At 41.5% G+C, this 72089-nt stretch overlaps 1 long non-coding RNA gene across 1 annotated transcript; it reads left to right on the forward strand.

Annotated features, from left to right (window-relative positions):
- The first annotated feature begins 18895 nt into the window (after window positions 1-18895).
- LOC149469149 (uncharacterized) lies at window positions 18896-54409 on the forward strand. Its single transcript, XR_016311635.1, has 2 exons — window positions 18896-19081; window positions 53942-54409. It is a non-coding gene; the product is annotated as an uncharacterized LOC149469149 (long non-coding RNA).
- Window positions 54410-72089: the final 17680 nt, after the last annotated feature.

Here is a 72089-nt window from a genome sequence, read left to right on the forward strand (position 1 = left end):
GGAGCACGCGGCACCAAGACCTGGTGCCCGCTGTGTGAGGTCCTGATCCATGTGATTGACCAATCAGTGATCACATGAATAGTAGTAAGCAAGATGTCACTTCCTGACATCATTGCTTACTACTAGTGAAATCTGTGAATGATCACAGAGGTCACATGGTACAAGGCTATTCACAACAACATTGTACCATGTGACAAGCTGTGACCAATCACAGCTCTCACAGTATTTCTCAAAGGCTGCAAGAATGCATCCAGAGAGAAGGAGAAATTATTGCTTTTACAGCCTGTATGGGTGTAAAAGCAATTAGTGTAAAAAAAGAAAAGAAAAATCTTCATCACCCACCACAAGTAGTACAGTGTCACTATGGTGACACTGTACTGCTAGGGTGATGGTATGTTAAAAAAAAAAATCATAAATAATAATATTAAAAAAAATAAAAATGTAAAAAAAATGTTTTTAAAAATTATAATTTTTGGTTATAAACTAATTTGAGTTATTTTTTTTTTTACTAAAAAGATAGCTGAATACATTTCGGCCAATATTTATGAAGAAAGATTATATATTTGCAAAATGTTATAAGACAAACACTTTTTTTTCAAAATGCTTGGACTTTTTCATTTGTATAACAAAACAATAAAATCCCAGTGGTAAATAAATACCAGCAAAATAAAGTTTTATCTATCTCAAAAAAATGCTAAAAAATCATATGGGTACAGGGTTGCATGACCGCGCCATTTTCATTCAAAGTGTGATAGTGCTGAAAGCTGAAAATTGGCCTGGACAGGAAGGGGGTGAAAGTATCTGGACTTGAAGTGATTAAATTAGGATGGCTATATAGATTTATAGATTTCACCTAGTCATCCATCCTGTCTCAGATTCAAGTGTAAAAGGCTGCATGACAACCATAAATGTACTGTACATGTACAGTGTTTGTTAATTGAAATTCCCATAATGCCCTTTCAGTAGGTAAAAATTTTTTTGACCAGCTGAGTTTTTCTTTGCTTGCAATAGACAGGGAAATTGTTGTCTAAATAAGCCTAATTTAAATGTTTAAAAAGTAATGTGCTTGCATACATGGCCCTCACAGAAGCGAGATGATGACTGAAAAATCATCAAAGTGCTGAATCTTCATTCTCTACTATGATAATGGCATAAATGCGCAAATCAACCAACCCACATGGAAGAAAAATATATTTGAAATATATTTTTTAAATATTTTTCCCAAATATATTGAGATATAATGCATTTTTTTGATATTCCACGAAATATATATATATATATATATATTGAAATATATTTTCAAATATATTGAATATGGCCAAAATTGTAGCATTTCAAATATATGTCAATATATTTGGGAAGAATATTTTAAAAATATATTTCAAATATATTTTTCTTCCATGTGGGAAGCACTGATGTTGGCTTTCTCAGAGCAGACAACTGCAATCAGCCAAACATTTCCAGAAACTAGTTGGCTATGGCTAGTTTGTCACAGAGTGCCCACAAACAAATGATCCTTTCTCAGTCTAGCCATCACGCTGATCACACTAGTTCTCACTAGCACATCAGTCCTGGCTATGTCAATGATGAAAAACAGATATCAATAAATCAATGAATACTGTTAGATGCAAATTACTCACTTCTATTGCTCAGTCTAAATCTGACAAAGTTATACTACATTAACAAGAAAAGTGGCTGACAGACAGTTTAAACCAATTAAAAAGTACATGAAATGGATTGAGTAACACTCCATATAGCTTTCAGGTCATTGAAGATGATGGGGCCTTAGAAGGGAGAAATCTTTTCATGAATCCAGTGTGTTCTTTGTTCAGCTTTTCTACTCTTAGGTTGTAAATTATGACTAAATGATGTGCAAGTGTCATAAATATTTTAATACGAAGAATTGTTAGAAGTTAGCTAATTCATTTTGAAGGAGAGTTCCATGAGTTATCTACAAAAAGCAATAGGTAACTATAATATATTAAAGCGTAGTTCCAGTCAGTTTTGTGTTTATTAAAAGTCAGCATCACAACTGTGGGCACCAGGCTGTGACAGCTTGCGGCTTCCCAGCCGGGTGCCCACTGCGCATGCACGAGTCATGCTGTGCATTCTCGTTGGTTTGGCAGTCTTCTGGGACCTGTGCACGTTCTCAGGAGACTGTGGGAGAAAGGAGGGGGCCGAACTTCCGGCTCACTTCGCCGCAAGGAACTGAGCCGGAAGTGGGAGCGGGTACCTGTCAAAAGCAGGTATCCGCTCCCCTCCAAAATGTACCAAATATGGCAGTGGAAGGGGGGAGGCAAATAAGCGGAGCTTCCACGTTTGAGTGGAATTCTGCTTTAAGTACACTTACCTCTGTACTGTTCTTTTTCTATTTACAGCTCTCCAATACTGTGGTTTTGTTAACTTGATGCTCCAAATTCTTGCATACTCTATTCCCTGGTTCTATTTTTTAATAGAAGTCACTGTAATGGATGTCTACCAGGCTTGCATTTTCAGACTTTCTCATTTCCATTTCTAAAATAGCAGGACAAGAGAGAGCATTGAATGAAGACATTAAACTAAGTCCCTGCTCACACATACTGCAGTGACCTGCATTTTATTGCACTGGAAGAATGCAGGTCACCAGAAGAACACATAGCAAACAACTTATTTCTTTGTGTCCTGTTCATACCACAATGCTGGTTTCATGTGCAGTGCTGTGTGTTGCGTTAAAATGCTGCATGTATGTATTTAACTAAATGCATATAAATGCATGTAAATGCACTTCAGTGCAATACAAATCTATTGTGAAAAAAGCGTTTTATAATTTTGTCCCTTACAAGGACCCATAGCAATTAACAAGCACAAAAAAAGTGTGTTAAATCATGTAAAAATTAGCATCAACACACATAAAAATCCACACAAATAGAAGGCAAAGCACAGTTTTGTGAATTTTAGTGCATGTTTATATCTGAACTTATGGTACTGCTGCACCCCATCAGAGGTTTCAGAAGGTCTCAGTTTAGAAAGAGCAGCATTAATACAATACACTGACACTACCTTCTGCTGTCCCTTCCATGCTTAATTCATAAAAATCTACTTTAACTTAATTTAATATATGTGTTTTAATGTGATCAGAATAGTGTCAGTAATCATATTAAAGCTGAACTCCAGGCACACAATGGAATATAAACAAAACAGAACTAATATCAGTCCAGTATGTGTATCTATATTAAAACGTTTAAGCAAAAAAAAGAATTACAGGTGAATTAATCTCCAAATAAATCTCCACATAATAATGTAGAAAACTCTTCCAGGTGATAAAAAAACATGCTCCATGCTCCTATACCAGTGCCAAGATCAAAGGCTTACCAGAACGGTATGACCCTCAGAATTAGAAGTCATATAACACTTGAAAGTAATTAGCTCTAATCCTGGATATATGATGTCGCTACTTCAATCTGCCATAAATATTGGCAGCCACTCAGGGAATGTGCATGGAAAAATAGGAGCATTCCACATAGTGTAAAATCAAATGTATCAAATATTTATTAACAGTGCTACTCAGAGATATAAAAACATAAAAAGCGTTGTACAAATCAAACCCCCCAGGGGAATATGTAGATCACTTCCAGATTCCATAATACGTTATAATTTTACAACTGTGGGCACGGCCTTACATGCTTCTAGCTCTGAAGATATCATTTTTGACGAAACATGTAGGGCAGAGCCCAAACTTGTGACATCGTCAGGTATTAGGGAATCGGAAAGCGATATGAGAAGTTTGATTTGTACAGTGCTGTCTATATTTTTCTATATGTGAGAAGCATTGTTTTTTAGGTAAATATTTGATACTATTGATTTTATACTATGTGAACTATTCTCATTTCCATGCACATTCCTTTGAGTTGCTGCCAATATATATGGCAAAGTGAAGTGCTAAAATAATATATCCAGGATAAGAGCTAATTACTTTCAAGTGTTCTATGACTTTGCATTCTCAGGGTTATACCGTTCTGGTAAGAATTTGATCTGAGCACTGGTGTGGGAGCACTGAGTGAGTTTTTTTCACCTGGACGAGTTTTCTAGATTTTTAAAATGTATATGCAGATTACTTCAGTTTTATTGTTTGCAAGGAAATTGTATTATAGATACACATACTGGACTGATATTTAGACATGCGCAGTTTGTTTTGTTACAAATCGAAATTCAGAAAAAATTTGCTTTATTCGGAGATTCAGATGTATCCAAAACTCTGAATCACAATAGTAATGAATTTCAACAAATCTGAAATAAATTATGATGAAAACAACTAATTAATTTGTATTTATTTGTTTCATTCAGATAACACAATGTGACAGTTTGGGCCTTTTGTTAATGTTTGAAGCATTCAAAATATCATTACCACATAACAGATGATCTGAATTGATTCAGATCAGTTTGTTATTATTCTAGTGAGCGTAGCATGAATATTGTAATGAGATTATTTTTGTATTGGGGTTGAATTTAACCACTTCCTGACCGCCCTATAGCAGATATACTGCTTCAGGGCAGCACGGGTACGCAAACTCACGTATATATTGCATTTCCGGGTAGGAGGTGCGTGTGAGGCTGCCACTGTCAATCAGCGGGTCCCGGCCGGTGATTACTCGCCGGCGCCCAGTGATTGCCGAGCATCTCCGATGGGGAAGAGAACTATTGTGTAAACAATACAGTTCTCCTCCCTGACAGCTCATGCACACTGCTTTGGATGGCTGTGCACAGCACAGCCATGCCATGCAGTGTGATTACAGTTTAAAGTACACACACAGACACAAGTAAAACAGCACACAGTTAACTCTTTGATCACCCCTCATGTTAACCCCTTCTTGCCCAATGCCCTTAGTACAGTGTCAGTGCTTTTTTTTAGCACTGATCACTGTATTGGTGTCATTGGCGATTTCAGTGACACCAAGTCAGTTTCTCCCCAGTGCCAGAAAGTCATGAAGTCCCACTATAAGTCACTGATTGCCGCCATTACTAGTAAAAATAAGAAATAAAAATTCCAGTATCTCTACCGCCATTTGTAAATGCTATAACTTTCACGTAGACCAATTAATTTACACGTATTAGGATTTTTTTTTAGCAAAGACATGTAGCAGAATACATTTTGGCCTAAATTTATGATGAAATTTGATTTTTAAATTTTTTTTACTGGACATGTTTAATAGCAAAAAGTCAAAAATAATGTTTTTTCTCAAAATTGTCAGTCTATTTTTTTTATTATAGCGAAAAAAAATTAAAACATACAGGCAGTCAAATACCAATTTGTGGGAAAAAAGGACATAAATTTCATTTGGGTGCAGCGTTGCAATTTTTAATGCAGCGCCCCAACACAAAAAATGGCCTGGTCGGGGGGGGGGGTGCGGGGGGGTAGTTAAGAGACCATTTGTTTAATTTGTGTATGACCCTACAAACAAAGTCACTTGGGAAAGGAGAAATTAATTCAGCCTATTAACAAAACAAATATATACTTATTAATTAATTATAGCCAATCTTTCCAAATAACAAAAGAATAACAGGGCTTCCAAAATTACAAATTGATTCAGAACAACAAATATATACTCTCTCAAAATAATGAATCATTCCAAAAATGAATAATTCTAAAATGATTATGATGAAATGATTTACTTAACGATTCAAACAGAAACAAAATGAATTTTTCCGTCGTGCACATCTCTATTCTATTAGTTTTTTTTGGGTTTTTTTTATGCGTGCTACGCTTTAGTTTGGTTTATTTGATCTTACCATTTTTGTATCTAATGGTGTGCTAGCTGATGGTTTATGGATTAGACCTTTTAGCGCAATCTTTTATGAGAAACAGCGGAATACACAAATGAAATACATATACGAGGTCAGTTTTACCTGTCGAAGTATTGTATTAGTTGATGAGCAGGATGTTATAACTGATAACGATATTGTGAGCGAAAAATCCAGTTGAACAACAGTGAAAAATGTTGTCGTTTTGCATGCAAATGACCGATTTTCTATGCAGTGGTTTGACAGTCGTCCGAAAAAAATCTATCAAGCGCTATCACGCATGAGCGGAAACGGAAGATGAACCAGATGTTTATGTCCAAGGATCCATAAATCCAATTTATACCAATTATGTCCAAATGTCCAAGGATCCATAAATCCAATTTAATCCAATTAATTCCAAGGATTTAAGTCCAATCGCTCATTCTGGGCGGCAGGGCGTTGAATGCTCGTTCTGGGAGGATGGGCATGGCTACAAGGTCACACGCACATTGCATCACTTCCACTTTTATGGAAGACGTCAACACTATGTATTGCTCGATGAACAATTTTTTTCATTTGTTAATGTGGGCCATGATTTCGACCAATGAATGCCGATCGGTTGTCGGATGACCGATCGGTCGATTTTCTTACCGTGTATTCCTGCCATAATGACTGGCTTCTGTCAAATGATCATGCTGGAAAACCAGCATTCAATCAGCACTTGCAGCCAATACCTGCAGCGCTGACCTGTGTATTCTAACAGGAGGAGAGCCCCCCGCTATCAGAAAACAATAGAGCTGCACATTGCCTGCAAAGAAGTGGAATCTATCAGCCTTTTTTTTTTTTGCTCAACCCGCTGGGTGAGCGAAAAAATAAAAACCCCAAAAAACTGCATGTATACCCTGCTTTAGACTGATGAGCTCACCTCTCCATCACTCTGCTTTAATCTCCTGTCAGCATTTTCTTTCCTACCTTGTGAGCACTGCAGTCAACAGGATGGCTCTTAGTGTTGCTTCTTCTTCTCCCTTTTCTAAGCCATGCTGTACATTGAAATTCAAGAGGCTTATATCAATTTCAACTCAAGCACTTACAATTGTTGCTTTGAAAAATACGGTCATTTTTTAAATGAAATTTAAAAACACATACCTACATTAGGCTGGATGCATTTGGGTACATTTGCCTATGCAGTGTAAAAGATGCTGCATACTTCTGGTGTGTGGGATGTCCTAGAGCTGTGTACAGCCATCGATAGACATGAATGAGTGACATTAGACATACAGACACTAGTAATATGCAGTGTCCGTATCAGGGGTGGACTGACAACTCATGGGGCCCCTGGGCAATAGGGGATCATGAGTCAGCAGTAGGAAGCATTTGAATTTATATTGAGCAATTCCATTTTTTAACTCAATTGTGGAGATTTTAAGATTACTTTTCTGTATAACAAATAAAATTTGTATTTTTACATATATATATATATATATATATATATATATATATATGTTCCCCTTCAATGCCAGTAAAGTCCAACATTTTGATTTTTTATACATAACTGAGTAATTGTCATTCAAAGTGTGAGATCACTGAAAGCTGAAAATTGGCCTGGGCAGGAAAGGGGTATAAGTGCCCAGTAGGCAAGTGGTTAAGGAGATGCTGGCTAGCTCTCCAACAGAGACTTTGCTGCACAGAAGACTTGTAAATAGTTCCAGGATGTTGTCCTCGGTTATTGGTACCCTTGGGCATCCTGTATACCTCTAACCAGGGGCGGACTGACAACTCATGGGGCCCCCGGGCAATAGGGGATCATGGGGCCCCTGTGTCCTTGCCCAAACTCAAAAAAGACTATGAAAAAGGTACCAGGGGCATCTCATGGGGCCCCCTACTGACCCCGGGCCCTCGGGCAGTGCCCGAGTTTACAAATGGTCAGTCCGCCCCTGGTCCGTATGTTGCATTTGCAAATATGCCCATGTACATGTAACCTAATGAATGTAGGTATGTGTTCATTAAATTTCATTTTAAAAAATGATTATTGCATTTATAAAAGCAACCAGTGTAAGTGCCTAAATTTGAATTGGTATCATCCTCTTGAATTTCCCTGTACAGCATTTCTTAGACTGGGAGAAGGAGAAGCAAATCTATGTGGGTAGTTTACTATAACTAGTACACACAGAATCCGGAGCATCTGTGCACAGTAACCAATCAGCTTCCAGGTTTTATTGTCTAAGCCTAATTGAACAAGCTGAAGTTAGAAGCTGATTGGTTACTATGCACAACTGCACCAGATTCTGTGTGCAGCAGTTTTAGTAAATCTCCACCAAGAGTCATTCAGTTGAGCTGCAGTGCTTATGTGCTAATTGGGAACATGCTGACAGGAGGGGATAGCAGAGTGACAGAGCGATGAATTCATCAGTCTAATGCTTCTCCCTCGCTGGCCAATCACAGGCTGAGAGTGGGAAGATGAACTAGCTCTGTATTAAATAGACTAATTTATATATATATATATATATATATATATATATATATATATATATATATAAACTGAAGTTCAGATTTAACCCCCTGCTGCAGTACATTTACTGCAGGCAGGCAGAAAACTCCAGGCTAAGTGGCGTGCAGGTATGTCAAGGCTTACTGCCCGGTTTTCGGGCATGCAGCGCATGCACCTGCTGATCTGTGCTGTGATTGGCCACAGCGTGAGTTTTCCAGCAGGATACAGCCAATAATTTTGGCTGTAAACTTGCTGATCAACTGTGGCCAATCACAGCACAGACCTTTGTGTGTTTGTAAACAGAACACACAGGATCTGGCTGGTTTCTTCCTTCCTGAGCTCTTCTCTTTCAAGGAGAGAAACCAGTGAGATATTGTGAGTACAAGCAGCACATATACACTTGCTAGGCAAATGTAACACCTTAATTGCCCTCCACAGTTAACCCTTTGATTGCCCTGTCACCCTGCCAGTAACATTAGTAAAGTGACAGTGTACAGTATTATCACTGCTGACCGTATTAGTGTCACTAGCACTGTTAGTGTCAGTTAATCAGTCAGTTTCCCTCCCAGCCAGTGTCAGTTAGTGCCAGATTGCCACACTATCACGATCGCACTATATGTTGCTGATCGCCACCATTACTAGCACAGTGTCTTTACGGATCAGTATGTTGATCACAATTGGAAAAATACTAGTGTACAAGTACAGTTTCAACAAAAAGCACTGTTAGATGTGGGATCTTTTTTTACCAGAGACATAACAAAATAAATTTTGGCCTAAATTTATGAAGAAAATTGATTTTATTGGATGTGTTTTATAACACAACAAAGAAAATAAAGGGTTTTTTTTCAAAATGTTCTGCCTTTTTTTGTTTATATAATACAAAATAAAAAACTCAGTGGTTATTAAATACCACCAAAAGAAAGCCAAATTTATGTGAAAAAATTACTAATTTAATTTGGGTACAATGTTGCATTACCAAGCAATTGTCAGTTAAAGTAGCACAGAGATGAATAGCAAAAATGCCCTGGTCATGAAGGGAGTAAAATCTTCCAGAAGTGGTTAATGCATGTTGAATGTTTTTAAAACATGTTTCTGTTTATTGTTTACAACTATATGAGCACTTCAGTGGTCGACTTCTTATAAGGTAGCCATCATCCCAAGCCTGGCTTTGCTAATTTGTGAGTCACTGGTCTAAACAAGTATACAGAATGAGGTTTCTGACTTTTCAGACTATATTGGCTTGTCCTAGGTCAGGAGAGATGCCAGAATTAGGATGGCAGCCTTGGAATAAGCGAAGAGCTAGTTTACAAATATGTTTGTGTTTACTAAGGGAATAAGATGTTCACTCATGCTTTCACAGGCTTTTGAAGTATCTGGTGTTCCCAAAGGGAAATGTTCAAAGTTTACTTGTCACCATGTAACATCATTCGACAGTGGAATTATATGTCTATGCAAACATTTCCTAGACTGCACAGACACTGCAATGACAGACCCCATGGCAATAAGCAATATCTGAACATTTTTTATTTGATAGAAATAATTGAAAGACTGTAAAAGCATACAAGAACAAGTTAGGTAATAACCACTTTTTACAAAGTTTATTATTGTGTTGCTCTGCCTCACGGCATGAAATTGAGTGAAATGGGGAGTTTAAATTGGTTTTCCTCTTTTCTTGTATTTTTATCCAATCCCATCCTAAACCTCTTGATAAATAAATAATAAAACTCTCAGGGAGTGCAGCTTTCAAAGTTACCATACACCTCCTCACTCTGACTTTAGTGTATGAGTTTAAGTATGTGTATCAGTTTAAAAAAAAACACTGATTATAATGTTATCTCTTACTTTTAGTAGTAAAGTTGGCCATACACTAGCAGATTCTTTACCAAACGTTCATGTGAAAATTCATACGAACATTCTCAGAACATTCAATGACTTGTCGCTCGAAAGTACTTAAAAATGTAATTTGCTTTAGAATGAATGGACTTTACTGAGTGAACATCCACATGCACTGTTTATTTAATTTGAATTTTGAAATTAATTTGTTATAGGTTTTGGACTTATGCGAAATTGTCCCTGTTTTGGACTGAAATATGTGATCTTATTAATGCCCGTCTGCATCTGAATTTATTGATGTCCCCTGCATTGGCTTTGCTAGGTATGTCTGACAATGACCAATGACTTCATATTAAATTACTGATTTTATATTTGCTGAAAGAAAGGAATTATTTGTAGGTGGATTTCACCCATGCCACCCATTGTGATCATTTTGGAATCTTTGATTAATGCTGTTTTACTTCTGTATAAATTGACATACATGAATAGACATTGTTCTAAGAAGTATGATAAGGTTTGGCAGCTTTGGACAGCTCAGTAATGGTTGGTTATGGATATCCTCTCTGGTTTGCCTATACCTTCTCACTTTCACTGGTTCTTTTTTCAACTAGCCTTTCCCTTTCCACACCCTCCCTTCCATTTATCCTTTACTCACAATTTTTTCCCATATTCTCATCCATTTTGTGTAGTTTTATACCTTTTATTGTTTAGATAGGTGTCCTCCCCAGACTAAGCCATTCAGATTTACAGTATATACTTTCTATCTGTAGTGCATTATGACTGCTGTTTTATTATTATGGCCAAACCATTTTTCTGCTGTCTGCTTGTAATTGTTACTTCTGTCACATGTAACAACAAAAAATCCTTGCTTATAATGAGCCATTTTTTTTATTTGAGAAAAACATTTTCATTCTGCCCCTTCACATTTTCCCCTCAATGAAGCTGAAAACAATCATTGGTTTCACCCCATTAATGATTCACAAATTGAACAAATATTCTTAAATCAATGAATTTCAGATGAAATTCTACTAGTGTATAGCCAGGTTAACTTGTCCCTGCTACCAGCATGGTGGGGCCTAATCTTTAAATAGTCACTAAATCTTGCCAACATATGCCATATGTGTAGTGTATCAATTAAAGTTGAGTTCCAGGTATGGTCTGTATTGCATATTTACATTGGTCAAGCTTGGACCAATGTATGAATGTATATCTCATACCCACATAAGCAATACTACAGTGATAGCTATGCTATTTTGGATTCTCTACAGAATGGATTTTCCTCTACATACTAACCAAAGGAGGACCACAGCACTGCCTCCACTCACAGAACACCTTGTATACAAGACCAAAGCAAGGATGTCACTGGAGCTCATCAACATCTCCAATCAAAAAACACCTTGTATTCATTAAAAAAAAATACACAGCATCCTGTGCCAAGTAAATGTCCACTGTCATTGATGTGCAGAGGAGAAGTGGCTCAGCTGATTTAAAGCTGCCTGAACATTTATGACCAGTATAAATGTGAACTGATCAGACAATCTCATGGAGATTCTGTTTTCCGTGGTGTATACAACTTTCTCTCTGCTAAGACAAATTATATAATATATTGACTACACAAACACTCTTTAAAGTAAAGTGGTTTTAAAGCCTAAACATTTTTTAACTTAATGCATGCTTTGCACATAAGTGTCCCCATGGGAAGTGGCTTCCAATGGAGGCACTGAGCAGAGAGGAGGAGCCAGGGGAGCTGGGGGGGGGGGGGACCTGAGAAGAGGAGGTTTGGAGCCACAGAGCAGGTAAATATAGAGATGTTTGTTATTTTAAAAAAAGATTTTCCTTTACAATAATTTTAATGTTGTTAAAGCAAAACTTCTTTCCACCACTAGATGTTTGTAAGTCTTTTGATTATTAGCATCATTCATCCTACTTCCCAAGAGCTCAGGCCAACATGGAGCTGCCCTTTGTGGATTGTCACTATGCAGCCTGGGTTCATAGTAAAATTAAGCACATGATTAAGTAATCAAAGTGAACGTTATTCATTAACATTCACTTTATAAATTAAGAAAAGTGCATTTTCAATTTTGAGAATGTATGTACAATTTTTAAGTGAATAAATCCCAATAACTATTTTCTCATAAACAAAAAAAAAAGCAAGCAAAGTCAGTGTCAGAGACAGCTGTGCTCATCCTTCCCTGCCCGGAAGTTCAATGAGCGCTCAAGGGACATATTGTAAAGAGGTAACTGCACTCTGAGCAAACCAAGAACTGAGCGATCAGTGGTCACACTGATGCTGCTGCATAGAGGTGAGTATATGTGCTTGTTTTCTTTACAAACCCCAAACTTTTCCTTTAAGTTGGCAGAAGATAAATTGATAAGCTGCAATCACATACATCAGTTGTAGTGATCTTACTGTTATGGGATGTAGGTGATTTTCTGTTTCACTTAAGGGTGACAGCTGGCTAAAGCAAGTAGAATCAAATTTGTAGAAGTGAAAGACAAGTCAAAACCTAACTAAGCTTAAATTTACTCACACCCCCATTTGAAGCCTATTCTATCTACCCTGTAAAAGGAACGATGCCTATACTTACCTATTCTGAAGTCAGTCTGGTCCTGTCACATGATCAGCTCTCAGCACCAGCTTCAGTGTAAAAGAGGGACAGCAGACAATGGATGCCCCATAGTAAGCCTATGGGTGATATGGGTGATGATACAGCCCAGGATCTGCAGCCCTTGTCAGTGATTTCTCCTGCACACTGAAGCTGGGCCTGGAGAGATCACGTGACTGGACCAGAGTGACTTCAGAATAGGTAACTATAGACATCTTTCCTTTTACAGGGTAGATAGAATAGGCTTAGAATAGAGGTGGGAGTAGATTTAAGCTTAGTTAGGTTTTGACCTGCTTTAAAAAAAAACATAAGGCTGCAATATAGTTTGTTTGCTCCCATTCTTTGACTGCTGCTGGTCTTATTCCAGCATTCTAGTTTTAGCTATAATGCATCCTCTCTTTGTCCACCTATCAGGTGATTGATGGGGCCAATCTCTTGGTGGAGACCAAACCTGTTTTAAGCCAGCCAAGCCTGCAGTTTCATGTATGTGATATTGCATTTGTAACACGTGTTCCAAGCTCTATTTGTGTGCTCTGCTTATTGGATTTCCCTGTGGATGCCCTCAGATTAGATATTGACTATTCTCTGAAGTCTGCCTGCCTTTTGACCTGGACTGTCATTAAACTATTCTGCCTGTTGTTTTCCTCTATTAATTGGAGGTCCACACAAAAATAATTCATAAGACAAATCTGTTGTCTTATCTTATGAAGGAGGACGGATGATGAAAGTATATATATAAATGTATTTATGAATATAAGTTGGTGCTGCTAACTGCAAGGACCTGTTTGGTTTGCTCAGTTCACGCCTGCCTTAGCGTGGTGGCCAGGCACCATAGCATTGTGTATAAGTCATGGGGGCAACTGAGTACCTGTAGGCCTGCTTGTCCTATGGGAAAGGGGGCTTCTATAGGTGAAGAACACAGAAGCTAGCTATAATGCCTGACAACTTGCATTAGGGGTAGCGTGACAGTTGGACAAGCTGAAAGTCAGAGTAGGCAGCTGATTATTAACCAGCAAGCAGAGGTTGATACAGCTTAAATGTTACATTGCTCTCTCATTGGCAATAAAGTACCCTTTTCCATGTCTACCAGGCAATTTTTTTAAGTATATCGCCTAGTGTGGAGCAACCTCTAGGTCATTCTGGTGAAAAAGCAACTCTGTGTGGCTCCAGTATGCTTGTGTCATCAGACAGCCATCTAACTGCAAGCTCCAGCAGGTTGCTGAAGCATGCAAATGACTGCTTCAACCACCCAAGTCCAGCACTAAAGATCCACTTGATCTCAAAAAGCTAGCTAGGGGCACCTTGGCAGCTAAAAAAGTAGAAGAAGCATTAGACATACTGAATAGCTCTAAAATATCATTAAATATCTACACTAGTCCAATCCAATGGGAAAATAAAGCAAAAGACTTGGGTTGCCTCCTTTAAATACATTTAATTTACAACCTTACCAAGGTTTGCACCCAGTTTAAGTTAGTAAAAAAAACATTCAGAGTTAAATGGTGTTCTGGAATCCTTCTGACCTCTACTTTAGACCTTATGTGAAGTGACAAATGGATCTTGTTACAAAATGATAGAAAGCACTATGGCAGATGATAGGGAACAGCTGGGTTAGCAACTATTATTGATAAAATTACCTAGTGGAGTGAAAGTCCTGACTAATGATTAAACCGTCTATAAAGTGTTATAAAGTGTTCATAAAATCTTATAACTAGCACATAAAATCCCAGAATCTATGAGCTATGGCCATATACTTCAGAAAACATGGCATTAAATCATCCATGGATTTCGAGCCCTGTAGTATATCTGGAGCATTAAACATTTCTGAAAGGTCTTTTATGTTTTTTTTTTTTTTTTTTTTTGACAGTTCACATGTTAAAAATGAACTTCTCCAGAGAGGGCTAAAAAACAGGCATTAGGGTGAATTAGGGAAATAATGGCTAAAAACAATAGTTTATTTTCTGCACTTTTGGAACTTGTACACTACGTGAAGAAAAAGCAGTTCTTTGAGTGGGCAAAAAATAAAGTAATTAGCCTGAAAAATAAGCATTCATAATATTCTAAAGCCATCGTTCACAGTAAAATGCATTCTCTGTGGGATTTTATGAAAATAAAAACAAAGCATATTTCTACTCTGCAGAACTTTCTAATACATTGTTTGAAGCATAATGGGTTGTGTTATAGAAATTATTACACGTTAACTACTCCATAAAAACCATGTGATATGATAAATGTGCCTAAGCAAATTTTTTAGCTAAAAGGAAAAGTATATTGACTAATGTATTGGAACTAACAAAACTCATTTTTGGCACACTTACCAGCTAGCCAGCAAAAAAAGACAAATTAAACTACCGGTATTTAGCAGTTAGCCTTAAAAACAAGTGCTTATGTGCCACAACATTTGAAACATATGTGGAAGTCCACTGTCTTGTCAAGACAATTCTGTATATTGCAAAAGCCCATCAATCTGCACCTTATACTAAAAGCTTTATAAAAATTAGGGCCATTGCCATTTTTGTTTAACTTGCTGGATTTGGATGTTTTCAGCTACCATGTGTGCCATGTGTGTGCTGTGCTGAACTTCTAGTGTGTCTCTACACCTTTAAGGAGATATGGGCTGTCTTGAGTTATACATACCCTCAATGTATTTGTTGGTATACATGCTCCAACGTGGAGGTTCACATGGACTAGAGTTAGGACCTCATGATACTGAGGGGCCTTGACAAGGCAGTGCAGCTTCCATATATATATTTGCAAATGGGGGGGAGGTTTAACTTGTCTAAAGATACTTGGCTAGAGACAGAGAGTGCTTTAGGACACTGAGCTGCAGTCAGGGGCGTATCTGCTAGGCAAACAAGGCACCTGCCTTGGGCGGCATTTTTCAGGGGGCGGCATCACTCCCAGGCAGACGGAACCAGTGCCATCTACAAAGGGCTGTGTTCGGGCGGGCTCGGGTAGGGGTCGGGCTTGGCTGTGTTCAGGAAGGGGGCGGTCTCAGCTATGTTTGGGAGGGGACGGGCTCGTGTGTGCTTAGACGGGGTGGCGGGTTCCTGTGTGCTGAGACGGGGGAGTGGGCTCGTGTGTGATCGGGTGGAGGGGGCGGTCTCGGCTGTGTTCAGAAGGGTGGGTGGGCTCATGTGTGCTCAGTCTGTGGGATGGTCCGCCACGCTGCTGTCCTGTGTTGTCACTGTCAGCGCTAGTCGGGGCAGGGAAAGCACGTGATTGGTTACTAGGACATCGGTGGTCCTAACAACCAATCAGGTGCGTGCTCCGCCCCCAGGCTGTGACATTCAGAGGAGAAGAAGGGGGGCGGCAAGGATAGGACTTCTTCCAGCTCGTGCAGCTGCCTAGAAGAATGAATGGAATGGACCCTGAGGAAAGGGGGGTTGGGGGGGGATCCTTATATACGGGCAGGGGGAACTTTGGGGACCAAATTAAAGAGAATCGGCTCTAGGGACCCCGATGTAAGGTGGGGGACTCTGAAGACAATGCTGTATAGGGGGACCCTGATGTATTGGGGGGACTTTTGGGACCCTGGTGTAAGGGAAGAGGGGAACTCTGGGGACCCATATTTAAGAAGGGGATTTGGGTCTCTGGGGGACCCTGATGTATGGGGAGGGTCTATGGGTGGGAAGACTCTAGAGACCACGATGTAAAGATGGACCCTAATGTATTGGGGGGGAATCTTGGGACCCTGATGTAAGTGGTATGGCATATGGGGACCCAGATTTAGGGAGGAGGGCTCTGGGGGATCACGATGTAAAGGGAGGGCCTGTGGGGACCCTGATGTAAGGTTGGGGGGACTCTGGAGACCAAGATGTAAAGGACTGACCCTAATGTATAAGGGGATGGGCTATGGGGACCCTGATGCACATAAGGTGGGGGGACTCTGGAGACCATGATTTAAAGGGGATCCTGATTTATTGGGGGGATTTTGTAGACCCTAATGTTGTAGGGGGACTCTTGGGACCCTGATTTAAGGAGGGGGAAACTTGGGGACCCTGATGCAAGGGCAGGGGTTGTGGGGACCCTCTCCTGTATCCTGTCCACAGTCTCTGACCGTCTCCTGGGGTGGAGCTCTAATAGGAAGAGGTGGGACCTAAAGTGGAAGGGGCGGAGTTTACAGATGAAGGGGTGGATCCTAAACAGGAAAGGGTGGGACAAATTTAGATGGGGGCGTGATTTTAGTCTTGCCTAGGGCAGCACAAAACCAAAATACACCACTGGCTGCAGTGCTCTCTGTGCTCCCAATGGACTTCAGCTAAACAGGTTAACACTACCTTCCTTCCATCCACCAGGGGGAACTTACAAGCAGAAGGAGCTCAAGAGACTTAATGGTTGGCAGAACTGAATCATGGGAGATTACATTCAGGAAAGAAACATTGCTATGGCAGTCTATGGACCATTGGACTACAATTCCCAATGTGAGCCAGGTATAAGGAGAGAGAGCTGAATTTTCTCCGGCTGAATAGCGAGGAACTTTCTTGTTTGCTGCAAGGAGACCAAAGTATGCACACCGTTGCTACTGTGTGCACACCAACATGCTACAAGCCTGCAGCCATGTGTTGAGGACCAAAGTCGATGCAGGTAGATCCAGAAGTGAGTTAAAATCTGAGCAGAGGGACTACTGTTGCTGTACCTCTGGGACTGGGGAGAGGACACTGCTGTCATTAACCTGTTGTTGCTAGCAGAGCCTGAGAACATGGAGAATGGTATTCTAACTAACAGCACTATTTACTGCATGGAGAAGAAAAGGGGAGAGGAGCGCCAAATTAACTGCAGTATTAAAAAGGTTATTTTAATATTGCACTTAGTTTGGCTCCCCTCTCTCCTTTTCTTCTCCATGCACAGAGTTCAGCTTTACTCTAAGGGTGCTGCCTCCTGATGTTGCTGATTACACTATACTCCTCATTGGAAAACTATATAATACGGACTACTCCCCTACAATTTTGTACTTTTAGTTCTTCCTTTCTCTCCAGCGTGAATATTTTTTTAAATTATATACTGCATGCAGACTTTACTGGGTCTGTACTCATGTGTACCACCATAAAGACTGGGCCCCAATACTAGCTGGCTGAAGTCCAAATTCTGCTTACTCAGATAGCTTCTTTTATCACGTACCTGGTATCTGAGCCTGATATGATGAGGAAGGCCTCTGTAACACCTCCGATAGTATAAACAGAAGGCACAGAGTGGCACAAGTGCTTATGAGTCTTGCTAGCAGCAGAGAAGGTATCCACATTGCGCAGGTAAAGTCGGCAGAGATCTTCAGCAAGGCAAGCACACTGGCAGGAAGCTTGGCAGCAAACTGATTAGACAGTGGCAGGTAGCAGACTGTGGATCAGCAGGATCAGCAATGTGGTAGGTAGGTATCAGTGGCAGAAGGAAAGTAGCAGAGTCAGACAGGCCGGGTCATACATGGGTAGGACAGATCAGGTACAAGGCATGAGCAGAAGCGTGGTCAAGGTACAAGCTGGGTCTGAAAGCCGATCAGTGGAGCAAAAACCAATGAAACAGACAGAAGCAGAGGTCAGAGGACAAGCCAAGGTCAGTGCAGGCAGAGTTCAGGGGGTAGTCAGGACAATCTGGGTCAGCAACTTAAGTCTGGATACAGGATAACAGGAACACAGGAAACTCAGAAGGCTGAAGCAAGGCAGCATTGATAGTAAATACTGGCCCAGTTTAAATAGGCCATTTGATGCCAGCATATGTCACAAGTGCACATGGGCCTGCATGTGCCAAATTTCTGCGAGCACGGGAGGGAAAATGTATTAGCCTGTGCACATGAGTCCATACAGAAGAGCCATCCTAGCAGCTTCACAAGAACTTTACTTATTGCCCATAGTAAGAGGTACCTCTTTGGGAAGTTTTAAATTTCATCATTGCCATTCATATAACATGCTCTCTAAAGTGCATATAGCCTACTGCTTACAGTTTAGGAGTTATTGCACTATTGATTATCATTGCGGTTACTGTTTTCTAATCCCATTACTTATTGCTGATTTAGTGAACTACCAAGTTTACTCTAACTTAACTGCATAGAACTGCGATCTATGTTGCTATAGCCCAGTGAAACATATTGACTAGTGAACTGTGATTGACCTAATCCTTTACTTATTCATTTAAATGCATATTGCTATTTACTGCAACCCGTGACTATATATTGGGTTCATCTAGCACTAACCATTCTGATATTTGCTTTTTGATACTGAACCTTAGTTGTGTGCAGGGTATCTATACTGTATATGTTCCCAGTAGCAGTGCAGTGTCCATTTGCTTAACCTGGTGTGTCAGTGGAGATGAGGTTGTTCTCAGCGTCAACGCAGAACAGAGAACCCAATCGACCAAGGGGCTCCTGTGGGGAGCGCTACAAACACAAACTGTTTTTTCTGGCTAGTTGGTAAGTGTGCTGAGAAACACGTTGCCTTGTTTGTTTTAAGTATAAGCCCTTCATTTCCACCTTACTAAAAGCTAGTTATAAATTGGGTTAGTTGCTATATTTGTTTAGCTAGCTACTGTATTTGTCCTATTTTATATGAGCAATTAGATTTGTGTGCATTAGCTGGTCTCAAAGAGCAATTGGAAATCCATGGTGGCAATAGAAAACTTGATGAGGTCTCTAATAAAACGTGATCATGCTTAGTGCATGGTGTGCTATATACAATGTCCTTCTATATTGTGAGCAGGTAACTATATATGCAAAAAATGTATTTAATCCAATCATGACACTTCACTTCGCCAGCCAGTGCTAAACGGGGAGCCTGCACATCTACTGGAAACAGATGATTAATAACCTTAACATATACAATGTGCAACTCAGAAAATTAATATAGATACTGTAGAGTCAAAGTGCATAACCTATGAATGTTAATTAACTAACAATTTTTATCGTAACTGATGGTTTCCTTTAACCACTTGCCCTCCAGAGGAATTACCCCCCTTCCTGACCAGGCCATTTTTTGCAATATGGCGCTGTGTTACTTTAACTGACAATTGCACAGTAATGCAACGCTGTACATAAATTTATATTTTTTTCCCACAAATAGAGCTTTCTTTTGGTGGTATGTGATCACCTGTGCGGTTTTTATTCTGTTGTTCTATAAACAAAAAAATACTGACAATTTATAAAAAAAAAATATTTTTTACATTTTTCTATAAAATATATCCAGTAAAAAAAATTTAAAAATTAGATTTCATCATAAATGTAGGCCAAAATGTATTCTGCTACATGTCTTTGCTAAAAAATAATCCCAATACGTGTAAATTAATTGGTTTACGTGAAAGTTATAGCGTCTACAAATGGCGGTATATACTGGAAATTTTTTTTTATTTAATACTAATAATGGCAGCGATCAGCGACTTATAGCGGGACTGTGGTGAGCATTCTGATGCTGAGGGGGAACTGACTAACTGCCACAGACATCCCAATGACACTAATACAGTGATCAGTGCTTATAAAAAGCACTGACACTGTACTAATGACACCGGGCAGGAAAGGGTTAACATCTGGGGTGATCAAAGGTTTAACTGTGTTCTGTTTTACTGTATGTGCTGTGTGTGTTTTACCAGGGAAACATGCTGCTGTCTATTTCTCCACTGTGCAGAGAAATAGATAGCAGCATGTTATTGCTTGCAGGAGAGAGACCTGTGTTGTTTACACACAGGTCTCTCCCCTGTCACTGTTTCTCAGCAATCACGGGGTGCCGGGTGCCAGCGGAAAATCTCTGGCCGGGACCCGATGATCGACATCTGTAGCCGCCTATGATGTCACAGGTAAGGCAGTAGGCACACGTACACCCCACCCGGAAATGCAAACTCATGAATATATAGGTTGTTCTCAGTCAGTAGACCAGTGGATGGTGTCAGTAGGGCAGAGGTTGTTGTCAGTCAGTAGAGCAGTAGATGGGATCAGTCAGTAGGGCAGTGGAAGCCTGCGTTTCCCTGCGTCAGTTCACATACCTCTGGTCATACCCGGAGCCCTGACACACTGCTATGGGGGTGGTTCTGTCCATAGCAGTTTCCTCCACATATCACCTCCTCCCCCCCAGTAGTGTCCTCTGCCCCCCCTTTCCCCCAAGGAAGTGACTCCTGCCCCCCCCCCCCAGCAATGTCTTCTCCCCCTATTTCCCCCAGCCTCCTCCACTGCTGCTGTCATCCTCAGTGCACAGCAGAGAGCGGAAGACAGCACAACTCACGACGGAGGATGGGAGGAGGAGGAGCTGACCAAATTTTAATACCTTTTATTATATAAGGTCGGTCCTAGCAACCAATTACCAGCTTGTTAATGGGGGGCTAGAGGTCACTGCTATGGTTGAAAGAGCGGCAGAGGACACTGCTGGGGGGGGAGGGGGCCAAAGTTCACTGCTATGGGGGAAGGGGGGGGCAGAGGACACTACTGTAGGGGGGTGTGATATGAAGGGCAGTAGAGGACACTGCTATGGGGGTGGCTCTGTCCATAGCAGTTTCTTCCACACATCACCTCCTCCCCCCCAGTAGTGTCCTCTGCCCCCCCTTTCCCCCAAGGAAGTGACTCCTGCCCCCCCCAGCAATGTCTTCTCCCCCCATTTCCCCCAGCCTCCTCCACTGCTGCTGTCATCCTCAGTGCACAGCAGAGAGTGGAAGACAGCACAACTCATGATGGAGGATGGGAGGAGGAGGAGCTGACCAAATTTTAATACCTTTTATTATATAAGGTTGGTCCTAGCAACCAATTACCAGATTGTTAATATGAAAAGTTCATTTGGCCAGATCCTCCTCCTGTCCTCTGTCCTGAGCTGTGCTGCCTTCCGCTCTCCGCTGTGCACTGAGGATGACAGCAGCAGCGGAGGAGGCTATGGGAAGTAACAGTAGTACAATGTTACTGATAAAAGTATTTAAAAAGTAATAATTTAAAAAATGTAAAAAAAAAACATTTTGGGAATTGTTTTTTAAAATTTTTTAAAGATTTTTAATTTTTTTACCTACTTGCCAACCGCTTACCCGCGAGCAGCAGCTATTAGCAAAGTGGCGTAATCTGGCGTCGCTTCCTATTTTTAGGTGTAAACACGCCTGCGCCCCCCTCACCTCCGCTGCACCAGTCGGTCCAGGGAGAGAAGTGAGAACACGGCACTGAGTAAAAGCACTACATTTTACACACACGTTAGATTAGCACATTTAACCCTTTGATCGCCCCTATTAACCCTTTGTTCGCCCCTATTAACCCTTTGTTCGCCCCTTTTAACCTTTTGATCACCCTATCACCCAACCAGTGCCATTAGCACAGTGTCAGTATATAGAATTTTTCACTGATCACTGTATTCCTGCCACTAGCGACATCAGATAACGTCAGGGTTAGTTATCACCCCTCCCAGCCAGGGTCAGCTAGCATTAGATTGCCTGCACACTATCACACTCACGCTATATGCCACTGATCACTGCCATTACTAGTGTAGTGTTTGTATGGATCAATATATTGATCATGTACAGAACTATACTAGTGCTTCCTTTGTATAGTGTCCCTGAAAACGCAGTGTTAGCAGGATCAATCCCGTTTGCTGCTAGCACTAGCGTTTAGCCCCTCCACTGTTTTTCACAGAAGATTTGTATCAATTGATTGTGGGCCAAAGCAATTTATATGCACAACAATACATGGCCGCCCACCCAAATTCAGCTCTTTCCAGGCAATTCGCATGGAAACCTATCACGGTTTCTGAATTCAAAACTCTTTGGGCCTAACCCTCAACATGGGCATTACAGAAAAGAATGATTTGCGGTCATGTTGATCCACGGAGCCAGTTCATCGTATGCCCTTGTTCTCTGCTGTTACATATATGCCCAATATGGACCAGCAATGAACTAGTACATCGCTGGATTTTGAGTGGTTATACCGGGATGATGCCTGCAGCTACAGACATGGTATCCTTTTTTCAGCTGGCGGTCTGCTTTCATGTAAAAGCAATCCGATTGGCCAAATAGCCGCTGAATTGTTTTTACAAGCAGCGGAAAGGAACACACCCTCCTACTGCCTTTCACAGTTTTCTTGGGTTCTCCTGTCCCACAGGGGAATCAGAATGCAGCTGACAGTTCCACTTACTGACCATAGAGCTGATCAGACACCAGAATGCCTCCAATCATCTCTATAGTCTAAGAGACCGGAAGTTATGAGCATTTCATCACTGCAGCTTCGCAGGATATAAACAGCATCATTTGTAAATTGGGAAAGCATGTGATCATACCGATCTTGGTGAGATTAGATAATGTAAGGGCAGAGGAGATATCTAGAGTCTGATAGACCCCAGATTTCTCAAAAAAGACTATATGACAATGCCCATTGAAGTTATAGGGGATATTTGCCTTCCCTGTGATATCATTAAAAGTGATTAAAGAAAATGAAAGGGACAGTGTAAAAATAAATAAAAAAAATCAAAATAACTAAAAAAAAAAAAGCACCCTTGCCTTCCTGTGCGCGCAGGTTCGCAAGCGTTGCCAGTATGTAAACAGTGGTTGCACCATGCATTTGAGGTATTGCCGCAAATGTCAGTCGAGGGCAGTAATTCTAGCACTAGACCTCCTGTGTAAATATAAATTGGTGATCTGTAAAGGCTTTTAAAGCATTGCCTATCGATAATAAAAATATACTATATATACTTTGATGTCATTGCACGGGCATGCATAATTTTAAAGCATGTCATGTTTGGTATCAATTTACTCAGCATAACATCATCTTTTATATCCTATCAAACAATTGGGCAATATATTGTGTTTTTGTGCATTATAATTCTAAAAAGTGTATTTTTCCCAAAACATTTGCGTTTAAAAAATCGCTGCGCAAATACTGTGTGACGTAAAAAATTTCAACACCCACCATTTTATTCTCTAGGGACTCTGCTTTAAAAATATATATATAATGTTTGGGGCTGATGGGTGATGTGTGGCATAGGCTTCTAATGTAGGCCCTGAAATGCCAGGATAGTAGAAGCAACCCCTCCAAATGACCCCGTTTTGGAAAATAGACACTCCAAGGTTTTTTTCTGTTTAATTTTTTTCTGTTGAATTTTTTTCTTTTTATTTATATATAATTGATATTTTTATTTTTCACTTTTTATTAATTAATTTTTTATTAATTTTCAGTTTACTCACATCTAATTTTTTGATACAGATTTATTTTTTATATTTACAATATGATTTAATTTATATATATATATATATATATATATCAATTGTATATTTAAGTATTATAGATGTAAGAAATGATTGGATTATAGGTGGTAAATTAAGAGATTCACTTAATCACTAAAGGTTGATAATATTGGAGCGCGGTACAACATTGGAATTCATAGTTTATAGACACTCCAAGGTATTTGCTAAGAGGCATGGTGAGTGTTTTGCAGATCTCATTTGTTGCCATGTTTTTGGAAAACGAAGAAAGAAAACAATAAATTTATTTTTTCTTTTCTTTTTTTCTTTTTCAAAACCATGTAACAAAAAAGATATCTGTAAAATACTCACCATGCCTCTTATTAAATTCCTTGGGGTGTCTACTTTCCAAAAAGGGGGTAATTTGGGGGGGGGGGTTGTTTGTACTATCCTGGCATTTTAGAGCCTCCAAAACTGTGATAGGTAGTGGGAAAGTGATATGAGGAAATATGCCCTTTGAAAGCCTGAGGTGGTCATTGGATTTTGGGGGCTTGTATGCAGCTAGGCTGCCAACAAGTGTCTCACATGTGTGATCCCCATACTCAGGAGAAGTTGAAGAATGTGTTTTGGGGTGGTATTCCACATATACCTATGGCATGCATGAGCAATATATCATTAAAGTGACAACTATGTGTAAAAAAAATAAAAATTGGCATATTCAAAAAATTTGTGGCAAAAAAATAAAATGTTCCTTGGACTCAACATGCCTCTCTGCAAAATCCTTGGGGTGTCTACTTTCCAAAAAGGGGTTATTTGGGGGGGGGGAGTGTACTGCCCTGACATTTTAGCACATCAAGAAATGTGATAGGCAGTCAGAATGTAAAAGCTATGTAAATTCCAATATATATACCATAGATTGTAGATGCTATAAATTTCACACAAACCAACGGGTGGACTGCTGATGGCGACAACTGACCACAGCTAAGTTTTCAGGGGTGGGATGTACTGGATTGTACTTTTCTTAACCTAGCAGGGCTTCTGTAATGGTAATGGGGACAATTTGGACCGAAATTGAAACTGCAGATTGTCTATATTACTTTGAATTGATGGCTGCTATGGACAACAGCTATTGAACACAATGATATTCCTGTTAGAACATTGGATATCTGATTGTAATTAACATGATCCCTATACACAGAGGCCGAATCTCAGCCAGCTCAGCAGGGACTAGCCAAGATTCAATCCATCTAAGGGCAGGCTGATGATGTTGAAGTTGTCACATCGATTGACTTCAGTACAACCAGCCTGTCTGATTCTTTTCATGTGACCACTACCAGTGGCTACAGCAGCGATCATTGTGTTCTGCTAGCAGGGAAGGCACAACACATTAGCACCGTGGGGGAGCGGCAGTCAGTGTTAATGGGGTGATTCAAGCAATTATCTTTCTTTCTACCCATGGTGGAAGGAAAAAAATTGTATAATATATGGCCTGCTCAAGCAGATCGCTTCTTATTAACAAAGGGACTTTCACCCCCCCCCCCCCTTTTGATAATTAGGAGCATGATCTGTTCCACTTTCTCAGTTTTGAAGTATGGGCCAGGCTTTATGTCTGCAACACTCATTATTTATTCCCCCCTCATCGTCACTATTATTGGAACTTATTTTATTGCAAGCCAATTTTGCAGATTCTGTTTAAATTATTAAAAACAAAAAAAAAAGATTTGATTAATTAAAAATTTAAAAAATATTAATTTAATTTGTAATAAACAATACATACATACATACATATTTTTTTTATTTAATTAATTGGCACCTATGTGTCTCTTTTAATGCTATTCACTGTTTGTAAGGTTTTATTTATATAATTAATAACTTAATTTATGTATTTATTTGTTTTTGGGCAGCTGTTTTGGTTCTAGGTCTAAATATACAGTACAGAGTTTTTCCTATATTATCTTTTTTCTTTTTTTCTTTTTTATAACTAGCCCAATACTGACGCACATTGTGCAGCATTTACCATAGAGGGACATTTATCCATCCTGTCACACTGGTCACTTCTTGATTATGCATCTCTTGAGTGACAAATGGTCTTATTTTCAATAATAAATGTGACCTTTGTAAACCATAGCACTTGGCTGCCCAGGAATACAGCCGCACAGGTCTATAAATCCATGGCAGAGGCTTTGCTAAAGGAGAACCAGCCTGATTTAAGGCTAATCCTGCTGCTAATTCACCTAATATGTGTCCCCCACTGAGTTTAATGGGATTTGGAAAATAGTCACATGACCAAAACTAGACTTAGAAAAAAAAACGGTTATTTTCAGGTCTCCTTAGCCTCAGCAGATAAATGTCACCAGAATCCTGACCTGGCTGTGGGAGCTGTGCGAATTGATCTTCATTTATGTACTGACTTTTCTCCAGAGACAGAAGGGTGATGTAGAAGACTGATTTCAGTACAGTCCACATTATTGGTCTAATGTGGTGAGGATATAAGAAATCAATCAAAGAAATCGCTGTAAAAAACAATTGATTGATAGATAAAATCAATCAAAAAAATCACTGTAAAGCGTAATTGATTGATATAAGAAATCAATCAAAGATATCGCTGTGAAAAGCAATCACTTTGAAGAGCAGCTGAAAACAGGTGTTGACAGTGCAAGGGGCAAGATGAAACTGAGCAGAGCTCCTGGAGCTGCTTCTATATGGGGTTCCGTGCACTGTAATGTAGTCAAGCTTTTTCCAGCAGCATCTTTGACCGGCTAGTCTTGCCTGGATGAGCAGCAACAGCTTGATCTGCAAGATTGCTGTAAACAGGCTTTCTTTTGCATATATGTATAAATATAAGAGATTTACAACAAAATCCTGTTTTTTTTGTTATTTTTGGGTTTTTTTTAACTTTTTATTTATGTGCTGACTATTCTAAATGTATTGAGTGCTGGATTTTTTTTTCTATTGTCTTGTACAGGAATTATTTTACTACAAAAACATTATACAAAAAATTATTTAGGGCCAGTTCACACTACAAAAATGCACTCCGGATGCATTCTGGATATGTTTTTGCTTACAGTTCACACCACATGCAGTTCCAGTGCAGTTTTGCTGCAGTTTGTTATGTTCCAGTATGGTTCTGTGCAGAAAAAATGCAGCATGTTCTATTTTTTTTCTGCTCCAGAAATTGACTGGAACTGACTGCACTAGTGTGAACTAGGGCCATTGGAATACATTGAAAAGACTGATGCAAAAAAAAAACGCACTGGACTGCAGGCCAGTTCACAGTATAGAAACTCAGTATAGATGCATTCCGGATGCGTTTTTGCATGCACGTTTTTGACGCCTTTTAGTGCATTTTTATGCTTTTTTTTGTGTTCCGGTGCGTTTTGATGCTTTTTTTATGCGTTCTGGTGTTTTTTTCACATGTTCCAGTGCATTTTTTTATGCATTCCAGTTAATTTTCCCCCCTCTCTTTTTCTTCAATTTAAATAGGGAAATGCGTATTCCAGTGCGTTTTACCACGTTCCAGTACAGTTCTGTGTAGAAAAAATGCAGCATGTTCCACTTTTCTTTCTGAAACTGGAACACACTGGAACTGCAAACAATGATGTGAACTATGACATTGACAACCATATAACCTACTTTCTATGCGTTTTGGATGCAAAAAAAAAGCAACTGAAACGCATGTAGTGTGAACTGGCCCTTAAGCTCAGTTAAAGCCATTCTATTACTGTAATGCAGTCAAGCAAATTGCAAGAGGCATGTTAGACCCCCTGGAGACCCGGATAGCTGCATTCTGCATTTAGGAGCATCCCAGCTGTCCAACGCTCTGCCAGCAAAGAGTATTTCCACCCTTGCTATAGCACATTAGTTCAGCTAAAAGGCAGAAAGATCCCCATACCTATTAGTGGGTGTGCAGCCTAATAGTGCATGGCAGGAGCCATAAATGAAGTTTCAAAGGCCATGTGTGTATTCAGGGCTTTTTTAAGTGGGAACACGGAGGTACACACTTCTGGCATCTCCAGCACTGGTACAGGTAAGGGGGACTAGGGTGTACTGGGGGATCTGTTGTTGCTGGGCAGGTGTAGTGTTGCTGATGAGGGATTTATTGTTACGGGGGAATCTACTGTTACAGGGAAGGGGGAAGTCTATTGTTGGTGGGGGGATTATTCTTGCTGGTGGGAGTTTTTTTGTTTCTTGAGGGTCTACTGTATGCTGGCTGCTGGGGGGTCTATTGTTGCTAGCTGGCTGCTAAAAGACCTGTTGTCATTGGGGTGCGGTCTATTGTTGCTGACTTCTGGGAGACTGCTACTGGGATGATCTACTGTTGCATGGGGGTTATGTTGTTGCTGATGGGAGACTTGTTGTTGCTGGGAGGGGTCTACTGTTGGGGATTCATTGTTGTTTGCTGCTTTGGGATCTATTGTTGTTGACTGGCTGCTGGAGGATCTAATGTTACTGGGGTGGGGTCTATTGTTGCTGACTGCTGGGGGACCTTTTTGCTACTGGGGTGATCTACTGTTGCATGGGGAGGGTCTATTGTTTCTGGCTCTTATCGAATCTGTTGTTGCTGGGAAGGGGGTTGGGAGATATTTTGTTTCTTGGGGATCTACTGTTGGAGGCTTTATTGATTCTGGCTGCTGGGAGATCTATTGTTGCTGGCTGGCTGCTGGAATATCTATGGTCACTGGGCTGGGGTCTATTAATGCTGACTGCTGGGGAACATATTGCTACTGGGATGATCTAATGTTGTGTGGGGGTTCTATTGTTGCTGATGAGGGATTTATTGTTGCTGAGGGTCTACTGCTAGGTGGTTTATTGTTGTTTGCTTCTGTGGGATCTATTGTTGCTGACTGGCTGCTGAAGCTTCTAGTGTTACTGGGTGGAGTCTATTGTTACTAACTGCTGAGGGACCTTATTGCTACTGGGGTGATCTACTGTTGCATGTGGGGTATATTGCTGCTGGCTTTTCAGGAATCTCTTGTTGCTGAGTGGGGGTGGGGGGGTATGTTCTTGCTGGTGGGAAATCTGTTGTTGCTGGGGGTGGTTCTACTGTTGAGATGGGGTCTAATGATGCTGGCTGCTGTGGAGGGTCTATTCGTGTCAGGAGTGGGTAACCTACAGAGTGCAGTGGGTAACGCATAGCGTGTACGGATCATGAGTGCAAAGCGTACAGAGTGCAGTGTTCAGGAACAGTAGTGTCAAACACCCTCTGAAGAGCGATCTAAGAATGGATCATTCATCATAGGGCAACACATATGTGAATGAGCCCTAAGGCTGTATGGCCAATCAGGCTTGTTCTGCCAGTTCAGCAGCAGGGGCCTGGGGACAGTGAGGGGCACTGTGGTCTGCAGTCACTACAAAAACCTTCACCGGGCCCCATTGATTCAGCTGGGACAGGTGACTGAAATGGGACTATTTAGTGACAGGCGAAGTAATCCTGTTGTCATGGTTGGAAAATTAGAATAAAGTCCTGGGCCTGCTCTTTTGTATCAAGCAGCCGGGACAGGCTGGAACTGTAATTGCTGGGAACCGAAACACAAGAATTATGCTACCCAGGACTATTTAATTGCGTTTTGCACATGCTCAGTAATCCTTGTCCCGTGCATTTCTGACCGTTAGCTTTATGTCCCGGCCTGCTGTTCTATCTCAATCCACTAGGGCAGGGGTAGGCAAACTTTGAGAGGTGGAGATCTACCTGAACAACTTCTTTAGGAGCCCTATTGAAAGGGGAGCACTTGGAGGGAGGGCCAGGCAGCAGAAAAAAAGGAGGGACAAGAGGGCAGCGGGGGGGAGGGCATTTACTAGAACCGATCCCCTGGATTTTCCTCCTGCAGCAGCTTTACGCTGGTGGGCGGGCAAGGAGGAGATGCTAGCTTTCAGCTGCTCCAGGAGGACAATAAAGAGGATTTATTGGCTGCAATTGGCTGGGGATTGGGATTTTTCTGCCCCTCAGCTACCCCGGTTCCCTAAGGTGCCTGTCTAAGCAGCCATATGCTGGGTGCCAGGCAGGGTGGGAGAGGCAGAAAAATCCTGATAGCCAATTGTAGGGGATTCAGATTTCTAAAATACCTCTCCATGGGAGGAAAGGGAGGGGGAGGGGGGTAGAAGTCACTGCTATGGTTTAAAGGGGAGCAGAGGACATTGCTGGGGGGAGAGGGCCAGAGGTCACTGCTAGGGGGGGCAGAGGACACTACAGTGTGTGGGGGGTGTGATATGAAGGGCAGTAGAGAAAACTGCTATGGGGGTGGCCCTGTCCTTAGCAGTTTCCTCTGGACATCACCTCCCCCCCAGTAGTATCCTCTGATCCCCCTTTCCCCCATAGCAGTGACCTCTGGTCCCCTCCCCCCAGCAATGCTCCCCTCTGTCCCCCAGCCTCCTCCGCTGCTGCTGACATCCTCAGTGCCCAGCAGAGAACGGAAGACAGTACAGCTCAGGACAGAGGGCAAGAGGAGGAGCTGGCCAAATGAACCAATTACCAGCTTGTTAATATGAAAAGTTAATTTGGCCAGCTTCTTCCCCCATCCTTCTTCCTGAGCCATGCTGTCTTCTGCTCTCTGCTGTGCACTGAGGATGACAGTAGCAGTGGAGGAGGCTATGGAAAGGGGGGGAGAGGGACCTGTTCACAGTCTACCTGTCACCTGCCCGCAATCGACAGGTTGCCGACCCCCACCCTAAGGGATATACATGGCTCCACTAGGGGGTCAATTTAAACAATCTTGTGTGAAAATGAAAGTCCACTCCCAAAATAATATTTCAGGGCTCCATTAGGGGGCCAGTCTAGAATCCTGTGTGAAAATGAAATGAAAGAGATCTCTAGCGGAGGACACACCAAATATGAATCACACCAAGGTATGGTAACAACCTCCATGTCTACCAGGTCCTCTGCTGGATGTCCAGAAAGCACAATTTTCTGCAGTATGATTCAGAGGAAAATACAAAGAACTACAGAGTAATAACGTTAAAAACACCAATTTACTTCATTGAAATATATTCACAAGCATCTCAGGGTAACAAAAGCATCCTCAGACGATAGACAAGGCATACTCATGCCATCCCTTCAGAGCTCTGTGGTGTGGCCGTGACCTCAGTGTTCATGAGTGGAAGTGACGTTACTGCAGTTTGGTCATTTAAATGCCCGGAGCCCACAAACTGCTACTGTTTTAATCTTTGCAAACTTTTATGCTTGCAGAAAGCAAAAATACATATAACTGTGTCTGACAGTTTTCTCTGGCAAAGCCATCTGGTTTGAAGAAGTAAACTATACCAAGTGTAACAGTGCGAGGCTGGTTAGGAAATGGACACAGGGTTTGCACATTTGCTGAGTACAGAACTCCGGAGCATTCATTTTGAGCAGAGAAAACTGATTTTGCAGATTTCTCTGGAATTTGCTATTTCTGAATGGGGCTCCATAGTTTGGAGATTCCAAAGAGTCCTGGGTGGGATGGAATCTCCATCCCAGTGTCTGGGATTTTTGGACAACTAGCAGAGTGTGGGCCCAGGTGCACACAGCCCTTATAATGATGGTCAGCTGAGAGCTGAATGTGAAGTGGAGGGACAGATGAAGTAGCTGCCAGAGAGTGTGTCTCTGGGTGGAGATAGACAGTAAGGGAATTCCTTGTGAGATGGCTGGCAAATAGACGTGCGCATGCGCACAGAAATGCGCAATCGCGCACGTGCACACACATGCCAAAGATTGGTGCCAGATGAACTATTTAAAAGGTGCCTCTGTCTGTGCTGAGTGCTGACTGGTCTTCAGCTGTTCCCCGTTTCCTGCTCTTTCCTGTGTGATTTCCTTGTTGCTGACCCGGCTTGTTCCTGACCTGACTCTGATTACTCTCCTGCTTGATACTGGTTCCTGTCTTCAGCTCTGCTCCTGACTTTGGCTTGCTTCTCATTTGGTACCTCGCTGTCCGCCCATTGATGACCCTGGCTATTCCTTTGACACTGCTCCTGTCTCCCATCCCAGCTTCCTGCCTTGCTCTGGTGCACACCTGGCGATCTACCATACCAGCTCTGCATATTACTACTGTACCTGAATCGGAGGTTCATCAGTCTTCCAAGATCTCCAACCGCAAGAGCCACAAACAACATCTATGGGCGCTCTTGTCCCCCTGGTCCCTAGACACCCTCTGTTCCACCTCCAGTGGGGTCAGGGCTAGTGACACAAGTGAGGTCGACCTCATCATTTCAGTCTCCTATCAGGTACATGACACAGACTCTGTGTATGCTAAAGGGCTTGAGACTGTGTGCATTCAAGAAGCTTAGGCTGTGTGCATGGAGTAGCCAGTGGTCTATGAGACCATACAAGCAGAGGAACTGCTGACCAGAGAGAGTCAGGTGGTTCGGTATTTTTAATTTGGATTTTGGTTGGAGAAGAACCACTGTGTGGGAAAGCTTATGGTGGACTTTGGCTTTTTTTGCCTTTTTTAATAAACATGGGCTACCAGGCCCTTAAATACTGTGTTTTCCTGAAAATAAGCCACTGTCTTATATTTTGGGGTAGGTCTTTTTTTTTTAATGCACAGGTGTGGGCAGGGGGTGCAGAGGAAAGCTGCAGGCAGTTGTGGATTAGGATTACTATAGAGAGGGCTGTCTGATGACAGTTGTGACTTGCAGTCAGGTGTTGCAGAGGTGACTTGACAGGTGAGTTTCAGACAGGGTGCAGAAATGAGCCACAGACAGGGTGTAGGGGTGAGTTGTAGACAGGGGATGCAAAGGTGAATTGACAGGTGAGTTTCAGACAGGGTGCAGAGATGAGCCACAGACAGGATGTAGGGGTGAGTTGTAGACAGGGGATTCAAAAGTGAATTGACAGGTGAGTTTCAGACAGGATGCAGAAATGAGCCACAGACAGAGTGCAGGGGTGAGTTGTAGATAGGGGATGCAAAGGTGAATTGACAGATAAGTTTCAGACAGGGTGCAGAGATGAGCCATAGACAGGGTGTAGGGGTGAGTTGCGGACAGGTGATGCAGAGGTGAATTGACAGGTGAGTTTCAGGCAGGGTGCAGAGATGAGCCACATACAGGGGTGGACTGACCATTTGGAACTCAGGCACTGCCCGAGGGCTTGGGGTCAGTAGGGGGCCCCATGAGATACCCCTGGTACCTTTTTCATAGGCTTTTTTGAGTTTGGGCAAGGACACAGGGGCCCCATGATCCCCTATTGCCCGGGGGCCCCATGAGTTGTCAGTCCGCCCCTGGGGGGTGAGTTGCAGTCAGTCGATGCAGAGGCAAGCTTTGGCCAGGGGGTGCCAGAGGCGTAGCTGGGGGGAGCAGGGGGGTACATATGTACCCGGGCGCCAAGGTACAGGGGAGCCAAAATGAGGTCACAAGATCACTGCAGTGGCTGCAGCAGACGTGTCATCTGATACGTCTGCCATCCACAGTGAGTTATGAGAGGAGAGAGGAGCCGGCCGGGAGAGGAGCGGAGAGGAGGGCAGTGAGCCTGGCATGTGCCGGAGGGGACGAGGGGAGAGCCGAGCCGGGTGAGTAGTGCCATGGATGAGGGGGGCAATGTGACAGGGGGGTGTCTACAGGGACCATATGAAAGAGGGGGGGTGTCATGAGGTGGCCGTTCTTCCCCGGGCGCAAAATATCCTAGCTACGCCTCTGGGGGGTGCAGAGCTGAGATGTGGCTGGGGCGTGCAGAGGTGGGTTGCAACTCAGCTCACCTATGCACCCTGTCTGCAACTCACCTGTCAATTTACCTCCGCAACACCTGACTGCAGCTCACCTTTGCACATCCCCCCCTCCCCCTTCACTGCCCTCATATGGTTAGCTAGCATTGCAAAACACAGCTGTCAGCAGCTGGCCCCTCTCTATAGTATCTTCCATTTCGGGTTCTATCTTCCCACACAGTGCACCAAGCGCACTCACTCACTGCTCCGCCTCTTCCTGCCCGCGATCACCCCTGGGGCATCGGCTTCCATGCATTAGGTTGCAGAAGGAGATGCCCCACCCCTAAACACACTACACATTGCGCCCGCAGATATCTGTTCCTTCCCTGTCCCACAGTGAGTACAGAGGTAGGGAGGTTCTGTGGGAGTGGATGGTGCCGTCACTTACAAGAGGGACTGTCAGTTGCAAACACAAAAGCCGCGCTTCTGTGTTTATAAGGGACAGTAGATATTGGTGTGCACAAGGCCAGTGACGGAGATGACGGAACAGCGTTCTGCCACATTCTGGCTGAAAACAAGCCCTGATCACAACTTGGTCTTATTTTTAGGGTAGGTCTTATACTTTAGCAATTCCCAAAAATAGTATTAGGTCTTATTTTTAGGGAAACAGGGTATACAATAGTTCCTGACTGATGTGAAAATACATCTACTAAACACCTCCCCATGTCACACAAGCCAGAAGGTCATAAATGTTTACCTGTACTTTGTGAGCATGATTGGTACAAGAAACCTAGAAAGACAACACAAAACCAACTCAGAATGAAAAAAGTAACAGAAATCTGATCAGAGTGACAATTCAGAGATTGTAAAGAAGGGAAAATTTAAATACATCAAAAATGAACAATCATGGCCAAAAACATTGGCACCCCTGCATTCTGTCAGATAATGCACCACTTCGCCCAGAAAATTGTTGCAATTACAAATGGTTAGGGCATTCTCATGTTTACTTCTTTTGTTAGTATTGATATGACACAAAAAAATGGAGAAACAAAAAAACAAATCTGACACATTCCACGCAATACCCTGAAAATGGATTGGACACAATTGTTGGCACCCTCAGTTTAATATTTGGTAACACACCCCTTGGAGAAAATAACTGAAATGAATCGCTTCCTGTAACCATCAATGAGTTTCTTCCACCTCTCTACTGGAATTGTGGACCATTCTTCTCTCGCCAACTGCTCCAGGGCTCTCAGATTGGAAGGGTTCCTTTTCCCAACTGCTGTTTTAAGATCTGACAGGTGCTTGAATTACATAATCTTAATGCATGAATTGTATTATTCTGCAGACTGGACAACTTTATGTATGACAGGTGCTTACATAGTGCTGACATTTTACACAGTGCTTTACATATACTGTATGTATTGTGCTTTCACACCAGTCCCTACACGCAAGGACAATCTAAGGTCCCTAACTCACATTTATAGATACACACATACTAAGGCCAATTTATACAGAATGCAAATAACCAGCATGTCTTTCAAGTGTGGGAGGAACCTGGAGTACCCAGAGGAAACCCATGCAGTCACAAGGAGCACATGGTAACTCCAGGCAGGAAGCGCCATTGTTGGAATTCAAATTGAATACCCTATTGCTGCTAGGCAGAAGCACTAAGCCACTGTGCTGCCCACATGTATGTTTTCAGGAAAAAAATGCAATACGCTTTATTCTCATACTAATTCCCTCATCACAACAACCACATGGTCAAAACATCATCATCCCTTCGCACATTTTCTATGTACATTTGGACTCTGCTTCTTTTTTACTTATATTTGGTAGTATTCCAAGCAGGTTTTCTTTTACTTTCCAATCCACATGTAAACTTTTATTCAGTAGAGTTTTTCAATAAATCCAGTTGATTCTTCTGCATGCCATGAAAGATCATGGTAAAAAAAAATGTTCTAATTTATTTTTCCTTACATCCTACAACCCCATAGAAATTAACAGATGTTTTCAGTCCCATCCAATTGTTCTCATTTTAGTTTTAAGACAACCAGTCTTCTCACATTAGTCAACTCTTCAGGGTCCAGTTATGTTGTAACATTAGTATTCTTACCTCACTGGAAAAAAGGAAAAAAATCTCCCCAACATGGACATGGCTATACAAGCCTGAAAGTCTGTAAGAAGTTACATTCTATCTGCAATCTATCTAAAACATAAAAAAAGTTATTTTTAAAAAACACTGACCTCTGCTCAATCCAATTGCACTACCTCATGCTGAATACCCACATAAAACTGATCTAAAATTAAATTGCAAACTTCTAGAGATTTTAGGTGGGAAAAAGTCTTCAAAATAATAGAAATGTGGAAATGTAGAATAACATTTAGCAAACACAACTGAATAGATAGTCAACAAATAGCTTATTGAATTTACTGTTTAAGGGTATATAAGAAATGTTTAAATGGACCTCTATTGAATTTTAAAATTTTAGGGATCATTTTCTATGTTCACGCTACATAAATGCAGGTAATAAATTAAAATAAACCTGTGCCAAAAACAAATATATGTGTATAATCTAAATATAAATTCTGCTGCTCATGAATGGAAAAAAAACAATCAAAAATATATATGTAAACACCACACAGAGCAAAAAATATATAACATATGAAAAAAAAAATACAAATTATATATGTATATAACGAAAGTCTAAAAGAAAGTCCCAAGTAAAAAATAAAAACTGTGCTCCAATCCCGAAATAGTGCTCAAACAAATCTTCAAAGTGCCCACACCATCCGTGATTGACAATCTAATCTGCACTCACCAAATGGAGTGGACTCTTAGCTGGTATGGCTAAAGAGTCAAACAAGCTAAAAAGATGGGGTGCATCCTCCCCAGATGTGTCTGTACTTGACGATACCCACGTATAGATAAAAGTGGAAAGAAACAAAAAAACACAAATAGTGCAATACTATATAGACTATTTATTAATTAATATTGTTGCCCATAATGCATTCACATGGTAAAATATATAATCACACTTTTGTAAATAAGCCTCTGAAGCTAACAGCATAGCTTATAATGGCAGATCAACTTCATACAAATTGCTCCTTAGGAAGTGAGCTGACAGCAGGTGAAAAACAATCTCCCTTCAGAAAGGCAGGAACTGGCTCCGGAGCACCGCAAACCAGCGTGCACTTCACTCTCCGGACATGACATCACAACGCCTCCACCGGAACCAGAAATACATCAATGCGTTTCGCCCCTCCTCCAGGGCGCTATCAAAGACATTGCTCTCCGGCTCCTAGCTTGCTTTATACTTCCCCACTACTCCTCCCACCCAATGCAGGTGTAGCATTTTACCGCAACACACAGAAAGCCACCACATGTCACCACAGTGTGAACAAGCCCTTTGCCCTCCTGAGGATTTACCCCCCTTCCTGACCAGGGCATTTTTTGCATTACGGCTTTGCGTTATTTCAACTGACAATTGCGCGGTCATGCGGATATTTATGTCCTTTTTTTCCACATGAATTGTGCTTTCTTTCCGTGGTATTTGATCGCCAGTGCAGTTTTTTGTTTTTTGCGCTATAAAAGAAAATACTGACAATTTTGAGAAAAAAACAATATTTTTTACTTTTTGCTATTAAACACATCCAGTAAAAAAATTTTAAAAATCATATTTCATCATAAATTTAGGCCAAAATGTATTCTGCTACATGTCTTTGCTAAAAAAAAATCCCAATGCGTGTAAATTAATTGGTTTACGTAAACGTTATAGCGTTTACAAATGGTGGTATATATACTGGAATTTTTTTATTTTTTTAATAATAATGGCAGCGACTTATAGCGGAACTGCGGCGGGCATTCTGACACTGGGGGAAACTGACATCCCCAGTGACACCAATACAGTGATCTGTGTTAAAAAAAAAAAACACTGACACTGTACTAATGGCACCGGCAGGAAGGGGTTAACATCAGGGGCGATCTTATGTGCTGGGTGTGTTTTACTATGGGGCCATGTGTTTGTGCCTCACTGTAAGCACACTGCTTTGTATGGCTGTGCTGTGCACAGCCATGCAAAGCAGTGTGCACAAGCTGACAGGGAGGAGAACTGTTTTGTTTACAAACAGTTCTCCTCCCCGTCGGAGATCATTGGCAACCACCGAGCACCAGCAAGTAATCACCAGCCGGGAACCGGTGATTGATAGCTGCAGCCTCAAATGGCAGCATGGGTAGGGCACGCATGCCCCCTACCCAGAGATGCAAAACCACATATATATAAGTGATTTTGCGCAACCGTGTAGCAGTATTTCTGCAATAGGTTAGCAGTTAAAAGGGCAGACATCACAACATCACTGCTGTTACCTTTATTGGCCACAGAAGGCTGACTTTGGGACTAAACCCTGTCAACTGGCATTCCAAGGTCCAACGAGACTGCCTTGGTGGCTAGTAGGTAGTGCCAGTAAATAGTGCCATGCAGGGGTGGACTGACAACTCATGGGGCCCCCGGGCAATAGGGGATCATGGGGCCCCTGTGTCCTTGCCCAAACTCAAAAAAGCCTATGAAAAAGGTACCAGGGGCATCTCATGGGGCCCACTACTGACCCCGGGCCCTCGGGCAGTACCTGAGTTTCCAAATGGTCAGTCCGCCCCTGGTGCCATGATAGGCAGACACATAGGATTATGGCAGCAGTAACCACTATTTTGTTTGAGCGATATGTTTGCTCTATAACTTTTGCATGTTTACTTTACCATTTGAGTGAAACTTATGACATCATGAGAGGTTAGGTAATGGGAGGGGTCTCTTCTGGTTGTTTCTGATTGGTGGAGGTTTATTTAAATACTTTGCACAATTGTATGCACTCATTGCATGCTTGACGAAGAAGTCCTGCATGGCTCCAGAACATTGCACTTCTCTGTTTGTGATGTGATCTTTCTGCCATAAAAAATGTTCAGTTTTATTTTGAAGATCTGTGGTCTGCTGGTGAATATATATATTGTGGTGGTGAGTAAGATCCCATTCATGTGGGGCGTATCAATGCGTACACACATGTGAGGCAATGTTTACCTGCATGGGGATGCACAGATGTTCTTGATACTTTCAGTGCATATAAGGATCACAATTAGTGGAGGCTAGCCATGCAGTTGGGAAAAGTTAGTACCCAGGAACCATGTTAACCGAAAATCATAGAGAACAGAAAAGACTTTTCCATCTGATTAATCCATTGTTTTGATGGAACAAAAAAAAATTAAAACATTTGTTTGGAAAATGCACGCATATGACTTTACATAGATCCAATTAGTATATAACAATTATTGTATTCATGAATGACATAACTAAAACATGGGTGGGCAATATCACTGTGGCTCAGAAGTACTGGATAGCACTACATTCAGCTCATAACTGCATATACATTGGGTACTATATGTTGTAGAAATCATTCCAATAACAATATCGCCAAGCATGATATCCTCTTTTCTCTTTGGGAGAGTAGCTTTTGAATATCACATTCAAACATTCCACCTCTATAACTCTCCTACCAAGTGATTTTTATAGTGAAACTCTTAAATTCAGTATGAAATATCATTGTATACTGAAACATCTAGTTTTATTTTTATTTCATTCAGGCAATTATTTTTTTAAATTAGTGCATTTAAATTTCTGATCAATCTAAATCTTGACACTCCACATTTTCTCTTATTTCTGTGGTTTGTACTGTAGAAGGTTTTAGAGTGTGTTATAAATTAAAAGCTGTGTGTATAAACTGGTGCTTACAACATCATCTGATTTACTTCCACGTAAAGATTTAATGTTGAATAGTTACTGTGCCTTCATGCAGATGTAACCTCACTTAATCAAGGCCAATCAACAGCAAGACTTCATCACAATAATTTGTATACCATGACGTGAGTTGCTTGACTGAACGGTCGTCAAGATATCTTTATATACCTACTGCTATGCTCTCTTCTTGATTAGCATGAAGAAATGATGCTGGGGACGAAACAAAGCATGATTTCTTGCCATTATTCCCAGATGACACTGCTGCTGCTATACTGATTGCTGTATTAACACCTTATGGGGTTTTGAAAAGTTTCCATTACCAGGAAAGTCCATTCAATGGAGTGTGTATATTTTAAAGCAGAGTCAGTGTGCTGTTAATTATACAGTTTCTTTACAGACATTGGAAGGAATAGAATAATGCATTATATTTCACAGATAAAGTTTTTGCTGTATGCTTTGCTAAATAAGATGTATTGATTACTTACCTCTTTAATATAAAAGTCACACTCAAAAAACGGACACCTTTAGTGCCCATTCACATATATGCAGATTCGCATGAAATGTGAAATAACATTGCTTCCTAAGGTGCCTGTTCAAAAATTCTGGTGCAGATTCAGTGCGAATTAAAAAGGAATTATGTACGAGTTCTGAGCAGTGCAGTTCAGTTCAGGTGCGGATTACAGACTATTGACTTCTATGGGAACCGTTTCTAAATCTGACATGTGTGAACAGAATAAAATCCTGAGCTGATCCTGTCCTGAACCAGTGAACAGCTATTGTGTCAATTAGCTGTGAAACCTGAGCTACAATCCACACTGTACATGTGTGAATCAGCTCTAAAATAACTACCGTATTTTTCGCTCCATAAGACGCACTTTTTTCCCCCAAAAAAAGGGGGAAAAATGTTAGAATCCCGGCTTCTGTAGTGTGGGCTCTGGGCTTGACAGCCGGGTGCCAAGTGCGCATGCTCAAGAAGCGGTGCTTTTTGTGAATGGTAAGGCGGTACCTGGGACACATGACAGATCCCAGAAGCCGCCGGACCAATCACAAAGCGCAAGTGCTTCTCGCTCATGCGCACTGGGCACCCGGCTGTCATGCCGAGCGCCGACACTACAGAAGCCGGGAAGACAGCGCGCGGCTGGATAGAGGAACAGGTAAGATCAAAGAACAACTCCGCGGAAGTAAGAGCGGGTACCTGTCAAATTCAGGTACCCGCTCCCCCCCCTCCCCAAAGGTCAGCAGTCATCTCCTGTACTGTCCGCAGTCTCTGGTCATCCCTGTACTGTCCGCAGTCTCTGGTCATCCCTGTGCTGTCTGCAGTCTCTGGTCATCCCTGTGCTGTCCACAGTCTCTGGTCATCTCCTGTACTATGTCTGCAGTCCATTAGTTCAGAATTTTTTTTTCCTGTTTTCTGCCTCTAAAACCTAGGTGCGTCTTATGGTCAGGTGCGTTTTATGGAGCGGAAAATACTGTACTTTGCTGTTACTGCGATCTGACTTACGTTGATTCATAGTTATGTTCCACTGACTTCCATTTCCCATTTCAGTGACAGTGCCCTTGTTGGCTATTGGGGTAGTCTTATTGGACAGCAGGTTGCAACAGCTTGGCAATTAAATTACAGAAAATAATAAACACCAGTACTAAAGTGAAATTTAGCCACTCGAGGACCTTGAGTATATGAGATACACCTTGAAAACCCTCAACAAAGCTTTTATTGTATATCTCCTATATTCTACTCTTTGAGCCCTGTCATTATTCACCTGCTACTATTATCAGCAATTAAAGACTTTTAAAAAGATAGCTAGGAATTGCTTTGTATTACATAGCATGAGATATTTTCAAAATGCTGCTGCTTCTGTGTAAAAAGACAATTGGAGATAATCTACAAGTATCATTGAGCAATACAGTATAACAATGTACTGTATTACTATTTCATTCATATAAAATAGAAAAAAAATCTAAAAAAGAAAAAAACTGTGTTGGCTTTTATGCTTTTTTTATACAGAAATCAAAATCTTTCTTGCAATATAATCTTGCTAAAAGAAATCTTACTTTCTCCATGAATCTAATTTTAGTTTGTTCTCTTAACCCCTTGGTGCCAGCGCCTCCCGGCCCTTTAAGGGTTCCAGAAGCCGAGAGGCGAGGCGGGGTTTAGGGCCATGTGACCGCCGTGACACGCTGTCACGGCGGTCACATGATCGGGAAATGTCCCGATTGAAAGAGAAGATCGGGACCTCTCCGTGAGTACCGGACATGTGTACTGGGAGCACGCAGGGCTCGCGCTCTCAGCACATATGTTTTTTTTTAATAGAATGCAAATGTGCGGCCGCTCAGTGTCTAGGCCCAGATGCCGGGAGGCTGCACATTTGCGTTCGGCCGACGTGAAGAGGTTAAGTGATGACAAAGTTAACACCAGATGTAAAAGTCCATAATGGAAATATAGAAATTGCTCAAGTTCAAAAGGAGGGATAAATGTATGAATGTTGAAATGAAGACCAATATCGATCTGCAACAACTGACAATTGTAGAAACACTGGTTACCTTTTCAATTTATTGGGTTATTTTGCCTTTTTTTTTCGATTATAAGCTTGGGGTGATTGATGTACATCAGACAGTTATTCCTGACAGTCCATTAAAGGGCTGCCTTTGTTTTGTTGCACCTCTTTGCATCCTTTGAAAAAAAAAAACACTGCACATCCTCACCCAAGCTGATGTGAATATGGCAATCCCCTGACATATGTCTTTATACCCCCCAAAAAAGTTTGGTCTTTTCTTAGCTACATGTATAGAAAATAAATGTATTGTTATCAGTAACATCTGCATTGGGTGTTTACTATTTCTCTGTGATCCTTTGTGTTTCATTAAAAATCACTAAACGTCAGCTTCTCGGTCACAACTCCCACCCACTGTGCACTCCCTGACATGCTACATGCAGTGGGACAGGCTAGTACCTCAAGTGTATATTGGGTCACCCCCAGCATCTAGTGCATTCTTGACACTCAGTAGTCCATGGATATAATCACTGGTAAGCATTTTAGTTACAATCTTGCATCCCTGCCTGTGTTTGCTTGACCAAGGAATAAACAGCCTTATCAGGAAAAAAATAAAGAAAACTGAAAATTATAAAAAAGTAAATCTCTAAATAATATTTTTAAAATATACATAAATAGTGATTTTGGTGGGCAAATGTTAATGTGGAAATGCCAAGGCCATGAAAGGAAGAAGGAGGCAGTTTTCATCAGAAGGTATTGAAGACGTTGAAGTGCCAAGCTGGCAATTGAGCATTAGACATGTGGGGGATCAGGGATATTTTTTTTTTTTTTTCGCTTCAGCAAAAACCTGCTATGAAAGGTTATTACTGGAAATGATGTTGGAAAGTTTTACTTTGTTTTGCAAGGTTTAACTCTAGGAATGGCAGACAGCCTATGTCCATAGAATTGTAAGCTTAATTTGCACTGCTCCCTGTCTTTGCCCTTTTTTACTTGGAGGAAGACTCACAAGAAGAGTCCAACAAGGACCAAAAGTGAATAGAATGAATCTGCCATCAAATGTGGTGGCCTTAAAATTTTCAGTTGAGTCCCCCTTTCCAGCTGCCATTTTTTAAGCCAATTTTGCATTGTTGTCACTGGATGTGTGTTGATTGAGGCAGAGACAGCCTTATGGGAAAGAATATTTTTTAAAAATTAAATCCGTGAAAAAAAAATATTTTTACAAAAATGAAGATACATTAAACAAAATTGTGATAACAGTGACCACCCAGATCAAATACCAAGCAGCTGATTTTATAAATTAGTCACCATATATGATGCCAAGCCCATTTTCCCCATATATAACTCTATTTTGCCAGAGGCTCTCATCCAGCCATAATCACATAAGTGTAGGGAAAAGTAGAAGAAGAAAAAAAAATTCCTGTGCAACTACTATAATATAAAAAGAGTACATTTTTGAGAAGCTTTCCAGCACTAAGAAAGTGTTTCTCACTCCTATTATGCAAATAAAAAAGAAAAACGTGCAGCGCTTTCTACATATATGCACTTAATAATATCTGTGAATCCCTCACTTAAAGGTGTAACACAAATAACCATGTAATAAAAAATAACTAAATACTGTGATTCAAATATATTGTGCCTCAAATAAATAAACAACATCAAAATGCTTAAAATGAATAAAATAATACAGAAAAGGTATAAGTGCAATTCGCCACACTCAAAAGTACCAGATAGAAACTTGTGCTACTCTTTAATTCAAACACATGTTCTGTGTTTCCAAGGACACAAATTTCACTCCTTCCACCAAATACCAGCACAAAAGCTTACCTCCAATATATACCTCTAATGTTATAGGAGGTCTAACAGGGCATTAATGGAAATGCAGATAATTCTCCATATTTTTATTCAGACATCATACCGGATCAACGCATCAAGGGTTAAAAAAGGAAAACCTTAAACTGCTCTAAGCTCACATATAACTGACAAAACCAACACCAAAAAATAATGCTGCCTGTTTTATTCAAAAATATCTCCCAGCACTCATAAAACCACTTACAAAATAGTACAATAGAGATGACATTAAGAGGAAGAACTGTCCATCCAAAAAGCTGTAATACTCATCTGCCCAACATCAAGAAGCTGACAGCTGAGTTTGCCAGCTTGAAGGCAATGGTAAACTGCAGATATCCACAGCTCGAAGGGTGCTAGTGGGATGACAGAATTTTTATGAAGCTCCACCCCTTGCGCATTACGTCCAACAAGGGCTTCCTCAGAGGGTGGAGCTATGTTCAACACAACCACTTAAATCAGGGAGTAGAAGTTGGGGAAGGAAGAGGTGAAGGAGTAAGTGGAGGAGAAGGAAGTAGCAAACATGGAAGAGCAGATGATAGAGGAGCTTGAAGAGAAGAAGTAAGAAGTCATATTACCAAGGCTTGCTAACTACTACCCCCATGTGAAAGCACCTCTACCTCTTCTTTGCTCCTTTTACGGTTGCCTTTCATTGATTTTTTTTCAGATGGTACTGCATTAGGGAAGGATGGCAGCCTTTGGGCATATGATTCTACAATTAACCTTTGCTGCTATTCCTCCTGACCACAGAAGTTCCCTTGTCCATTTGCTTCTATCTGTGCATCCCCCTGCATTGTGCAATGGCAGGCAGCCTATGGTAATTTGTATTCTTCTGGAGCAGCTATGAATCCATTGCCCTGACCCAAATGAAATATATAAATGTATTTAAAAAAGTACAACTGGCTGCTGAGTGCCTGGAAGGAGTGAGATAATGCTGCAAACTTAAGAAGTTGCAGATGTACCTGGCCTCTGCTGTGTGCAGCCCAACCCCTGCATCAATACAAAAAAATAAAAAAATAAAAAAAATACACACAGAAATAAAAATAAAAAAAACATATGCAAAAACAACTAAAAAAAGTGGGGAATCCCACTCTGGGGCAAAATAAGGCTGGAAATTCTCACTAGAATAAATTGCAGGAGTTGTAGTGCAAATAGCTTGGACAAAGTGGGGCTCAGCTGCTGTACAAAATTTGTGGACATTGTCTCTCAGATAATACAGTCTAGTTGTTTTTGCAAGGTGAAACTTGACTTGTCTCTTTCCATTTGCTGCCTATTCAGGTGCTTGGGTATTGTCCTGACACTAGCCAATTTCTACCAAACCCATACCTGAAGTTATATGCAGTGGGGATCGAAAGTTTGGGCACCCCAGCTACAAATTTGTATTAATGTGCATAAAGAAGCCAAGGAAAGATGGAAAAATCTCCAAAAGGCATCAAATTACAGATTAGACATTCTTATAATATGTCAACAAAAGTTAGATTTTATTTCCATCATTTACACTTTCAAAATAACAGAAAACAAAAAAATGGCGTCTGCAAAAGTTTGGGCACCCTGCAGAGTTAATATCTTGTACTGCCCCCTTTGGCAAGTATCACAGCTTGTAAACGCTTTTTGTAGCCAGCCAAGAGTCTTTCAATTCTTGTTTGAGGTATCTTTGCCCATTCTTCCTTACAAAAGTCTTCCAGTTTTTTGAGATTTCTGGGCTGTCTGTCACGCACTGCTCTTTTAAGGTCTATCCATAGATTTGCAATTATGTTGAGGTCAGGAGATTGTGAAGGCCATGGCAAAACCTTCAGTTTACGCCTCTTGATGTAATCCCCCGTGGATTTCGAGGTGTGTTTAGGATCATTATCCATTTGTAGAAGCCATCCTCTCTTTAACTTCAGCTTTTTCACAGATGGCATCAAGTTACCATCCAAAATTTGCTGAAATTTTATTGAATCCATTTTTCCTTCTACTCGTGCGATGTTCCCTGTGCCACTGGCTGCAACACAACCCCAAAGCATGATTGATCCAACCCCATGCTTAACAGTTGTACAGAGGTTCTTTTCATTAAATTCTGTGCCCCTTCTTCTCCAAACGTACCTTTGCTCATTCCGGCCAAAAAGTTCAATTTTAACCTCGTCGGTCCACAGAACTTGTTTCCAAAATGCATCAGGCTTGTCTATATGTTCATTTGCAAAGTTCAAACAATGATTTTTGTGGTGAGGACGTAGAAGAGGTTTTCTGCTGACTCTTCCATGAAGACCATATTTGTACATGTATCTCTTTATAGTGGAATAGTGTACCACAACTCCAGTGTCTGCCAGATCTTTCTGGAGGGATCGTGCAGTCAAACGTGGGTTTTGAATTGTTTTTCTCACAATCCTGCGAGCTGTTCTGTCTGATATTTTTCTTGGTCTTCCAGATCTTGCTTTAACTTCCACTGTTCCTGATGACTGCCATTTCTTAATTACATTCCGAACAGAGGATATTGACATCTGAAAACGCTTTGCTATCTTCTTATAGCCTTCTCCAGCTTTGTGAGCGTCAACTATTTTCAGTTTCAGTTTTCTAGACAACTGCTTAAAAGAACCCATGGTGCTGATTGTTGGGGCAAGATCAGATGAGTCTGGGCATTTAAAACCTTTGAGATTGACATCACCTGGTCTTCCCAGACGATGATGCCGTTCCAGATATTGCAATGCATTGTTGATGAGGATTCTCCCGTCCTTCCCATCTCTTGGCCTTTGCTTGGCAACTCGAAGTCTAAGCTCCCAGCTAACACCCCTGGACACCCAGCACCCAGCTACCGGGTACCCAGCTACCACCCCTGGACACCCAGCACCCAGCTACCGGGCACCCAGCTACCACCTCTGGTCACCCAACACCCGGACCACCCAGCGAATCGAGACGTCGCCCAGCGAATCGAGACGTCGCCCAGCGAATCGAGACGTCGCCCAGCGAATCTCCCAGACCCGGACCACCCAGCGAATCTCCAGTCACCGAGCCGCCAGCATCACCAGACACCTTGCCTGCCAACGCCCCCCAACATCGCACCCTACGTCCCCTCCACTCGCCGATCCACCAGACCCACTGATGCCCCCTCGGACGCCAGCATACTGCACCCACAGATTGCAGCCAGCCAGCTGCTGGACTCTACTCCCACTCTCCCCCTACAGAAGGACTCTAGTGGACTCCTCCACGGTGATATAGACTCTCCACATCACCTCGCCCTGACCCGTATCCCTTCACCTCCCCTGTCCCGAACAGCACTGCACTCACCCCAGCATGCCACCTGCACTTCTCCTCCTCGTTTTCCTCTCCTCCATCCCAAAAATCGCCTCCCTCTACCCGCCCACCCCCCCAAAACAGCTCTACATTGCCCCTTCACTTCTGCCCTCTCCCCACTACGGTACTCACCACCTCCTCCTCCACTCCCCGGTCGACCCACGTGCCACCACTACCAGACCCACACGCTCCTGCACCTCCCATTCCCATGCCACCCTCCTCACCCTTCTCCTTCTCCTATCCGCTGGGGACATCTCCCCGAACCCTGGCCCCTCACCACCTCTCCCCCCCTCCAGGGACCCCCCTGCTCCCGCCAGCCGCCGCAACCCTCTCAACCTCATACCTGTGCACCTCCTCCCCACATCCATCCCCCCTCTCTCGGTTGCACTTCTGAACGCCCGCTCGGTTTGCAACAAACTAACTGCCATCCATGACCTCTTTATCTCCCGCTCCCTCAACCTCCTAGCCATCACCGAAACCTGGGTACAGACCACCGACTCTACCTCCCCTGCGGCACTCTCTCATGGAGGTCTCATCTGGTCCCATTCACCAAGACTGGGCGGTCACAAAGGTGGTGGTGTCGGCCTGCTCCTATCACCGCTGAGCACCTTCCAGGTCCTCCCTAACCCCCCCTCCCTAACCTTCTCCTCCTTCGAGGCTCACTGCATCCGGCTCTTCTCACCCACCCCCTTAAGGATCGCAGTGATCTACAGGCCCCCCGGATCCATAGCCCGCTTCCTGGATGACTTCGCCGCCTGGCTTCCCTTCTTCCTCTCCTCTGAGCTACCGACCATCATCCTCGGGGACTTCAACATCCCCATCAACGACCACACCCCAGCTACCTCTCAACTCCTCCACCTAACCACCTCCTTCGCGCTCACACAACACACTCAATCCTCCACCCACATCAATGGGAACACCCTGGACCTCGTCTTCTCCCACCTCTGTACCCTTAACCACTTCACTAACACCCCCTTCCCTCTCTCCGACCACCACCTCCTCACGTTCTCCATCTCCCCTTCCCCTAACTCCCCCCCCCCAGTGCGCCAAACCATCACCAGCCGCAACCTCCGCAACCTGCACCCGGCCCCCCTCCACTCGGCTGCCGACCGCTTGCACGACAGCATCCTTCCACTGTCATGTCCTGACCTAGCCACCACCGCGTACAACGACTCACTATCAGCCACCCTAGACTCTCTGGCACCCCTAACCACACGCAACATCAAACCCAGACCGCTCCAACCATGGCAGAACGACCACACTAAATGCCTCAAACGTCGCAGTCGTGCGCTGGAGAGACTATGGCGCAAAACCAGGTCCCCTCATGCATTCTCCCTCTACAAATCTGCCTTCCTCACCTACACCTCCTCCCTCCACGCCGCCAAGCAGGCCTACTTCGTTGACCTGATCAACACCCTCTCAAACTGCCCTCGCCGACTCTTCTCCACCTTCAACTCCCTGCTCTCTCCCCCCCCTCCTCCACTCAGTACCTCACTTACCGCCCACGAGATTGCCACTCATCTCCATAGCAAGATTGACGCAATCCGCAAGGACATAGTCAACTTGCAGTCTACCTCCCCATCTAGCCTCTCCCCTTCCATCACCCTCTCATCTCTCCCCTCCTCTGACCTTGCAACGGCACTGCCCCCCACCACACCCAAGGCCCTGCCTACCGTAACCCCCCCATCACTGCACTCCTTCAGCCCTACTACCACTGAGGAAGTCACCAGAGTCTTCTCAGAAGCCCGCCTCACTACCTGCCCCCTGGACCCTATCCCCTCTCAACTCCTCCGGTCACCCCCCTCTTCCCTCATCCGCTCCCTTACCCACATCTTCAATCTCTCCCTCGCTACTGGCGTCTTCCCCTCCCCCCTAAAACATGCGCACATCACCCCCATACTCAAAAAGCCCTCCCTGGACCCCACTGACCTCAACAACCTCAGACCAATTTCCCTGCTGCCACTCATGTCCAAGCTCCTTGAGCGCTTGGTCTACGATCGCCTAAGCGCCCACCTAACTGACAACAACCTCCTTGACCCACTACAGTCCGGCTTCCGTCCCCTACACTCCACCGAAACTGCCCTCCTCAAAATCACCAACGATCTACTAACCGCCAAAGCCAAAGGTGACTACTCTGTCCTCCTCCTCCTAGACCTCTCTGCGGCTTTTGACACAGTCGACCACCCCCTCCTCCTTAATAAACTACTCTCCCTTGGCATCAGAGACACCGCTCTCTCTTGGTTCTCGTCCTATCTATCCCAACGCTCCTTCAGCGTTTCCTACAACGGCGCCACCTCCTCTTCCCTCCCCCTCTCTGTTGGGGTCCCCCAGGGCTCTGTCCTTGGACCCCTTCTCTTCTCCATCTACACCTCCTCCCTTGGCAAACTCATACATTCCCACGGCTTCAACTACCACCTCTATGCTGATGATACTCAAATCTACCTATCCACCCCTCACCTCACCCCCACATTCTCCGTCCGCATCACTCACCTCCTAAACGACATCTCTGACTGGATGTCGCTCCATTTCCTCAAACTCAACCTCTCCAAAACCGAGCTTCTCGTCTTTCCCCCTTCCCGTGCCCCCCCCCCATCCTTTCCATCACTACCAACAACACCACCATCAATCCCGCCCAGCAAGCCAAGGTCCTTGGCGTCATTCTGGACTCAAACCTTTCCTTCCAACCTCATGTCAAATCACTCACAAATACATGCAGGCTCCACCTTCGCAACATCGCCAAAATACGCTCCTTCCTTACCCCAGACACCACTAAACTACTCGTACACTCCCTGATTATCTCACGCCTTGACTACTGCAACTCCCTCCTCATCGGCCTACCCCAGTGCAAACTCTCCCCGCTTCAGACCATCCTGAACTCAGCTGCCAGACTCATCCACCTCACCAGCCGCTCCACCTCTGCCACCCCCCTCTGCCTCTCCCTCCACTGGCTCCCCATTGCCCAACGCATTAAATTCAAACTGCTCACTCTGACCTATAAAGCCATTCACAACACTGCCCCTAACTACCTCACCGACCTGATTCCCAAGTACCACCCTACCCGTACCCTTCGCTCTTCACAGGACCTCCTTCTATCTTGCTCCCTGGTCTCCTCCTCCCACGCACGACTGCAAGACCTCTCCAGGTCCTCCCCCATCCTCTGGAACTCACTACCCCAATCCATCAGACTGTCACCTTCCCTCCTCATCTTCAGGCGCTCCCTGAAAACCCACCTCTTCAGGGAAGCCTACCCCACCCTCACCTAACAGCCGCTGCCCTTCCCTCCTCCTACCACTCCATCCCCCACAGCCATTTCCTCCTGTACCTCTACCCCCTCCCTCCTAGATTGTAAGCTCGAAAGAGTAGGGCCCTCTTACCCCTTGTGTGCTGTTTGATGTTACTGTACTGTTTCATGTATTGTCCCCCCTCTATTGTACAGCGCTGAGCAAACCCTTTGGCGCTATATAAACTCGATAAATAAATAAATAATAAATAAATGATTGAGAACAATCCATGACACTGGCAGGTCTCAGCTTTGCAAAGGGGGCAGTGCATGCTATAAATTCTGCAGGGTGCCCAAACTTTTGCAGACGCCATTTTTTTGTTTTCTGTTATTTTGAAAGTGTAAATGATGGAAATAAAATCTAACTTTTGTTGACATATTATAAGAATGTCTAATCTGTAATTTGATGCCTTTTGGAGATTTTTCCATCTTTCCTTGGCTTCTTTATGCACATTAATACAAATTTGTAGCTGGGGTGCCCAAACTTTCGATCCCCACTGTATATAGTTTGAATATTTTGGGATTAATTGTGGATACGGGGATGGGAGAGGGTTTGTGGGATGTTGGGCTGTGGTTTTGAAGTGTTTTTGTGAATTCTGTTTTGACATTTTATTAAATATTTAAGGCGATGCAGTGTGGTACTGCGAAAAAAAGAATCTTACAAATTATGCTATGGAACTGTTTTGCCACTGGCCAGTTGGTAGAAAACTGAGGAGTTTAGCTTTATTTTGTAAGAGTGACACCATTTGCTTCTGTGTGTAGAGAAAAGCATCAAGCCAGACAGCAATACTGATAGTACCAGCTGGGAGTAGAGGCATTGAGCATTACTGTCAGTGGAAAAGCTTTTTGTTTCAGCAAAGTTGAGCTGGACCAATCCAAGTGTCAAAGGGATCAAAGTATATGAATCCATCCTGCAGAGAATTCACAAGAATTCCTGCTATCACACCACAACCTAACCATGCCTCAAAGTGGATTTTTCCCTCTACATCACTTTTCCTTTAAACACTTCCAACTAGATAAGCAACACTTTCATGGGCATTTGTAAGCATTGGATGAAATGTACATGTCTATACATATATACCATGGATAGGGACAACATATGTAAGGGGTTCTGTTCATATCTACAATGTGCGTTGTTTTTACTTTTGTGTGAATTTATTTTAAGTACAATCAAATCTGTTATGCCATGCTGATTTGACAAAAATAAAATTTGTCTTTTATCAATGAATGTTTGTGTTTTTTGTGGGGTAGTGCAGCAGTAAAATCTCTTAGTGCCTTTTTGACTTCCTTTTAGACACTCATTTCTTCTGTTCTAATGTGGTGCTAGACAATAACTGTATTGGAACTGTGGCATTATATATCATTTTTAAGCTTACTTGAGGCTTTTTTAAAGTTTCAAAAACACAACAAAAACACGCCATTACCATGTCATAAATGCTATAAGTGTGTTAATAAGAATTGCTTCGTTCATCGTACACAACACACACAAAACAAGCCAATGCTATAGGCATGTACAAGGCTGACTTCACACTAGAATGGAGAGCTGCCAGAATGCTTTACCTCTCCTGCAGCTGTCCATTTCTGAGTGCGGTAGGGGGCAGTGTGGTCCCTTTTTTCTTGGTTTTGTACAAACTTTATTTGAAGTGTACAAAAATATTCTTCATTCATGGCTGCTGTACAGTGCCATGCGGTAATGTACATCGCACTGTCTTTGCAGTGATGGGAATTTTACAATGTAGTAAAATGCCCGTTACAGCACTATGTGTGAATTCACAGTTAAATCATCCAGTCCATGTCATCACGAAGCCAAAAGTGCTTCGACAACTTAGTTGAAGCAGGACAATGCAAGATCCACATATATTCTTTAGACACACTCCCCCTGTAAAAATCGCTTGCTGTTCGTAGGTATAAAATTTACCTCTTCAGAAAAAACTTTGTTAGAAATGATTTATATAGCCCTACAGAACATACAGTGCACAGTCCACATGTGCTTTTCTGCTTCCCTGCAACAAGGAAACAGGAAACTTTATTCAAAGAAAACACACAGAGTATTCCATAGATGTAGGTGCAAACTTATAAACACTGCCATCCACTGGTTGAAGAAGAAACTACATTGCAAGAGCATCTTGTGAGATTTTGTCTGCTTTGTCCTGCTCTGCCCTGGATTTAGCCATAAGAGTTGTGACCGCACCCTCATCTAGGCACCTAGGTAAGTATAAATTCAACATTTTTCTTTACAAGTACTAGGGAGAGGGGATCCAATTCAAGCAGATTTTGCATTTTACTGCAGGGTCTGCTTTGTCAGCTTTGACTGTGGTCCAGTTTTGCCACTATACATTAATATACTGTATATACCTAACAGAGGCCAGTCTGTGAAGTAACCAGCACTTTTTATGAGCAGTAATGAGAGATTTCTACTCATCATTTATGTTGTCTCAGGGAAGTAAATCAATCTATTAAGATAAAGGGCCGTATTTATAAAGAGTGTTGAAATGTACCCATTACTCTCATTTTCATTTCTCATCCAGCCATGACAGCCAGGGCATTCCCCAATTCCTCATATTTCATCATTAAAAAGCAGTAACAGTAGCTATCTCACTGTATCCAACATAAAGGAATTGCAGTGATTCTAATGTGGGAGATACAGTAGCCATAGAAAAATGTAATTCCTAAATTGTTTCCACTTTTGCAATTTTCTTTTAAGAAATGACACATACTATCACATCTGAAGTCTGAGAAACAGACTTTATCTCCACTGAGAAGCAGAAAGAAAATACATATTAGGTGCAGTTTGCCATTTCATAAATAGAAATGTTTAACTTTGCAAGTGTAAAGTTTTACAAATACTGGGCACAATTCACTACAGCTTATGGCATGACTTAAAGCAGAGTTCCACCCAAAAGGGGAAGTTCCACTTTTATGCTTTGTCCCCCGCTCCCCATTAGGGATTGACACTTTTGGGGAGCGGGTATCTGAATGTGACAGGTACCCGCTCCCACTTCCGCTGCGATCGCCTAGGCGATCAGAAGTGGAAGTTGTCCTCCCCCCCTCTCTCCCCAGTCTTCTGGGATATGTGACAGGTCCCAGAAGATTACTGGGCCATGCACAATGGGCACCCGGCTAAAGATGCCGGTGTCAGGGAGAGAAGACGGCAAGTGAAACCAGCCATGGTGAGGACACCGCTGGACCGAGGGACAGGTAAGCGGCTGTATTTTAAAAGTCAGAAGTTACAGTTTGTGTAGCTGCTGACTTTTATTTTTTTTTTTAGCTGGAACTCCGCTTTAAGTCAGTCACATGACCACATATCGCATGCGATACTGAAAGTGTCAATTCACTATTGCTAGTATGTGGTATTTACCGAAAATAGCAACACACAATAGCAACACTTGGTAAATACTGCATAAAAAGACCTTAAAGTCATTTCACAAAAGGAAATAAATAATTAAATGCATGCAGTAATTAAGCAGTGGTCCAGGCATGCGGTATGTACTGGTATCTGTCAGTACTGTCATGGGTTTTTAAGGAATGGGTGATCGCGGAGTCCTTAACAGCCTATGAGTCATCAGCTGTCAGCGGGGTTCCCTACTGACAGCTGAATGTCAAAAAAAAAAATTACCAGATATTAAAAAACTATTTTAAAAAAATGACGTGAGGTCCCGCCCTCCATCCATACCAAGCCCTTTTGGTCTGGTTTGGATTTTTGAATTCCCATGCCAAAATTAAAAACAAATGGCATGGGGTTCCCCCCAAAATACATACCAGACCTTTATTCCCCTGCATACATTGTATCTATCTATCTGTAGCCATTTCTTCTGTAGATCATTCTCCAAACACACAGATCAAATGATTTTTTCTTATCTCTAGCAGCAGCGGGTGGGGATCTGAAGTCTCGCTATGTCAATCTCAGTTTGGAGAGCACTGAGCCCCGATTGGAGGGAAAGGACACACCCCCTTCACACAGCACACGGACAACATGCAGATATCAGGATATCAGTCACAGGCTGTGTGCTGGAGCTCTCCTCCCCCATCACCGTATATATTTGTTTAAGCTTTCAGAAGTGACTCATGATGATAATAGAGAAATGGGGCAGCAAAGAAGAATCACTCACTGCTTTGGAAAACCGCAAGTACACAGTATAGAAGGATATGCTTTGTTCACGTTTTATATCTGAGGTTTTCAACCACTTACATTCAATTGTGGTGCTACAGTATACTATCATATATAATTGTTCAAAGTCATTGTCAATAAATGTTCACAAAGATCTTCATATATAATAAATAAATATATATATATATGATATATAACATAATAAAATTGACCACGCCAACCCAGGTACAATGCAGTCATTTGTGCTTCAGCTTTTCAAACCATCATCTCCATGCACAAGCATTTACTAACATTACTACTTTTACTAACTTTCGGACCTACCTTACATCTGTTTTGTACATTTATAACATTCACCAAACATTCACAGCAGGTGACTCTTCCTGGTGCATGTATAATAAATTACAGCGACGTATTCACCTGCATTGAATATCTTGTGAATGTTACATTCACTGTTTCATAAATATTCCCCCAGGTCTATAATTGCAGATGTTAGTAATTTAATGGGTCTATGGGAACCAAGTCATCCAAGGCTCTTCTCAGACATGGCAAGAGATCACTTTATCTTGCATGGTCTTGAGGAAATAGAGAGCAACTGGGTACTGGGCAAACAAAATAAACAAAAAAAAATAAAAAAAACTGTTATGCAGAAAATAAGTTTTATTAAAGCAGAATTTACAGATAAACTTGATGTGTCTCATTTCAGCTGAGGCTCATCAGGAGAGGAACAATTTATAGAAAGTGTTATTTTAAAGATTATTGTTACTTATAAGTGAGCGGATATTTTTTGTTTACTATTATACCAAGGGTATTACTAATGGGTAATAATGTTTCCATGTTTTCCAAAGTAAACCAAAATAAAAATTAAAATTATAGCAATCTTTCAAGATGCAGGGCCTCAGTCTATATGATTTTAGGTATTATTCTTTGAAAGATTGACACAATTTCCACAATAGTTAAGCTTTATGCACCTTATGCAGTATGTTAACATGCGTTGCAGGAAGGTAGCCCATTCATTTGAATGGTCTATGTAATGAGCTAAAATACACCAAAAATGGTGCGTGCATTATTTTTTAAAAAACAATGCACCTTGTGTAATGCGTTACCCTGTGTTTTGGTATGCTGCAATGCAAAAGCATTGGCAATGTTTGAGGATGACTGGTACCGCAGCTCTTCAAAATTTATAACAAGCATTTTTTTGCATTGCAGTAATACACTTTGCAGCAGTGCAACCCTGTGACACCAGCCTTAGACTCTAAAGCTATGAGGCCACTCTTCTTTTATCCACAAAACTACAACTACAAATCCATTTCTAACAGCTGCAGCACCTATCCTGAGAAAAGAGCCATCTGTGTAGGCAAAATACTGGGTAAGCAAACCAAGCATTCAGCACATTTCCTTTACTGTAACAGTATTCAGAGGATTATGTTGTGTTGGATACTTTCTTCATTTACACTGTTGTTGCACCCCCCCACCCCACACACACACACACATCACATCTATTCGCTTGCTCATCAATTATAAAAGCATTATATGAACACATCCCTTTAGTGGTTTATGATCAAGCAACCGATCAGCAAACTGTAATGTTCTTATAAGTATAAGTCACACTTGCACCGTGCCACAAAGCTATGTACGTTTAAGTGTACAAACATACAAAGATATAATCAAAACATTTTTAAAGTATGTATATTACAAAAATAGTGCTGCTGCCTCTTTCGAAATCAGCCATACCAAACCAGTGCCTGAAACAATACCCAAAATACTCAGACATTAGGTGGTGCTGCACATCCTCACACCTCTAGTTTTTTAAATCAAATACATATGTAATAAAAATCTAAGTAACCATACTTGACAACAGTAACAGAATAAAAGTCCCAAAAAAGTCATCCACAACAGTGTGTGTTATATATCACCAATAGTGCCCATATATAATCCACAAAATATCCTTCTTTATTCAGTGCTCGTGACAACCACTCCCACTGTGCAAATTCAATGACTCACCAGAAATCAATGCCTTACATCTATGATCTTTGTCATGTAAAGCTCAAATGTGTAAAATCAACTCCGAATTTATCCTATGGTACTCCTGCTCCAGGATATGGTATCTTCTTAGACACTCTCTTTCTAGCAGTTATCCATAAAAAAGAAAGGCTCGTTATAGTCATTTGGCCCTATGAGGAAGTTTGCGCGGACGAAACATGTCAGGGCCTTACTGCAAGTAGGACCAAAAGTGACGCAACCATGCTAACCCAGAAGTGATGCGGAGGTAGCAAGCTGTACCTTGAAGTGGTGAGATGCTTATGATTCCAGCTTATGCAGGGACAGCAGGCACACTGCTACTAGGTTCAGGTCTGGCCACTAACCTGCAATGCAACAGAAATTGCAGGTCAGTGGCCAGACCTAAACATAGTAGCTCTCCTCCATTTTGCTTCTGTTTCCCCATGTTGGCATTGAGTCCACAGCAGAAAAGCAGGTTAGGGACTGGCCATAGGGAGATTACTTTGATGCAGTTGGCCAGCTTAACAATGTATTGAAATATAGGTGACCTAAAAATCCCTGTTTTTTATTGCAAAGTTTGCTAGAAAGGGTATATAACAGTGTGCAAAAGTTTCATGCAGAATTTGTATTCTGATTGCTGTCCGAATTCTAAGTTATCTCTAATAAAGGCCTTTGGCCTAACATACCTTATTAGTACTGGCCTTCTGAAAACATGCCCCCTTGCTCTGAGCCCAATACTTCCCTGTCTAAGAGGTTATCACCTTGCAACTTGATTAACCTTTATCTCTGAAGTAAAATAACTTTTCATCTTTTTTAGAGCTAAAAACAGCTTGCTGATGTAAACATCTTAAGTAAAACTTGAAATGAAATTCATATTTTATTGTTAGCATAAAAGCATCTAAATGCAAAATGTGAGCAGTGACATTTTCAAAATGTTTAATAAAATGTCTTAAGCATAATATGCTATGGAAAAAAGCACATTCCTGTATATTATTATTTTTATTTGACTATAAAAATACACCCACTCTACATTAGCACATCATCAAACACATTTTTTCTAAATTTATATTGCTTAGTGTATGCCTGGTTTATAGTACTATGTTAAATGACCCAGATAAATGCATTAAGTGCAGCAAAGTGTGGCTGTTCATGTCATGTGACCTCTGCGCTAGTCTAACATCTGGGAACTGACTTCCTATTCCCAAAAGGGAACATACTTTGGTACTGCATAATGTCTTTGGTATTAGTTAAATATATCTGGAGCTGGCATTGAATCAAAAGGAAAATTCCTCTTTCCAGATATTTTTCACTTGAGATGAAATACCAAGGGGATATTTTTGTACCCTCGGCCTAGTGAGATCAAGCAATTAAATTCCCAGAGATAGTTTGAGATTCTGATGTGGTTGAGCTCAGAAAATGCTCTGAGAGGAGTGTTATCTTTTTAGATTTTATCAATATTAGGTATTATAATTTTCCAAAGTCGATTGTACATTTTTCACTGGAACACAATCTGTTGTATTTTGGAACAAAGCAAAGAATTTATGATTCTTGCTACTTAGTTCGGCTGCTCCATCTATTATTCTTGTACACAATTTATGTCTGTACTCCATATTGCTCGTTGTGCTATTTCAAAGATCGCTATAGAGGAGATTAATATACTTTGTAACCAATAAACTTTATCTCACATTATATATTTTTTTTACCATGGAAGAGTAAAAGTAATATTTACTGTACCCTCAAAAATATATTTTTTTGTTTTTCAATTTTGCTTGTGAGCAGGTTTTACCACTAAAGAAAACAGATGTACGTCTAATAAGATGTCATATGACAAAGGTAAGCGTTACAAATTTCTTCACTAGTTTTATGCATACTTACTTACTTACAATATACAGGGGTTAGGCAAAAAAATTGAAATACTACATGATTTGCAGGTGTGAAAGTGATGACATGTTTTTCATTGAAAACAGAAGTGATATAACATTCTTTTGCTTCTGCTGTGTGATGAGACACCAAGCTAACAGGTGGGAAGCCTCACTTTCGTCATTCACTGTGTGCACTGCTAGTACTACAGAGTCATGTCAGAGCTTACGGAGCTTCAAAGAGGGCAAATTGTTGGTGCCCGCTTAGCTGGTGCCTTTGTGACTGAAGTTGCCAATTTACTATTTATTATTATTATAATACAGGATTTATATAGCGCTAATAGTTTATGCAGAGCTTTACAACATAAGGGCAGACAGTACAATTACAATACAAATTAACACAGGAGGGATCAGAGGGCCCTGCTTGTTAGAGCATACAATCTAAGAGAATTATTTGCTATGTTGTGAGGTACAGTATCAAATTTTATGACAGCATATACAGTTTCCGGGAAAACGCATCAGCATAAGAGCAGTCAACATGGTCAGCTGACCGAAAGAGTCTAAAGTACATTGTTCAGGATTGTGACCTGGAATAAGAAGACAACTGCTGCAAAAGTGACGGCAGAACTCAGTCTCAGTCCCATGAAGACTGAATGGCAAAAGTGAGGCTTCCCACCTGTTAGCTAGGTGTCCCATCACACAGCAGAAGCAAAAGAGCATTACATCACTTTTGCTTTCAAAGAGAAACATGTCACTTTCACACCTGAAAATCATGTAATGTTTAAATTTTTTTGTCCAACCCCTGTACATTGTCATTGGGTGCATCTGTATTGACCTTCCATGACACTGAAAAATACCCAAAACACTCCAATTACACGTACCTGTAGACACAAGATGGTTGGCAGATGTTCTGTAGAGCTATGTTGGCATTAATATTCTCTGTCATACTGGTCAAGTGCACACATTTATTGTTTCTGTAGACACCCCCCGTGGTGGGCAATATTTTTCCCATATGATTGCCCGTGGTGGGCAATATTTTTCCCATATGATTGATCATTTGAGATTGGTTGACTCAGGAATGCTTACTCTGGTTTGGGTTGGCCTACTGGAATACTTAAGCCTCATCTGCAGGAAAGTCCCCCTCCGCCCCTCTAAAGAATCCTCTCTTTTTTTTTTTGTCCTGATGAAATAAAATCTCTTTTGAAGTCGGGGTGATGTCATCACTCAGCTTCACCTGACTGCAGGGTCTTCAGGGAGGACCCTAAAGAATTAGCGGGGAGGGTTTTGGAGACTGGTCACCCAGAACACAGCTAGTTAGCGGGAAAACAGGTCTAAATAGGATGTCAGGGCTCCCGGGTATGACCAGAGGTGTGTGACTGACGCAGGGAAACGCAGACTTCAGATAAGTTATAAACAATTTATTAACACTAACAATACAACATAAACGCAGTGCAATACTAAAACATAACACAGTGCAAACGAACCAAACCAAACCACCCACAGATAACAGTACATACAGTGCAAGCGTCGTCAGGCAGGCTGGGTCAATATCAATCGGGCAGGTAGGTACAGGGGGAGCAAGCGGAGAATAGTCAGGTCACGAGCAGGGTACAGCAACTAACAGGCAGGTAGGTACAGGGGGTCAGGCAGAGAATGGTCGGGGTCACAAGCCAGGGATCAGAACAGGAGAAGTCAGCAGAGGTCAGAATCAAGCTGGGTCAGCAACAAGACAGGAACAGGGACAGGAGCAGGAGCAGGATGCAGGAACAAGATACAGGGCCCAGGAAAAACACAACACCAAGGCAGAGTCTGCAGGTCTGAATGTCCCTTAAATACACCAGTATAATTAGTTCCAGGTGTTTGACTGGCTGCAAGGTTGAGTCTCTGATTGCTGGGAGCACCCGCTGGCCAGCCCTGGTACTGCAGCTCATAAGGCAGGTGAATCCCACTATTGCTGGCCAGTCCATTCCTGACATAGGAAGTGCTCTTGCTACAATATTTAGATTATCTAAGAGAAAAGGAGCAGGGGCATGTTTCAAGAAGTCTCCCAAGAATAAAGTTTGGGCACATGCTTACATTTTTAAAGAACAAAAAAGGTTTTCCCTAGGCAACACCTTAAATAAATCTCATTGCTAATGCTGACAAGTAACTTAAGCCTATTTTAAGTCACGGAAACAGACATTAAGCCAGTTAGATCTTGTACTAAAGATGTCTATAGACGATTCAAAGGTTAACTGGTTCAGAAGGAACCAGCCAAGATTCAAACCATGTATGGACAGGCTGAATGTACCCAAGTTGATTGAATCAGCCTGTTGGGTTTTACATGCAATTATTGCTTGTGGGTATTATAGCTTCTAGCAGTAATCACTATGTTCTCCCTGTGGGGATGGCTCTCCCGAACACAATGACTCCACGGGAGGGAATCACCCAAAAACACTGACTGTGTTGATGGATGAATCAAGCAATTTTCATTCCTGTAACCAGTGGTTGCAGGAAAGAAAATTTCACTGTCTATGGACGGCTTAGCAACTTTTATTTTCCTAGTCTTGCCTCCTCTTTTCTGCTACAGTAGTTGTGTAGGGTGCCAAAATATTACTATGCAGTCCTGCAAGCATGTGGTTTAGTGCACACAGTAATTAGCACTCAGTAGCAGACCAGCTCTGACAATCCCCCTCCTTTTCTCTGCAACAAAAGTCTGTGTAAGGACACTTGTAATGAGGACTGTGGCTGTTTCTTATGCCAGGACAGAGCACTGGAGTATGAGAACAGGAAGAAGCATTTTCACCAAGAGAGGAGGGTATTTCCAAACAAACATCAAACACAAGTTATAAAATGCAGAGGTATATGACCTAAAGTTTTAAAAAGGTGTAAGACTTTAGTTGGGCTTTAACCACTTACCCTCCAGAGGATTTACTCCTCTACCTGACCAGGCCTTTTTACGGTGCTGTGTTACTTTAACTGACAATTGCACGGTCATGCAACGCTATACATAAATGAAATGTATGTTCTTTTTTCCCCACAAATAGAGCTCTCTTTTGGTGGTATTTGATCACCTCTGCGTTTATTTTTTGCGCTATAAACAAAAAAAGATCAACAATTTAAAAAAAAAACAATATTTGTGACTTTTTTCTATAAGACGTATCCAGTAAAAAAAATTTAAAAAAATCTAGTTTCTTCATAAATTTAGGCCAAAATGTATTCTGCTACATGTCTTTGCTAAAAAAAATCCCAATACGTGTAAATTAATTGCTTTATGTGAAAGTTATAGTGTTTACAAATGGCGGTATATATACTGGAATTTTTATTTATTTATTTTTTACTAGTAATGGCGACAATCAGCGACTTATAGCGGGACTGCAGCAGGCATTCTCACACTGGGGGAAACTGACTTGGTGCCACTGACAGCCCCAGTGACACCAATACAATGATCAGTGCTAAAAAAAAAGTTGACACTGTATTAATGGCATTGGGCAGGAAGGGGTTAACATGAGGGGCAAACAAAGGGTTAACTGTGCTATAAACAAAAAAAGATCAACAATTTTGGAAAAAATATATATTTGTGACTTTTTGCTATAAAACGTATCCAGTAAAAAAATGCAAAAAAATCTAATTTTTTCATAAATTTAGGTCAAAATGTATTCTGCTACATGTCTTTGCTAAAAAAAAATCCCAATACACGTAAATTAATTGTTTTACATGAAAGTTATAGCGTCTACAAATGGTGGTATGGTATATATACTAGAATTTTATTTTTTATTTTTTTATACTAGCGACTTATAGCGAGACTGCGGCAGCCATTGTGCCACTGAGTGGGAACCTACCAACTGCCACTGACATCCCAATGACACTAATACAGTGATCAGTGCTAATAAAAAGGACTGGGCACTCGGCATGAAGGGGTTAACACCTGGGGTTATCAAAGGGTTAACAGAGTGCTGTTTTATATGATGTGATGTGTGTGTTTTACTAGGGAGACATGCTGCTGTGTATTTCCCTGCTGTGCAAAGAAATACACAGCAGCATGTCCTTGCTGGCAAGAGAGAGACCTGGGTTGTTTACACACAGGTTTTCCCCTGTCAGCTTTTCCCAATGATCACTGGGTGCTGGCGGGGACTCTCCAGCCGAGACCCAGTGATTGACATCCCTAGATGCCAGTGGCAGCGAGGGTAGGGCAACTCAAGCACGCACGCCCCCCTACCTGGAAATGCAAATCACGTATATTTACACATGATTTTGTGCAGCCCTGTAGCAATAGTTCTACTATAGGGCAGTGGGAAAGCAGTTAACGAGATTTGTACTAACACATCTAATCTAGCAAAGTCTAAAATTTTGCAGGAGACGCCAAAAGACCTGGAAACCAGAGAACATGGCTCAAAAGAAAGCTGTCGGAGAGCAAAAAAGACTATCTATTTATGTTTGATTGCAGAGGAGAAAACCTTTTACTTTTTTGTTAATACTAGAACCTTATTAAATTGTGAAGCAGATGTTGAATGTTTTTTAATTTCTATGTTTTAATCATAAAAATACAAAGCAGGTAACTTTGACCAGGCTATTTGTCTGCTCTGGCATTTCAGCATTAAATATTTTACAGCTAATAAGCTATCAAGTAAAAGTTACTAATATCACAAATACAAGGCCACAGACATACAGATCAAAGGGAAAACAGCATAAATGTTCATTAGTGCTTTGCCGCCTGATCATAAATGTCCAACTCCTCTGGCTGTCTATAGAAAGAACAGGTGAATCACTCCTCAGCAGGATATATCTGCAGCAATTACTCCTTTAGAGCCTGTTGTAAAATGCATTTTATCTGTACACGTTATCCTTTCAGTATTTTATACACATGGGAATATTTGAACATCTGAATTCATTCTGTGTAAACAAACTTATTCAGTCTATCAGGAAACATGAAAACCAATCATCTGAAGTTGACAGAGAAAAAACAGAGACAAGATGAAACAGCTGTAAGCCCATCATATCTGTTAAAATTGTCTTTCAAAGTGTGATTCAACATGTGTGTTTACCTTACGGAATTCCATTCAGCTCTGTTCACATCATTTAGACATTAATGTCGGTTGCACATGAAGTGCCACGAATCACTCATTACTAGGACTGTGTCCGTGTGTTTTTTGACATGGCACTTCTCAGTCCACCAGTCTTCATGTGGAAGTCTACCAGAGTTTTTTTTCTGTTTTGAATAGAATGGATTAAAATATATGTCTGGTTTTATATCGGTGTTGTATCTGTATCTGTATTATAACTCACGTTTTGTCCCACAAGGCACCAGTACAAGCGATTTCACCAGATCACCAATAGCAAAAAGAAAAAAATATTTTACCCAGCATACTTATTTTATATTTTATATTCTTAATATGATGTACTTTTCATAGTTAACTTTTTTCAACAGGTCATCAGAATAGAAAGATAGACATCGATAAAAAACATTACCAGAGGTTCTAACCCTTCCATTTTCTATTCAAATCTGTAGCCTCCCTAGCAGTCTGATTACATCAGTATTTCTGTGCTCAAAGCGGTACATTTTTTTGGCATAGAAATATGTCGTTTTTTTTATTGTAGGCCTGTAATTTTTAGGAATAACTCACTGAAATCTGTCTGAACAAAAGTCTAGTTAACATCCCGGGTATGTTAAAATTTGAAACACGAAATCATAAATTATAATTTAATAAATAATCATAAAAAATAATAATAATAAATGTAATTCAATAATATAATCAAACCAAAAACACTGAAATTTGAAATATAGCGCCAAGTTCGCACATCACTGAGCAAAGTTGCAAAATCGTTTTCAGTGTCTGAAGACGAATTTCCCCACTAATCATTATTACTCAATTCTGCAAGTGGTTCTGATTTACTATCGCTGTTCTCTAGCTGGTCTAAAACCTCTTTTGACCTAAAGGGACGCTTTTTGGACGCCATGGACGTTTCTCAGTTTCCAGGCAGAAAGAACAGTACAAATGCAGGCAGGGCACAGGACAAAGCACTCGGGACAAAATGTATGTGAAATGGTTTGATACAGTAAAGTTTTAATATGTGATTTTAGTGTATTTAGTGAATGTCACTTTTTCACATTTTTAAATTTCCCGCCAGTTCCGTCCACCGTACGTCCTGACGTCGCAGGGAACGGAACCCAGAAGACAGGTGCCAGCATCTGCCGGAGGACATTGCCGGGGCACTGCAGGAGGGACATCGTGGGAGCGAAGGACAAGGTAAGTGAAGTAGAGATCCCGGAGCAACGCTGCAAGGTATTCCAGAGTGTAGCTCGGGGTTACCGCTTGTGGTGCTGAAACTTTACCCCGAGCTACACTTGGGAATACTGCCAGGGGGGTTAAAAAATGGTTTTGCAGAGACTGCAAATTTAAAGTGTCTGTAAAGTAAAGTAAACCCTTACAACGAACTTTGGTTATTTCCTTCCTTTGGATCTGTTAAATATACCAATGAAAGGGCTTCCAGATATCACTACAAAAAATACTATGGCTAGTCTTGCAAGTGTTGGTATTTCCGATAATCCTCCAGGACAGCTACTTGAGAAGTAAATGGCTCTGCTTTCAACAGGAAACACAAACCAAAAATCAATTAAAAGGCACTTCCCATCCTGTGGTCCTCAACAGGGGTGTACTGACCATTTGGAAACTCGGGCACTACCCGAGGGCCCGAGGTCAGTAGGGGGCCCCATGAGATGCCCCTGGAACCTTTTTCATAGGCTCTTTTGAGTTTGGGCAAGGACACAGGGGCCCCATGATCCCCTATTGCCTGGGGGTGACATGAATTGTCAGTCCACCCCTGGTCCTCAGTTATGATGAAGGAACTGGCACCAAAATGCACAAGGGGAAATCTAGATCTCTAAAAGCAAGCACACAATCATCACATCAAAAGATAGAAACCCCTGGATCAGAATAGATTAAATTACTCCACCTGCCTGGAGTTTGCATGTTCCCATCTTTGCCTGCGTGGGTTTCTTCCGGGAACTCCCGTTTCCTCCCACACACCCCCACAAAGACATGCTGGTAGGTTAATTGGCTCCTGTGTAAATTGGCCCTAGTATGTGTATATATGAATGTAAGTAGGGACCTTAGATTGTACGCCCCTTGAGGGCTGGAAACTGATGTGACTGTAATATATATATATATATATATATATATATATATATATATATATATATGTATGTGTGTGTGTAAAGCACTGTGTAAATTGACAGCACTATAGTACCTGAAATAAATAAATAATTACTCCTCTGTGTCTTCCAGCAATTTTTTGAATTGTTAACCACAGTACACACCCTAATGCCTAGTATATACAATGAGAAAGTTGGACAAAAAAAAAAAACACGCTTTCGGAGAAATCGCCTGATAATCTGATCATTAGTTCACAGCTTTAGAGAGGCGATCACAACAGTTCATGTGAACATATCCAAAGGGACAAGCACAAACATTTTTCTTGTAAGATAACAGAACAAATTATTTTCGTGTAAGTAGTATAGTATTAGTACAAACAAAATCAAGTAACCAAGACTGTGCATGCTCGAAAACAAAAGAAGACATTATAATACAATACAATACGTTACATCACTTCTGAAGTTGTATTCTGTCTTACAAGAATTTTCGTAACTTTAATAACCTTTTCATTTTCGGTATGAGACTAGCATGCAAAGCAAAACAGACGATCATTTGTCTGATATCCTCATCGTGTGTACTATGCTTAAGGGATAAGCACTCATCAGATGATATTGACCATTTATCTCTAAGTTGGTAAAAATTTGCATTTTAGCTGGATCCTCTCTCTTTACTCTTTTCTCCTCCTCCAATGTGCATGCTCTCTTTACAGTAACAACTGGGCAAAAATAAGGGAAAAGAGGCTCGCACAGTCTCAACTTAGTCCTCCAAGGCCATATCATGCACCTGACCAAGAAGCCCTAAAACCACCCAGATGGCATAGAGTTGCACCTGCTAGTTCCTCCAGCCACTGCTCACAGCCTAGAGGGAACAGGTGAAGCATAGCAGTGACACAGAAGTCATATCTGGAACTTCACAGGGAGGGAAGAACCAGCCGAATTGCAAATAAAACCCTCAGATAAGGAGGAAGGACCTAGACCAGAACTGCAACCTGCCCACACTGAAGGGGGTTCAATGGGCACAAACACCAGACCTAGGGAATAACATATCAGCTGTTGTGGTGGATATGCCTGGATACTCCTGGATGGAGGACAAGGGGGTTGTAGGGGTTTTTTTTAATTGTTTTTTTAGTTTGTGCTTCTTGTTGAAGGTGGGGTCATTTGTCTCTCAAGAAGCTGCCCTAAAAGATAATTTGGAACATAACTGTTGATCCTGACAGAAATCTCTTGAGCTGAAAACATCCTATGATCTCTGCCTCTGCTGACTGTTATAACTTATATTGTCCTCAGTTCTCTATAACTACATACCACATCTCCATTGTCTGGACAAAAGGAGAGGGGGAGGATTTCTGCAGTCTAAGCATTTTTTTCTACCCAGGATGACAGTATTGCTTCTCCATACAGTATACTGATTGAATGTTGTCACCCTAGGACAGGACGTATGTCACTGGCATGAATACTGGTTAAAAATAAAGGGAAAATAAACTGAAAAAGAAAGCTAATGTAGCCACAACATCCAAGGACTTCTAAATTGCATACAGTTGCAAGAAAAAGTATGTGAACCCCTTGGGATTACGTGGAGTTTTGCATGAATTGGGCAAAAAAGGTGCTCTGAACGTTATCTAAGTCACAACAATAGAAGAACACATTCTGCTGAACATAATACTACGCAAACATTAGATGTTGTCATGGTTTAATTGCACCTAACATGTAAACATTCACAGTGCAGGGAGGAAAAAGTATGTGAGGTCCTAGCTTAATGACTTCTCCCAGAGCTAATTGGAGCTAGGAGTGAGCCAACCTTGACTCCAATCAGTGTGATGATATTGGATGTGTTGCTGACAGCTGTCCTGCCCTTAAAAAACACACACCTGTTTTGGGTTTACTGGTTTCAAGAAGCACTGTCTGATGTGAACCATGCCTCGCAGAAAAGAGCTCTCAGAAGACTTACGATCAAGAATTGTTGACTTGCATGAAGCTGGAAAGGGTTACAAAAGTATCTCCGAAAGCCTTGATGTTCATGTGTCCACGGTAAGACAGACTGTCTACAAATGGAGAAAGTTAAGCACTGTTGCTACTCTCCCTAGGCGAGGTCGTCCTGTAAAAATGACTGCAAGAGCACAGCGCAGAATGCTGCATGAGGTAAAGAAGAATCCCAGAGTGTCAGCTAAAGACCTACAGAAATCTCTGGCACATGCTAACATTTTTGTTGACACATCTACAATAAGGAAAACATTAAACAAGAATGGAGTACATGGGAGGACACCACGGAGGAAGCCATTGCTGTCCAAAAAGAATATTGCAGCACGTTTGAAGTTTGCAAAAGAGCACCTGGATGTTCCACAGTACTACTGGCAAAATATACTGTGGACAGATGAAACCAAGATTGAGTTGTTTGGGAAGAACACACAACACTATGCGTGGAGAAAAAAAGGCACAGCACACCAACATCAAAACCTCATCCCCACTGTAAAACATGGCGGAGGGAGCATCATGGTTTGGGGCTGCTTTTCTGCCTCAGGGCCTGGACGGATTGTTGTCATTGATGGGAAAATGAATTCCAGAGTTTATCAAGACATTGTGCAGGAAAACGTACGACCATCTGTCCGCCAACTGAAGCTCCGCAGAGGATGGGTGATGCAACAGGACAATGACCCAAAGCATACAAGTAATTCAACAAAACAATGGCTGCAACAGCACAGAATACGCCTTCTGGAGTGGCCCAGTCAGAGTCCTGACCTCAACTCGATTGAAATGCTGTGGCATGACCTTAAGAGAGCGATTCACACCAGACATCCCAAGAATATTGCTACACTGAAATAGTTTTGTGAAGAGGAGTGGTCCAAAATTACTCCAGATCATTGTGCAGGTCTGATCCTAACTACAGGAAACGTTTGGTTGAGGTTATTGCTGCCAAAGGAGGGTCAACCAGTTATTAAGTCCAAAGGTTCACATACTTTTTCCTCCCTGCACTGTGAATGTTTACATGTTATGTGCAATTAAACCATGGCAACATCTAATGTTTGTGTAGTATTTTGTTCAGCAGACTGTGTTCTTCTATTGTTGTGACTTAGATGACGTTCAGAGCACATTTTAGGCCCAATTCATGGAATACTCCATGTAATCCCAAGGGGTTCACATACTTTTTCTTGTAACTGTATATTACATTTTTGGAAGAGTTAGGTACTCTTTGAATATACTGTACATAGTTTCCAATTCTCGAGGGTACATATATGTACATGCACTCACACACCAAGACAGACAGGCACAGACGGACATACAATGTGACACTGAGGAGTTGCACAGCAGTTTTCTTCTGCCTTATTACTCTTTATTTTTATATACTTATATACTGTACTAATATATTTTATGGCAATCAGAAGATTACTACACTTGCTCAATGTGGTGTATGCAAAATAATAGATCATAGACATGACTTGCATTAATCTCCAGCCAAGCAAGATGAACCATATTTTGTACTTTTTTGGATATTTTGATTTCTTACTCTTGATAACATCTCATTGTATTGTACATATGCATTAACTGATGCAAACACTTTGTTCTCAATATGTAGTGCTTGAAGAACAGATAATTCAATAGTCTTTTCAAGCTCTTGAAAACTACTAAGTGTAGGATTAGGTTTTTTTAAGCATTCTGCTTCGAAAGTTCCTGAGAGGTACATTTCTTAATAGCTTGATCTCTAATTATTTCTTCTGCCAGTATATTATATTCACAAGACTTTACTAAACATTTTCTCTCTAGCAACTTTCCCCTACTTCCTGCGAAGCTTGCCTAAACATACTATATATTGTACCTTTCAAAAGTATTCCTTTTCTCCAGCTCAATCTACTTCTTGTTTAAAGCAGAACTGCACCCATAACAATTTTTTTTTAAGAAAAAAAAAACATACATTCCCCATTAATAATTATGCTACCAAAATTAGTGTGTACTGTAAATTGTCTCCAGCATTGCTCCTCTTTCTTCTTGCTGGAGACCACCATCTTGTTGAAGCCCAGAGCAGTCACCTCTATATTGGAAATTATCTCCTTTTCCTTGTTTTCAAAAACTGTCATTTTCTGTAATTAAAATATGTACATTTCCAGCATTGATTGTATGTCCTGGCTCAGTTAGAGAGGAAGGCTGACAGAAGCTTTACAGTGCTAAAGTTAACAAGCTGCTGATGAGGGAGAAAAGAGAGAATATCGTGGATATAAGATAAAACACTATCCTTGTAAGTTTGAATCTTTTTTTAATTTCCCTGACAACAGAGTTTGTTCTGTTACCTCACCTGCTTTTCTTTCCTCTCTCTCCCTAATCTGTGTTCCCACCACACAGTGTCAATCCTCTAGTGGCTCTGATTGTCAGCACAGTTCAGTGAACAGAAAGCAGCTGAGCATGTGCAGAGCAGGGTGAGACAGTGCATTACTGGATTTTAAACAGTAGGAGAAAGCTTGAAGTGATATATCAAGATATAACATATTGACTAAAGTTCTACTCTAAAGGACAAAGTTACTTTAAACAAATCCACCAGCCACCCTCTGTAGCTTCCTCAATATACTAAACTGTGTCACATCAACCTTAATCCCCCACCTCAGCCCCCAGGAGCCCCCTAATTACTCTGTCCAGTAGCTGTGGCCTCCTGCCCAACATCACCACTATCTCAGCTGCTGCTTCCTGGTCCCACAATGCTTCTCCTCAGCCACTGACAATGTAACTCCTGCGTGTACACATTATAATATTTTAATATGAAGTGTCTACAGAAATGCAGAAGAGACTAACCATACGTTTGACACCACTATTGCGTATGCTATCATGTACAAAAGATGAAGAAGAGCACAAATAAGAGATACAGTACATCATGAATGATTAGTCTCTGTCAAACTGATTTAATTTTATAAAATACATTGATTATTAGACTAAGACATGTATTCATATGGAAATAATAATACAATTAGAAGAACTGACATTGTGAAAGGGTCTCCCACCCCTTGGATCCTTTGATTGGCTATGCCATTTCTGAAAATGACCTCCTCAAAGACCACAAAAGATGGCGGCATCTGCAGCTTGATAGCTGTTAATTTTCCATTAGTTTGATGCTCCCAAGCTGAGAGTCATTCTGAGGGTCAAAACCAGACTTAAACTACTTTGCATTGGGCTCTGTTGGAACCACACATAAGGCAAAATCTTAATAAGTTCTTGTAATATATTTTTCTGTAAATATTATTCTTTGCCATTTTCTTAAAATTTCATTAAAACAATATTTAAAAATAAGCTTTAATGCTAATGCTATATATCAGAAAAGAATTCTTCCGTTTTAAAGAAAGCTGCCCTGTTTTACATTCTGTTTCATCTTTGTTTGGTGTGGCAGTGGGTATTGCAGATATCTCCTCAGATTTTTAGGATAAATTGTTTTTATTTACAGTTTTGAGCACCTTCTGTTTTCACCATTTCGTAAAAAGGCATGATTAAAGATCTACAAATGTTTGTTATTTATCAACTCAATACAGTTTTAGCTTTTGTATTTAGTAGGAATTTAGCAGGAATTGTTTAAGTTTTGCCATGTATGTGTCCACTTGACATGCATTTTTAGCAAAAATATTTTTTTATAAACATTTGCACAATATCACAGAGCCTAAAAAAAATCAGTAGCACCTCCTTTTTATTTCATTAGTCCTATGTTTTCAGAAAATTTATGGTTTGAGGGGTCTTTTGCAAACTCTGAAGGGAAAAATAAAAAAGCAATGGAAAAATTTCACAAATGGTCTGGCCACCTGAGTTTAAAAGTGGAGCACAGGGCCTGGCAGCAAAGTGGTTAAAGCAGTTGGGCATGTATTAGGTGACTGTATTACTGTAACCTTTGTGGATGTAGTTTTTAGATGTAAACCATGTATAGTACATTTTTATTATTCTTTATTATATATACAGAAAATATATTATTATTTTTCATAAAACAGACTCATAACTAAGGTTTTGTGTCAAGGCAGCCCATATTAGTGAATGGGCATTCATCAGCTGTATGAACTCACTCGCACAGCCGAGTTTGATGGGTACCAAGGGATGGCTGTATGGCCCTGGATGTATAGGTTTTACATTGGGGTCTGTGCACCCATCCCTGCATATCTGTAAAACTGATCCTTCAACACGAGTCCATACAGTCGATGTGCATTCATTCACTAGTATGGGCAATCTGCACGCAGTTCACTACTAAGACAGAAAAGTTAGCAAAGGGATCTTCACGCTGTAAAGGGCTGAACACCTGTATGAATAAGCCCTAAATGCTTAGTAACATATGTTCTGTGCTTACAGAGGGCTGGCAGGTTGCCAACATGCTGGTGTAATAGAAAGTAATAGGAGAATAATGCCTATGTTGTGAGCTTTGAAGATTCATTTCTCTGCAATACATATAACTACAGAGGTAAATGACTGCTTGGTTTAAATTGTTTTACTGCATTTTTTGTGCATAGACTGGACACAGGTGCATATAAAGTATGAATTAAACTCAATACAAGCATGCAATTATTTTGGGGAATTTAAAGTAAACCTGCCATTTTCTCATTCTGGGCAAAGGAATTGTTATCAGTACTGCCCACCTCCTCTGCTATTTATACTTTATTTTCTTGCATTTCCGTACCACCCAACTCACCAGCTGCAGCTCCATGTAGAAAACTCTGTGTAAGCTCTGTCGTTTTCTTCATAGGGCTATGAACCCTCCTCCTGCCCTCATGTAACAGTGATCAGCTCTGGTGATTGGCTCTTCAAATGTACAGCACTGCATCATGGGAGGAGAGGGTCACAAACTATGTGCTTGACATATGGAGTATTTGCAGGGGCTCCAAGCCAGCAAAAAAGGAAAGTAAAGGAGCTGGGGAGTAATGAGAACCTGTAAGCACATTTCTAGGGTAAATAAACTGCTTTTTA

The sequence above is a fragment of the Staurois parvus genome, unplaced genomic scaffold (assembly GCF_062004578.1).
Source record: "Staurois parvus isolate SC_StPar_1 unplaced genomic scaffold, SC_StPar_1.0 ptg000080l, whole genome shotgun sequence".
Lineage (NCBI taxonomy): Eukaryota > Metazoa > Chordata > Amphibia > Anura > Ranidae > Staurois > Staurois parvus.